We start from the raw sequence: 60,948 nt of genomic DNA on the forward strand, positions 1-60,948 counted from the left end.
GGGTATTCGTCTTTTTCGTCATCGTTTGTCATTAAGCCTGAATATCCCCTATATCTTGTTCTCGTCATATAATACAAATATCTTAATTTCCAACGAAAGCGGTATACAAGTCCTGACACTGTCAAAGATACAGCGAGAACTACAGCGAAAGTAGTTCCCACTATCAATGCGGTGTAGTCACTACAATACTTCTTTAACCCAACTGAAATATTCTCGAAATCTGAAAATGTCGCGTTTGTGCCATTTGAGTAGCGACATTCGTAGTTTTGAAAGTTGTGAAACATCTCCTTATTGTCTCCTAGCCATGTTAGGAAATCCATTGTTTCACATGAACACTGAAGCTGATTTCTACTTAAATCTACGGTGAGGTTTCGACCCTTCAAATTATCTATCTGTCTACGAACGTTATCACTCAGTAAATTCAATTCATTGTAAGACAGGTTTAAATTTTGTAAGTGTGACATAAGTTGAAATTCCAAGTCAAATTCGGGCAATTCATTATGGCTGAAGTTCAATCTCCTTAATTTGCTTTGGTTCTTAAGCAAAAGCCTAGGGACTGCCTGTATCCGATTCCAGGATAAATCCAATGATCGTAAGCGTTCAAGACGACGGAAGATATTCCCATTCGTATCTTTATACAAAACATTTCCGAGTAAATTGTCGTGTAAAACTAGAGTTTCGAGATTTTGACAATCATCAAAGAATTCATCTGATATATATGTACAGTAATTGCTTGATCCGTCAATATATTTGACATATTGTAAATTGGAAATAGGACCTTTCCACGAATGCAATAAGTTGCTGTGTAAGTCAACGTATGTCATGTTGTTTGGCTCAAAAGGAATGCGTCCTATCTCGTAATCTAAACTGCTATCAAAGAATTCGAGGCGACTTAGTTTGGGAGGAAGATACAGTTTTGGTGTTGGAAATTCATAATCACTCTTGGATGTCGGTATCGAACAGTTGCTGCAGTCTTTGGATGATTGAGCCTGCCAGTCATGACCGTATTTTGATGGTGGTGCTCTCCAGTCGTTACAGTCCTTGGTTCCGATGCTGGGGTCATGAGAAGTGTACTGGTTACTTCCGTCAAAATATTCTAAATTAATGGCAGTGGATATTTGCCAAACATAAGCACCATACGTCAGTCGATTCTCCTTTACTGAGAGAACCCGTAAACTCTTCGGTAGTTCTGGAATCAGGCCCTCCTCTACAAGCGATAATCGGTTACTCTCTGCATACAAGTGTGTCAGGTAAGTATGATTGCTTAGCTTTGATATGTCTTCTACATACACCATTGTTCCTGGTCCATAGTCGCAGTGTATCTTACTTATGTCTAACATACTGATGGGCAAAACCTGTAGATCATCCGTTAAGCTTGACAACACTCTGAAGGTCAGCCTATCATTGTGCGAAATGTTCAGTGAACTCAATCTGCTGAGCACACGAAACGTTCCTTTTTCAAAACTACGCAAATCACAATAAGACAAATTAAGATGTTGAATTGACGATACATTTTCAAAATAATTAGATTTCAAGTTATATAACGCACAATATCCATCGTGGCCTCCTAAATCCATCAATTCTAGTTGTGTTAGTTTTTTAAATTTTCCTGAGAAACCACCTGGATCCACACCGTCCAATAGACATGTCTTTAGGGTTATGATTTTTCCGATACTGGTCGGGTATGTTAGATTTTCAGATCGCAAATTTCCATGCCTGTCATTGTTACCCTTTAAGTTGAGATATGTTAAGCTTTTCAGTCCTCGAAATATATTTTGCGGAAAAACAGATGGGATGTATTTTAAGAAATTTTTACTTAAATCCAGATGAAGTAATTTATTCATGTTTCTAAATGGCTCGTCAATGAAGCTTTCTATTTTGTTGTCAGAAATATCCAGATATTGAGTAAAATTAGACAACTGTCCCTCTTTTATCTTGAAGTGTGCTATCTCGTTTCGCTGTAAGAAGATTCTGGTAACGTTGGCATGGAAATTTGGAATAACGGAAATATTCAAGTTTGAGCAATCAGCCACTATTCCTCCACTCGTCGAAACATGACATCGACACCTCACATCCGAGGCACAATGACTTGACGTTTCCATTTCCACATCAGCATATTCTGGGAGGATCCAGTCATTCTCCTTGACCTTAGAGTTATCTGAGTGTTTCTGTATGTGTGGATATCCATATAATGTCGGCGTAGCGACTGCCATCCAGATAACTGTGAATATATTGAATTAGAATCTTTGTTAATAATAGGAACATCTAACTTGGTCAGAATGACAAAAATGTCCGATTTATCATGTACAAAATTTTAATGACATTTTGCGTTTTCTTAAGTATCTCAGAACCTGCAATACATCTACAGCTTTATATAACAATTAAGTTTGACTCCCTTATTGATAGGAAGGACATTCAGTTACATACCTACAGCTTTATTTGTCAAGCAAGCATAAGTCTTTTTGTATACAAGAAATGTAATAATAACTGCAGATAAGGATCAAATCATTTGACAAAGATAACATACCTATCATGCAGATTAAAAATCAGGATCGAAGGACTTTGTTTTATTTCCATTTTCGATATAAGCTCCTAATTCTTTTAAGAATGATGGACCGAAATGATTCAAACACGGAATGCTCTCGTTTAAAAATCTCTCTGGCATGGTTTTCAGAACGATCTTATGTACCTTAACATTAATATTCAAATTGACGGGCAGGGTTACACGAAATTTAGGATCCTTCACGAGAAGTTGTCGCAGGTTATCATTTTGGATAATGCTTTAATCGTCAGTTATTGCATGGATGTACGCAGTTTGACCATTGTTAAAAGAAGAGAGAGAACGGAGAGGTAGTTCTAAATCATCTACATTCATTTGCAGCATTTGTTTGTAGTTCCAACAGGGGTAACTGTAGGCAGTTACAGGGTTATTTCTGCATTGAAGTATGGTGGGTTGTTATACTGAACAGACTCCTGATCTAAAATAATGCTGATGTTAATAACACCAATACCCTCATTTGCAAATGCACCTTTCGTAAATTAATTTATTTTAAGTATGGCAGATGTTTATAAATAGAATAGAAAATAAACGAAGTGATGTAACTCAGTAGGTCAATTAAGAAAGGGCATCATTTCATAAATCGTTTTTACTGTTTCTCGTTTCACACCGGACATGTTTATAGATGAAGAATTGACATGCCGTTTTTATCGTAACCAAACCACCCCTTTCTCCAAAGATTGTACAAAGACACAAAAAGTGTTAACTCCGTTGCAAGTGGTAGAGAAAACAAGAGCAACTCCATGTTCTTTTTCATCAGAAACTTCAACATATAGAGAAATACGGAGGCACCTTGTGATGGATCATGACCTTATTCTAAGTGTGAAGTAACTAGGGGTGAAAATGTATATATGAATAAAACACAAGATGAAAAAAATGAATATGTGAATAAAAGATTGTTGAAACGTTAAGGATAGTGTTATGGATGCAAGATTCAGGAGACATACCCAATGAACGTATGGATACAACAAATGATGAAAAGATGGATGTGGGGTGGGCTGGAGTAGACAATGTACATATGAATACAAAAATTATGAAAACATTGGGGGTACACTGTACGTATGAATAAACTATTGATGAAACATGCATAAATAACCCTTTACAATCATGACATGGAAATCAATTAGAATACAACGTGATATTGCAGAAGGAAAAGAATCCTTAGTGACATTGATGACATATCTTACACAGTCATGAGGAAATACCACGTAATCAACATATGATAGGGACAATGGACATTTTATTTCAACCTGAAGCGTGACAGAGTATGATCTACTCTATATATCAATCAATTACATTGTTACACAATACTTGTCGTTTGTCGAGCACCTGAGAACGACCTGTTTCCGTTGATCTTCATACCAGACAAGGAAATAGAATTACTACCTATAAGATCCTAATGGCGGCCATTTAACTTCTGCACGGTGGCTATCTCTTTCTCTAAACACTCCATATGTTGTCACGTCAGTAAATTGTATCTACTTCAGAAGTCAAAGTCGTGTTTTTAATCGCTGTGATCATTATTATTTTGTAGTTCAAAGATCACAGATTATAAATTATGACATATCTAAGAGAAAGACTCACAGAGATAGTCAAAGTGGATCTATGGAGATAGCAAGAGGAGATTCCCTGGGTTACAGTTATCGAGTAGATGATCATTCCTAGAGAAGTTGACAAAGATATATATAATGTACGCGATACTAGTCGGGCTGTTAGACCCATTCATCTTAAGTACATGAACAAAACGTTTTGAAAATTTACTTCACCGGGACATTTTCATACCCCACGCCATATTCGGGCTTAATAAGAAACGTATTATTTGTTATGTGTAAAAGATAAGTTTTCTTACCAAGCACAACCTTTGCAGTCTTCATAATGTAATGTCCCTTTTGAAGGTCCTCTTTCGATATCGTAGCTGATCCCGTCCTCGGTCTACGACGAATTGCAGCTAGAATGGAACGAAAGCAGCGGGCAAACGCGTTCGTGTCATTTAAGGGACTACCTTATAATTTATGGGTAGCTGATATCGGACCCCGGCTGTGAACGTGTGACCCAGTATTATCATTTTGGCTGTCGCAATATTGATCTGAATGCACATAGGCAAGCTTAAGAACCTAAAAGGAAGGGATATTCCCCAAAGATACCAGACAAAGCAAGTAGCTTGGAGAGATATAGCGTAATTGTGGATATCCAGACAGAAGTATATAAACTAGACAAAAGGAATGAAGATGATGTAAGGTCTTGAAAATCTAGACAAAGTTATACCATATGTTGTTCCTAAGTATGGTAGTTTGGTGTGTATAGAAAGTTTCGTATCATTAAATATGTAATATAATTTCTGGAGGAATGTTGGGCCAGTATGATATTTGTACTTAACCATGGTCAATGTCCTTGTGTATTGTACTTATGTATAGTTATATCATAGGTATGGTACATATACATTTCACCATTGCAAAGGAACCATTTGCAATCGGGTAAGTAATCGTAAATGATATGTGATAAATGTATCGTATAATATTTTTGAAATTCTTGTCAATCCGAAAGTGACTTCTTATTTCGGGTTAACAACGAGTAACAAGGCGAAACCGAAAAAATTGTTGCTTTCAGAATTTTGTAAAAACAAAATTTTCTTAACTATTTCAATGTCAAAATTCTTCGATTTTATCAAGTAATCTCACTGTTTTCTTAATTAAATTAATGTATAAAATTTCAATAATGACGTTACTTGGCACCAAATGTGGCGGATCTGAACTGGATATGAACGATATCGTCTTTGCTTAATTAACATAATTTAGACCAGCCTAGTAATTTCTGATTTTTCACGGCTTGACGGCAGATTAATGTTGTAACAGGTTGATATGAACTAAAGCATTACTTTTTAATGTGTTTGACTTAATACAATTATTTACCTGGATCTAATACCCAACCTTAACTTGCCCATTCTATCTTAGATTCTGTCACATAAATTGTTCGATATCCTCTTGAAACACTAGCATCCTTAAGATCATGCCAAGGAAATGTCACTTTCGGATGATAATGTATGATAAAGGATCTACGCTATTTGATTCACATATCTAACTTTATTCTACCTGTCCAATAGAACTTTTTCCTCCTCGGCGGTGGGCCTATATGAAGATTTTGCGATTTCCACACAGGATCTTAGACGGTTTTCTAAGTAAGCAGACCGATTATATATGCAGTGTATGAATCCAATATTTGATGCGTCAATGAGTTTACTGACACAAGAATATTTTTTACTGTTATAAAAACTTCTATTCTAATGACATTGCCAACACGAAGAAATGTTCGGTTCAGTAGAATCTTATCCATTTTTTCTCCCGCTATTTCAGTAGCATAGGTAAAGCAAAGGTGAAAACAGATAGTGGGAGATAGGGATGGGATAGAGATGGGGTCTATTGTCTTACATTAATATTATCATAAATTAAGTCTGCCTACTGGAACACTAGCCTCACCAACACCTGTTCCCACAAGAGAAATGGAGAGTTCTCACTTGAATTAGTTTTAATCCTTCTCTACCTAACATATTTTTGTAGATACCGTTTTATAATTTAAAAAAGCCTACACTTATGCTGCACCTCATATGTAGGCTTATACATGGCACTACGTCTTTCATCTTTGTTGCCCACGAAAAGACGCCTTTTCGTTGTTGTTGATTTTTGTTTTACGTTCTGATGGTTTGACGTTTTTTCATTTCTTATCGATTTGGCGAGTTTTGAATTTTGAATTTTGATGGGATTTCGGCTTTTCGTTATTTCTTTAAACGGTAGGCGTCTTTTCGCGGGAAACAAAACGAAGAGATGGAATGTCTGATATAAGCCATAAATAGAACAACTACGATTCATTTTCATGTACAGTAAACATGTAAAGTTTGAAGTCAATGTGTCGAATGATTTGCTCTATTTCTGTAGTTGTTCTAGAATAAACAAAGTGACAGACTGCATGGAGCAATGATATACTCCTATCATAAAAGATAACGGAGGAATCCCGGCACATCGATCTATATTTTGACATTATAAAATATCAACCTGGCCACATTACATAAGGACTTTTCAAGGTATATCAATGGACATTTTGTAAGCAGGATGTGTTTGAATAACAAATAAATGCCAGGGACCAAAAGAGATTTTGGTTACGTTAAACAATGAGAACGTTATCATCTGCCATGTGGTTTTAATGACTGCAGTACTAGAATATTGAAGCACCTGTCAAGTGTAAAATCAAGCAAAACGAAGTAAGCCAGATTATTGCCAAGTGTCCATATAAGGATTTTTCTAAATTATAAGAAGGCTCACGTGGTATTACTTCTTGGTTTGGGGATTCACATCAAAAGCATGCAGATGGATTAATATAAGTTGTCAAACTTGTTTCCAAATCCAATTTCAATTGTTATTTGATGCAACTATGTACATTGTAAGGAGAAAAAATGAAATAAAATAAAGTTTACAAGAAAAGCATGCAGAAGAAAATCCGGACATTTACGTATAAAACAATAAGATATCATTATGCTTAGAGAATTACTATTCATTAACAAACTCCGTTATTTTTCATCTTATTTTGACATGAAACATTTCATCGTTACATAATTTCATTTTACTACGAAACATTTTAACAGTACAGAAAGTTCTCAACTCAACTATGGTTCGTAATTTTATCAAAGTAGTGATAATATGTTCCTGTAACTCATACGATACATTGACAACTTTATCAAATGACCTGTCTGTAGAGTTTGACAGGATACATGATGAATCAACTTAGATTATCATACTCGAACTGGCCATGTCTTGATATGTTTAGTGTACGTGCGATTCGTCAGTATTGCACGCAATAGAATAATTGGTAAATTGCTAGAACATATGGAGCAATGAGTAATAACTACCATACTGAATATAAACTTGATGACTTCCCTACAAACGTGAGATATCGATTTCCATATCTGTTTACTTGGCTTATCCTGTTTTAGAGTGTCTTAAAGCCTTTCACATTTTAACTGTCATGAAGTGGCCAGTGTGCACTCGAAGAAAGGACATTAATCTCACCAACCACAATACACACGGAAGTTTATCTCCGCCTCAAACATTTGGCAGCTCTAACCAGCTAAAGATCCGCTTTAGATTCATCTAGAAATTCATATACAGGATTTCCCACACTTATCAATTCTACCTTGGTATTACTACGATGACGTCAACTACCACTTGTATTGATACAGTGAATCCACGTACATGTCAAACGCTATGATAAAACATGTACATTGGTAAACATAACAGGAAGAAAAATGACGATGTGTTATCTTTAAACAACAAGACAGTGACTAATCATTTCATGATATTCCAACAACCAAGACTTTTCCACCAAGCTGATTGTCCAGAGATAGAATTTCGATCTCCACTCGTTGAACCAGTTTCCTCAATCTTCCGTGTTAATCATGTAGTTTATTTGATGTACAAGGGTTTGTTACCAAACTCACGACTTCTATGAAAAATGTCGATACCTGACAGACAAACATACAAAACAGGGTTTTTGAACTACGTATAACAACAAGGAGATACCAACCGACTATTACATCTTAATTCAATTGATGCTTGAAGCAATGAGATTCAAAGTTATTTGACTGTGAAGACTTACTGAATGATATCATAGTAGTGTGATAGGGTGAATAATCAAGAAACGATTTAAACAAATCTATATAGTTTAGTATTTACAATAACAAAAACAACGATACTGTTAATTTCAGATTCTCAATATTCAAACATTTTTTCATCTGAATAGCAACAATGTAAGCTTAAAGGTTCAAAAACTGTATCGGCCACGACATTCATAATGGTAATGTTGGATTAAAACAAAAATATTAACACTTGGTCAGGACCATCTTAGTATCATTTTATGAAAGTTTAGACCGAATCCTACTAGTTGAACATGAGAAAAAGTATAAAATGCGACTACAGATCATCCAGTCTCTAAGGGTCTGATGACCTCAAAATACGCAAAAAAAAAAAAAAAAAAAAGGTTTGTAAAACTAGCTTTGAAATGACGCACTGTCATATCCGTTGCAATACAGTAGAGCAGAGAAAAGAACAGCCATTCTTGCAAACCCGCCACAATCACAGATATAAACGTATTATTCACGTGTCCTATCAAACAATAATAGCTGCTGCTGCTGCTGCTGAACTTTTTTTCTTTACATCGTTAACAATGACCTTAAGGTAAGAAATACTTCTTGTCCACAAACATGGAAGTTGTTCAGATAAATCGGTTTGTGGATCAAGACAGTTCATAATGAATTTAAAACTTATGTCAACACAATGTTTTTTAAAACTCAAATTCCTATAGTTGGAAACAACTGAAATCTTTCTTGTATACCATCCCGAAATGCTATTCAAGTTCTGTACCATTTTGCTACATTACACAATTGACAGATGCATTTGTCCGTTTCAATAGTTAAAGGGAGATAACCACTTCTAACACAAACACTATACGTTTATGTCCTTCATATCTTAGTCTAATTTTAAGTAACACGTTGCCAAGTTAATAATTCAGATTCAAGAAAATATTATTGGTTATAAACCTATTAGCTACATTATTTTTATCATCACAAAGCAGTTGGTGCTATTGGTGTTTGTCTTGATTTAGTTAATTCTGCACGGTTTTAAGTCGATATGTTGATACACCTATTATCCATAAATGGTCATTCTGTCAAAGGTTTCATATCTGATAAAGTTTCTAGTGTTAATTAGATATAAGATATAATGTGTACAATGTAGCTTTGATTCTTCCTACAACTTCTATAAGAATATACTCAGTATTCAATGTGATGTAATGATGACCCAAATGTTAAGTGGAAATTTAATTGGTGTTGCAGTTATCTTTTAATTATAGGCTGTCTTCTTAGCCAGTACAGTAATTTTCAGAGCTGTCAGGACACCTTAATCAGTGACCGGTGTATCTGTCAGATATGGTCAATTGATTTTATTGGTTAAGGGAGGCTCAGCTTCATGCCTGTTTCATCTGATAATTGTTTAGTTCATTAATTGTCAAATACATGTATATAGATATTGCCCTGCACGTAACCAGTCAGTTCTATTGTAAGCCTTTTGACTTCGGCACATGTCTATTCTTAACTTCTAGTTTAATACAAGATAGTACCAGACAAGTGGAGTTTGTTTATGAGAGATTTGGGAAGTAACACTCAGATTCTAGCCAGTTAGACAATCACCGACTTAACATGTCTTCATACGTATGTAGATCAGATATAATCATCTACAGCTGAGTGGATCTAAAGAGACCTTGCTAGACTTAAATATTGGTTTATGAAGGCTCTGTCCCCAAATGTCGCAACCTGTAAAACTGTAAAATAGTGATTATGAAATGGTACGGTGGCATTTATCTTACAATTCATTATGAAATTACTTAGAATAAGCCAAACAGTGAACAAAAAGTAATCTGTTTCGGCCTGCTAAAACAAGTGATGTCGTACCCTTTCATACACTATCTTAATTCCCTTGAAATTAATGGTAAATAACCTTTTTTAATTCTTCATTCCCTCTGGATTACCATAATCTTGCAGGACATATCCGCATGCATGGTATTCAACAATGTAGAATAACACACGAATATCCGTCACGTTCTGTAAGAAGTACAAAATGTACATAATTACTTAAATGTTGACTCCTGCTCTAAGTTGAACTCATGGTTGTCTCTCAATATCAAAACATTTTGGATAATTCATCATTTTTTTAAATCCGAAACCGTATTTCCCAAATACATTGTATTCTGTTGCTTGTGTTTATCGTTAAATTAATTTTAGAATACCGCTGTATTTTTTCGCTGGCGTGAACAGTACTAATCATACAGCAGTTGCTTTGATTTGGAAACGATAAACATATCTGCCTCAGCCTCGCCTTAATAGCTACATCTTTTTAGAACGTAGAAGTACTGTGTTGATGCAAGATGTAACACAATAACAGAAAACAGTTAATGAATGCTCTTTCTTTTACATCTATCGTGTAGCTCTGGTTATGTCTACAGAAACGTACAATTCCGATGCATGACAAAGGTGTCGTCGATGAAGCAGAAGACGCTTATTCTTCTGGAACACCTGGTTTAATTCTCCTTGTACTTTGTTTTGTTCATATTTGTCTTAGTTTTGTGCAATTTGAGTTTGAGTTATGATTATGTTGCCATGTTGGTATTTTCTTGACTTTTTACAACAATGATAAAACTATAAACATAATGATGACTCAGATCAAATAAGTAGAGGTAGAATTGTCAGCGGAAACCGGATTTTTCACGCAAAGTCCACTTTGGCAAGGACAACCAACTACTTGTACAGGACGCATGCTGAGGTGAATTAATAACCCACCAGGCCCCAGTTGTTCAAAGCATGGTTAGAGTTGACCATTGGTTAGTGTTCAAAGCATGGTTAGAGTTGACAATTGGTTAGTGTTCAAAGCAAGGTTAGAGTTGACCATCGGTTAGTGTTCAAAGCATGATTAGAGTTGACCATTGGTTAGTGGACAAAACAAGGTTAGAGTTGACAATTGGTTAGTGTTAAAAGCATGATTAGAGTTGACCATTGGTTAGTGGACAAAGCATGGTTAGAGTTGACCATTGGTTTGTAAATAAATTGATACACACAATTTTACCGGTTACTTTGGTATGGCATGAATGTACATTGGATATGGACAATAAAGCATTATAGACAGTCATGTGGTGACGATTCGACATTATCAACTTTAGGAGGACTCTTAATGCCTTACTAAACAAGAACATAAATATATAACCAAACACCTGATAGGTAATCAACATTTTATTAACATATAGATATATAACACTATAAATAATATAAAATAAAATCACCTAGACATCAAGTATCAGACGTCGCTATGACAACATAGAAAACTCACAATAACAACTCACATGTACAGACGGGTCTTCATTTTCATACAGGTTTGTTTCTGTGTGACGTCTACAGTATTTCTGGTAAAAACCGACAGCTATGGACATGACATACGTGAACTGATCAACGTTTTTTGATTACTTTAACTGGATGGACTCGATTGTAAATCCAAGCGTATGGGGGAAAATGATCGGTTTTGATTTGCCAGGAACAAATGAAGTTGATATCAAGCTCGATGGATGGTTGTTTTTTTTCAGGTTTATTATTACTATTATGTTTTTCGGTTTCTATGTCTACATGTTAGCCAAGATCCAGTCCCTGTGGTAGGAAGTCCTTGCGTAAACGGACGGCCCGTCGCGGCAATTCTCATTACCCCACGACACGGCTCCTGCATGTATCCAGGTTCCGTTTACAGAGCACTGTAGAGGACCGCCACTGTCACCCTGTTAAATAGAACCGTCAGATATCGGTATAGTTTAAAACATCGGTTTTTATATGTTTTGGTTAAATAATATTTTACTAACTCTGACCCTCAAAATCTGCGATATTGACAAATCATGTAATTATTAAAACGATTCATATCCATGGTTCATAGTCGTTGTATGGTATGACGACACGATTGAAACAAGACTTTTCTCAACCTCTAAAATATAATTCACATGATTCATACAAAAGGCCTAACAGTGAAAAGGAGCTTTCAATACCAATTCATACTTAGATAAAGAGCAACAAAATACCCAATTTAACAGCGTTTTATAGAAATGTCGTCATTTTTTGTCGTAATACAAGTTACTTTGGATAGAAGCCGGTACACGATGAATTGGTGTAGCGAACTATTTAAATACACGATACTCTGCTAATATGCAATGGGACATTTCGTCCAATTTTAGTAAAACTTACATAGCAGGAGCCTTTCGGTTCCGAATCGGTACAGATCATGTCATCGGTGATTAGATAGCCGTCGTTGATACCGGTCTGGCACTGTGCATTTGTCACCACGGGCGTTTGAAGTTCCTGCAGAATTCTGGCCGAGCTTGATGGTCCTGAAAATATCAGTAGAATTCATTATCGTTTCCCTAACGGCCATGGTCCAGGGGAGACATGGTAGCTATACTGACATTTGTTCTACACCGTCAGTGTTACATTTTAGTACGTTAACATCAGATCGTCATCGTATCTATCTTTCTACATCAATAAGTATGTATAATTCAACTCCCAAGACGCAAGTAAATAATTACAACATTGTATAAACAAAACAAACAAATAACATAATGAATATACTCTAAACGCGTTTTGATAGACTGACATGATGACCTTTGACCTGTGAATGAAGGACGGTTTTGGAAGAAGGGCTCATGCACTCGAAAAATAAAAACTAAAATAAAAACCAGAAAATAATAACTTCAGTATACTTTTTATAATTTCTTTGAAACTATTAAAACCGTTAATTGTTAGTTATTTCATGTAATAAATGATAATATTTCCATATAATTTTTTTAATTCTCAGTCTTGCTTACCAATTTGCTAAATCGCTGTTCAGGTCATATCATTACGTCCCAAATTATATCGTAAACAAAACTAACACAGGTACGGAACTTTTGTTGTTTTAGAAACAGGTCACACATTGCTCCCTCTCATTAGGTATTTTACAAAGCTACAACAGTCACTAGATCAAGATTGCATTTTTTGTAACTTTTGAAAAATAACCAATTTGAGTGAAAGAAATGTGATATACAACAATAATTCGTTGTGTAATATCAATTTGCGAAGTCATACCTTTGAATGCTCCCCAACCGGTGACGTAACACGTACTGCTCATAAGATCCATGCTGTCGTCAGCTAATCCAGGAATAGGTTGTATGTAGGTATTAAACGTCACAGGTTTTTTCAACTTCATGATTGCCAGATCGTGTAGCACATCGCCGTCATAATCAGGATGCTACAATACCGTTTATACTGTGTCAAAGCATTTTCAACATCATGACGTCACAACTCTAAATTATTATCATCACCAGGGTATCAATGAACGACATATTAGTATCTTCATTATACACACGTATATATAACACGATAAAAGGGTCAGCTAATGAAATAATTCAAGTATGACCGGAACAGATATAAAAAAAAAACCATCAAAACCCGCTAAAAGTTAACTGGAAATATACATGAAAAACCTCAAGTGTAAAATTGGTTATTATTGCCTTTATATAGACAGTGAAAACTTGTCAGTATGACCTTTATCTACTCAGTCACTATGACCTTTATATAGACAGTGAAATCTTGTCGCTATGACCTTTATATAGACAGTGGAATCTTGTCACTATGACCTTTATATAGACAGTGGAATCTTGTCACTATGACCTTTATATAGACAGTGGAATCTTGTCACTATGACCTTTATATAGACAGTGAAATCTTGTCACTATGACCTTTATATAGACAGTGAAATCTTGTCGCTATGACCTTTATATAGACAGTGGAATCTTGTCACTATGACCTTTATATAGACAGTGGAATCTTGTCACTATGACCTTTATAGACAGTGAAATCTTGTCGCTATGACCTTTATATAGACAGTGGAATCTTGTCTCTATGACCTTTATATACCCAGTGGAATCTTGTCGCTATGACCTTTATATAGACAGTGGAATCTTGTCACTATGACCTTTATATAGACAGTGAAATCTTGTCACTATGACCTTTATATACTCAGTCACTATGACCTTTATATAGACAGTGGAATCTTGTCACTATGACCTTTATATAGACAGTGGAATCTTGTCACTATGACCTTTATATAGACAGTGAAATCTTGTCAATATGACCTTTATATAGACAGTGAAATCTTGTCAGTATGACATTTTTTATCGACTCTGGGACTGTTTTATATGTAGTGTTGTTACCTCGATAATTTTTTTCACTTTCAACTTCTTTTCGCCTCTCGTATCCTTCTCGTTCGTACCTCTGTCGTATTCTCCGACAACTACCCTGAACTTCTTTTTCCTTTGAAATATAAAAGTGCTTGATATAATATATATATCATATTCACATACATGTAACTACATAAAATTATTAACAGCGTTTGCTACTAATATACCGCTGATAGATCACATTACTTACTTGCTCCGGTAGGTACAGAGAGCCACAGTACGTACGGTGCTAGATCACATGACTTACTTGCCCTGGTTGGTACAGTGGGCACAGTAAGTACGGTGATAGATCACATGACTTACTTGCTCCGGTAGGTACAGAGAGCCACAGTACGTACGGTGCTAGATCACATGACTTACTTGCCCTAGTTGGTACAGTGGGGCACAGTAAGTACGGTGATAGATCACATGACTTACTTGCTCCGGTAGGTACAGAGAGCCACAGTACGTACGGTGCTAGATCACATGACTTACTTGCTCCGGTAGGTACAGAGAGCCACAGTACGTACGGTGCTAGATCACATGACTTACTTGCTCCGGTAGGTACAGAGAGCCAAAGTACGTACGGTGCTAGATCACATGACTTACTTGCCCTAGTTGGTACAGTGGGGCACAGTAAGTACGGTGATAGATCACATGACTTACTTGCTCCGGTAGGTACAGAGAGCCACAGTACGTACGGCGCTAGATCACATGACTTACTTGCTCCGGTAGGTACAGAGAGCAACAGTACGTACGGTGCTAGATCACATGACTTACTTGCCCTGGTTGGTACAGTGGGGCACAGTAATTACGGTGCTAGATCACATGACGTACTTGCCCTGGTTGGTACAGTGGGGCACAGTAAGTACGGTGCTAGATTACATGACTTACTTGCCCCGGTAGGTACAGTGGGGCACAGTAAGTACGGTGCTAGATCACATGACTTACTTGTCCCAGTAGGTACAGTGGGGCACATAAGTACGGTGATAGATTACATGACTTACTTGCCCCGGTAGGTACAGTGGGGCACAGTAGGTACGGTGATAGATTACATGACTTACTTGCCCCAGTAGGTACAGTGAGCCGCTGTGTGTACTGTGATAGATCACAGGACTTACTTGCCCCGGTAGGTGCAGTGGACCACAGTAACTACGGTGATAGATCACATGACTTACTTGCTCCGGTAGGTACAGTGAGACACAGTAAGTACGGTGATAGATCACATGACTTACTTGCCCTAGTTGGTACAGTGGGGCACAGTAAGTACGGTGATAGATCACATGACTTACTTGCTCCGGTAGGTACAGAGAGCCACAGTACGTACGGTGCTAGATCACATGACTTACTTGCCCTAGTTGGTACAGTGGGGCACAGTAAGTACGGTGCTAGATCACATGACTTACTTGCTCCGGTAGGTACAGAGAGCCACAGTACGTACGGTGATAGATCACATGACTTACTTGCTCCGGTAGGTACAGAGAGCCACAGTACGTACGGTGCTAGATCACATGACTTACTTGCCCTGGTTGGTACAGTGGGGCACAGTAAGTACGGTGCTAGATCACATGACTTACTTGCCCTGGTTGGTACAGTGGGGCACAGTAAGTACGGTGATAGATTACATGACTTACTTGCCCCGGTAGGTACAGTGGGGCACAGTAAGTACGGTGCTAGATCACATGACTTACTTGCCCCAGTAGGTACAGTGGGGCACATAAGTACGGTGATAGATTACATGACTTACTTGCCCCGGTAGGTACAGTGGGGCACAGTAGGTACGGTGATAGATCACATGACTTACTTGCCCCGGTAGGTACAGTGGGGCACAGTAGGTACGGTGATAGATCACATGACTTACTTGCTCCGGTAGGTACAGTGAGCCGCTGTGAGTACGGTGATAGATCACATGACTTACTTGCCCCGGTAGGTACAGTGAGCCGCTGTGAGTACGGTGTTGGCGTTCAAAAGAGTGCCTCCACAGGAAAACGTATTGCGGTACAGGAGGAGCACCTGCCATGGCCACGCATCTTCTGCGGCATCAGTGCCACCAACAATTGCAGGCGGTATGCCCGGCCCATCGTCCTCACCGCCGTCTGTAAAAGCCATAGACTTGTATTATACAAGTGTCATGCCACTTTACCAGATCTAGAGGTAGTAAACAATTAGTGCTCCTGGAAGTTATTTTCACTCTAATGCAGACAAACTCGCTCGTTCCAGGGCAGACGAAAGATCTTACTGACGTTCGCAAGATATAAATTTCGAAATGATTTGTAGATAAGTGTGGAATAAGGCTTATTTATTTTCTAACTTTATATGAGTACAATTAGGTATATCTCCTGATTAAGCTATAAATCTACAGGTTTGACACGTGTTTTTGTAGATATATATTTTCTAATATTTAGAATATGTAGATCTTTCAGATATAGACTGAATTTTTGCAAACACTCATAATTTAAAGCGTTTTATTCACAGAAATGCCACATGTGACCAGCCTTAGTGTACAGATACTCATTTTATATACATGTAAATTTGACATCAGAAAGGACTTTTCATTTTCATTACTTCTGTATAACTCTCATTTTTCTATTATTTTTTTGAAAATATATACTCGGGTATATCTTAAAAGTCTAGTTGATCCGGACTTTTCACGTATATACCAATATACCGATAATTTTTGTTACTCGACGCACGCAAAGCTCCGAGGTGAGAAACTATAAGATATAAAGACTAATTAATGCAGGGTCCAGTGTTATTTCGAAAACTATTAAATAAATTAAAGACTTTTCTAATCACCGATAAATTCTAATACACCAATGATCTCTCTTAAGTCATAACAACAGAAATTTACCGCTTAACTTTCAATCCGTAATATTAGCCACCAATTTCTACCAAACCGCACAAAATGTGCGGTCCTATCACGCAGTTGTGCGTTAGATACATGTGTGCGCACGATATATGCACGAAAACGACAACTTGTTACAAAACATTTATACAATCAACTAATTAATCCATTTTTTACTCAAAAAGCTCAATAATATACATGTTTCAGTAGAGCATACCATCTAGAAGTACAATTAAAGCCTTGCAAGTATGGCTTCAATAATCAAAACGGCAACAATTTGGTATTTTACCTGCTGTTGATAGCTCCACAGCACCACCAAAGAGGACCACAATAAGGATTACCCACCGTGTGTCCATGCCTGAATCGAAATACTGGTTGTCAAGTTAAACTTGAATTTATAAGTCCTAACCGTCTTTATTAAATCCGCCTTTGGCAAGTCGTGTTCCACTCTGACGTAGATTTTCACTATGGTATGCACGGTTTATAAACAATGACTATGTTATCGTCTTTGGGATCGTGGCGTGGGAAAGTGGACAGTCCATTATCACCCTGAACTGTCCATTGTCGTAGAATGACCAAAAAACCCTACAGCCAAGTTGTTATAGCTCAGAATTCATATCACCAATTGTTAATACAACTTATTCGAACGTAAAAATAACAACACGGTAACTGAACATCAACATAGAGGCCCACGCACTGGCTGTACGTAATGGTGTATCGACGTCATCTTGAAACAGATATTCGGTTGCCTGAGGTGGAAAGTTTGCGAACTTTCAGTATTGAAACAACAACACAGAAAATGTTGAATTCTTTATTCGCGGATTGCCGTAACCATTATAATGCGCTTATTCAAGTCATATCTTTGATTTCAGAAGACGGCATTTATTATGTCTAATGAAACCATCGTTACGCTATGGTATGGACATAGAACAAAATCGTCGTTAGTTGATGAATTTTTACGTCAAGAATAAGATATCTACAAACACTTTGTATATTATTAATGAAGACGCGACATTTGAGCTTCGATTATTACAACCTATGATTAAAAGACATCCGTGTCACAGCGTTGGTCTACACACGTGAAAAATTGTCAATCATAAAAGCGTTATTTCATACACTTACATTTTTTCAATTGATTGGACTGTAGCTTCGGACTTACGATGTGTGTATATTACATACTTTATTTAGTACTTTATGTCTTTATATTGCTGGTCTTTTTCCTGTCGCTTGATGTTCGTTTAATTGACACATTCCGACAAACAGCTGCCGTTTGTACACAACAGTAAACAACTTGTGTGGGCTATTTCAATCGGGTAACATTCTTGGTGAAATGTGAAAACAAAGCATATCATGGTTTTCAATACAGGCAGAAATTACGTTTCAGTGCAAATTATGGAGCGCACTAGTGATGTAATGTATAGTTTATCTAATCGGCGGCACAGCTTTGGCGTAGCAACAGTCAACGGTTGTTGGTTTGGCGTATTTGCCAGACATTGTATTAAAACGGTTAATGAAGCATCAGCGACAGTACGGACAAGGACGCTGTCATGTTTTTGAAGCAATATGTCCCAACAACGAAACATTAAATGTTGTGTAAAAAATACAAAGCTTTTAAAAGAGCGTAGAATTTGCAAACTGCAGATGTATAATTGTATTGGACATACTGACGTATATACGTCACTTTATTTATTATCATTGTTGGTCCCTGCCGTTTGAACGAGTTTCTGTTAGAGTTATCTCCCTTATACTGTATGACCTACCATTAGCGTTACTGTCAATGGATAAGCTATTTACAGTGTGCTTTTCTCGGTCTCGCGATCAAATGGAAAGTAATACAAATATATTGCATCTTGGTTAGTTTCTCACTACATTTCCTTATTAAAAAGTTAATTGAAAATTACTTCAGATAATGAGGTTGTAACGGAGACTTATTTATTTCAATGCCTCCGCTAGGACTCGAACCCTGTAATCCTGACTTACTTGTCTGACCCGAATTTTTTTTTTTACATGTTTCATTTTGAAATACAGAATACCTTCTTATTCACGATGTTTTTTTTTTCAGTAATTATACAACTGTTGACTGAAATGATCCGTTAAAGATTTTGTATTTGTCGGAAACCAAATATTACAGTTCGTGTCTCAACAAATACATGTATCTAATATTATTAGCAAATTTTGTAATCTAACTGTACATTCAGGTTCAAAGCCGCGTTACCTTTTTGGAATTGTTGACGAAAATAGCATCAACAGATGTATTTAGATGAAAATGATAAGAAAGTTAAAATGTAACCTTCATAATCTCAATGGGAATGTGTCTATTTCTATGTGTGATGATGATGGTAGATTTGTTCGATGTTCGTAAGTATGTCAGAGGATTTAAAAAAAAACTGCTTTCCGTTTGAGAACGTGACATTGCTTACTTGAAGTGACAATTTACAAAGTGGATGCCATCGATAAAGCAGAAGACGCTAAGCATTCTGGAATGCCTTTTAGTCTTCTTGTATTTATTGAATGACTTCCAGAAGACATCGAAGAAGGTAAGAATCAGACCTTCTCCAGAGAACATCCTCATAAACCATGTTAATGCTTAAAATAACAACGTACATTTGTGCAGTGCTGTTGTGTTAATAAATGCGGCAGATGTTCGTAGTTCCACCCTAAGTCATAGCTGGTCGCCGATGTATGTCTGTAGAAGCATGCTAAAACTAATTATATATTACCTGCATCAAGTCCCTATAATCTAGATACGTTGATAATTATGACGTCAACGAACGGATGGACTTATAAGCAGGCACGTAAGAGAACGTTTTTTTTTTCTAACATCGAAGGGATGTCATATTAAAAGGAAAGGAAAGGAGTATGTCCTTCACATCATTGTTACAAAATATGGATTTAATCTTCAAATCCTGATGAATACAAAACACATGACCTGACTCGGTCTCAGTGAAACGGATAAGTTTAGAAAAGCACACGAATATTTGCCACTTGCGAGGTGTGAACTTAAAAAAGAATATCTCTGTTTTGGTGTTAGACAGTTATAACGTTCATACTGACTCGTACAGATTTATGGTACATTTTGTATCTATAAATAATTGTATATTGTTATGTAAAACAGTATTGTAGCACATGTAATATATGCTGTAGCGGTGAGCTAGGAACCAAATGGCCATGATTCTGTACCAGACCGTGCAGCCACCACCAGGGGCGGGGGATGAAGGCCTTGCAATGGCGCAGCATTAATGTATGCTTGCATGCTTATTCATACACCCGAAACAGCAATTATTGTTCACAAAAATTATTATTGCAATTTCTCATTTTTTTTGTTGAATAAAAAGTGTGGGTGTAATTAGAAAATATATTTCGGATAAACTAAAATCCGACAGCTTCAGGAGGGCTTGGCTCCAAGACCACCCATTGGGGCTTCGTCCCTGGACACTGCCATGTCGCCTGAAAACTTGGTTGACTTGTTACAAGTTTACCATGTACATGTATGGGTGCCTAAGTGCCATATTTCTTGAGAACATCAGAATGTTCAGATGTGGCGCAGATCTGTGTACCACGTTGAAGTTCATTTCTAGCCTGACCTGTGAATACATTGATATCTCGTTCGTACCTGAACGTTATCCAGTCTTTCCAAAAAGGGTTTTCAAGTCACAGTTTGATATCAAGGTGTTTCACGTCACAGTTTTAATATCGAGGGGTTTCACGTCACAGTTTGATATCGAGGAGTTTCACGTCACAGTTTTGATATCGAGGGGTTTCACGTCACAGTTTGATATCAAGGAGTTTCACGTCACAGTGTGATATCGAGGGGCTTCGCTTCACAGTGTGATATCGAGGGGTTTCGCTTCACATTTAGATATCAAGGGGTTTCACGTCACAGTGTGATATCAAGGGGTTTCACGTTACAGTTTGATATCGAGGGGTTTCACGTTACAGTTTGATATCGAGGGGTTTCAGATCACAGTTTGATATCGAGGGGTTTCACGTCACAATTTGAACTCAAAGGGTTTCACGTTACAGTTTGATATCGAGGGGTTTCACGTTACAGTTTGATATCGAGACGTTTCACGTCACAGTTTGATATCGAGGGGTTTCACGTTACAGTTTGATATCGAGGGGTTTCAGATCACAGTTTGATATCGTGGGGTTTCACGTTACAGTTTGATATCGAGGGGTTTCACGTTACAGTTTGATATCGAGGGGTTTCAGATCACAGTTTGATATCGAGGGGTTTCACGTCACAATTTGAACTCAAAGGGTTTCACGTTACAGTTTGATATCGAGGGGTTTCAGATCACAGTTTGATATCGAGGGGTTTCACGTCACAATTTGAACTCAAAGGGTTTCACGTTACAGTTTGATATCGAGGGGTTTCAGATCACAGTTTGATATCGAGGGGTTTCACGTCACAATTTGAACTCAAAGGGTTTCACGTTACAGTTTGATATCGAGGGGTTTCACGTTACAGTTTGATATCGAGGGGTTTCACGTCACAATTTGATATCGAGGGGTTTCACGTCACAATTTGAACTCAAAGGGTTTCACGTTACAGTTTGATATCGAGGGGTTTCACGTTACAGTTTGATATCGAGACGTTTTACGTCACAGTTTGATATCGTGGGGTTTCACGTCACAATTTGAACTCAAAGGGTTTCACGTTACAGTTTGATATCGAGGGGTTTCACGTTACAGTTTGATATCGAGACGTTTTACGTCACAGTTTGATATCGTGGGGTTTCACGTCACAATTTGAACTCAAAGGGTTTCACGTTACAGTTTGATATCGAGGGGTTTCACGTTACAGTTTGATATCGAGACGTTTCACGTCACAGTTTGATATCGAGGGGTTTCACGTCACAGTGTGATATTGAGGGGTTTCACGTCACAGTTTGAAATCAAGGGGTTTCACGTCACAGTTTGATATCGAGGGGTTTCACGTCACAGTGTGATATCGAGGGGTTTCACGTCACACTTTGATATAGAGGGGTTTCACGTCACAATTTGAACTCAAAGGGTTTCACGTCAGAGTTTGACACAGAGGTGTTTCACGTCACAATTTGATATAGAGGGGTCTCACGTCAAAATTTGAACTCAAAGGGTTTCACATCACAGTGTGATATCGAGGGGTTTCACGTCACACTTTGAAATAGAAGGGTTTCACGCCACTGTGATATCGAGGGGTTTCACATCACAGTTTGATATCGAGGGGTTTCACAACACAGTTTGATATCGAAGGGTTTCACGTCACACTTTGAAACAGAAGGGTTTCACGTCACTGTGATATCGAGGGGTTTCACTTCCCAGATTGATATCTAGGGGTTTCACGTCACATTTCGATATCGATTGGTTTCACGACACAGTTTGATATCAAGGGGTTTCACTTCCCAGATTGATATCTAGGGGTTTCACGTCACATTTCGATATCGATTGGTTTCACGACACTGTTTGATATCAAGGGGTTTACATCACAGTTTGATATCGAGGGGTTTCACGTTACAGTTTGATATCGAGACGTTTCACGTCACAGTTTGATATCGAGAGGTTTCAAGTCACAGTTTGATATCGAGGAGTTTCACGTCACAGTGTGATATCGAGGGGTTTCACGTCACAGTGTGATATCGAGGGGTTTCACGTCACAGTGTGATATCGAGGGGTTTCACGTCACAGTGTGATATCGAGGGGTTTCACGTCACAGTGTGATATCGAGGGGTTTCACGTCACAGTGTGATATCGAGGGGTTTCACGTCACAGTGTGATATCGAGGGGTTTCACGTCACAGTGTGATATCGAGGGGGTTCTCGTCACAATTTGAACTGAAAGGGTTTCATGTCAGAGTTTGATATCGAGGGGTTTCACTTCCAAGTTTGATATCGAGGGGTTTCACGTCACAGTGTGATATCGAAGGGTTTCACGTCACAGTTTGATATCGAGGGGTTTCACTTCCAAGTTTGATATCGAGGGGTTTCACGTCACAGTGTGATATCGAAGGGTTTCACGTCACACTTTGATATAGAGGGGTTTCACGTCACAATTTGAACTCAAAGGGTTTCAAGTCACAGTTTGATATCGAGGAGTTTCACGTCACAGTGTGATATCGAGGGGTTTCACGTCACAGTGTGATATCGAGGGGTTTCACGTCACAGTGTGATATCGAGGGGTTTCACGTCACAGTGTGATATCGAGGGGTTTCACGTCACAGTGTGATATCGAGGGGGTTCTCGTCACAATTTGAACTGAAAGGGTTTCATGTCAGAGTTTGATATCGAGGGGTTTCACTTCCAAGTTTGATATCGAGGGGTTTCACGTCACAGTGTGATATCGAAGGGTTTCACGTCACAGTGTGAAATCGAGGGGTTTCACGTCACACTTTGATATAGAGGGGTTTCACGTCACAATTTGAACTCAAAGGGTTTCACGTCAGAGTTTGATATCGTGGGGTTTCACGTTACAGTTTGATAACGAGGGCTTTCACGTTACAGTTTGATATCGTGGGGTTTCACGTTACAGTTTGAAATCGAGGGGTTTCACGTTACAGTTTGATATCGAGGGGTTTCACGTTACAGTTTGATATCGAGGGGTTTCACGTTACAGTTTGATATCGAGGGGTTTCACGTTACAGTTTGATATCGAGGGGTTTCATGTCACAGTTTGATATCGAGGGGTTTCACGTTACAGTTTGATATCGAGGGGTTTCACGTTACAGTTTGATATCGTGGGGTTTCACGTTACAGTTTGATATCGTGGGGTTTCACGTTACAGTTTGATATCGAGGGGTTTCACGTTACAGTTTGATATCGAGGGGTTTCAGATCACAGTTTGATATCGAGGGGTTTCACGTTACAGTTTGATATCGAGGGGTTTCACAGGCTCTTCCTACAATTACATCTTGTGTACTTTATATATAGCCAACTTACCATATCGTCACACTAATCCCTACTATACTGTGCTCAGGAATACAGACGAAATGTCGAATCCTTACTATCTCGATATACTATTTCCTATTATATAAATCTTCCTGTTTGTGATTACCTGTGATATCAGTTTAAACTCCTAATTCTACCTGTTTGTGATTACCTGTGGTATAAGTTAAAACCCCTAATTCTACCTGTTTGTGATTACCTGTGGTACAAGTTAAATCCCTAATTCTACCTGTTTGTGATTACCTGTGGTACAAGTTAAATCCCTAATTCTACCTGTTTGTGATTACCTGTGATATCAGTTAAAACCCCTAATTCTACCTGTTTGTGATTACCTGTGGTACAAGTTAAAACCCCTAACTCTACCTGTTTGTGATTACCTGTGGTACCAGTTAAAACCCCTAATTCTACCTGTTTGTGATTACCGGTGGTATAAGTTAAAACCCCTAATTCTACCTGTTTGTGATTACCTGTGGTACCAGTTAAAACCCCTAATTCTACCTGTTTGTGATTACCTGTGGTACAAGTTAAAACCCCTAATTCTACCTGTTTTGATTACCTGTGATATCAGTTAAAACCCCTCGCTCTACCTGTTTGTGATTACCTGTGGTACAAGTTAAAATTCCTAATTCTACCTGTTTGTGATTACCTGTGATATCAGTTAAAACCCCTCGCTCTACCTGTTTGTGATTACCTGTGGTACAAGTTAAAATTCCTAATTCTACCTGTTTGTGATTACCAGTGATATCAGTTTAAACTCCTAATTCTATCTCTTTGTGATTACCTGTGGTACCAGTTAAAACTCCTAATTCTACCTCTTTGTGATTACCTGTGGTACCAGTTAAAACCCCTAATTCTACCTGTTTGTGATTACCTTTGGAACAAGTTAAAACCCCTCATTCTACCTGTTTGTGATTACCTGTGGTACCAGTTAAAACCCCTAACTCTACCTGTTTGTGATTACCTGTGGTACCAGTTAAAACCCCTAATTCTACCTGTTTGTGATTACCTGTGGTACAAGTTAAAACCCCTAATTCTACCTGTTTTGATTACCTGTGGTACAAGTTAAAATTCCTAATTCTACCTGTTTGTGATTACCTGTGATATCAGTTAAAACCCCTCGCTCTACCTGTTTGTGATTACCTGTGGTACAAGTTAAAATTCCTAATTCTACCTGTTTGTGATTACCAGTGATATCAGTTTAAACTCCTAATTCTATCTCTTTGTGATTACCTGTGGTACCAGTTAAAACTCCTAATTCTACCTCTTTGTGATTACCTGTGGTACCAGTTAAAACCCCTAATTCTACCTGTTTGTGATTACCTGTGATATCAGTTAAAACCCCTCGCTCTACCTGTTTGTGATTACCTGTGGTACAAGTTAAAATTCCTAATTCTACCTCTTTGTGATTACCTGTGGTACCAGTTAAAACCCCTAATTCTACCTGTTTGTGATTACCTTTGGAACAAGTTAAAACCCCTCATTCTACCTGTTTGTGATTACCTTTGGTACTAGTTAAAACCCTAATTCTACCTGTTTGTGATTACCTCTGGTACCAGTTAAAACCCCTAATTCTACCTGTTTGTGATTACCTGTGGTACCAGTTAAAGCCCCTAATTCTACCTGTTTGTGATTACCTGTGGTACCAGTTAAAACCCCTAATTCTACCTGTTTGTGATTACCTGTGGTACCAGTTAAAACCCCTAATTCTACCTATTTGTGATTACCTGTGGTACCACTTAAAACTCATATATTTACATGTTTGTGATATTCTTTTTACCCCTGTCCATTTTCATATTTCATGTTACATATTTGAAGTTTTCTTAAGTTATTTACACACATGAAGTAACACCAGAGTACGGCCTTACGTGGCCCTTCAACACCCTGGTTCTCTGACAAGTCACGCGCACTGCTAGCATTGTCCCGCCAATTAACCCAACACAACGGGTCAGCACGCACATTGACGCCTCGACACGTCATCCTTCAACACGATAGGTACAGATTTCTGATTGGTGGATACATTCTTTATGTATCTGTAAATAAAACACTTGAGGTTGTTAATTGTTCCGTTCTATATGTATAATGTCCAATTAATAATTGTTCTGACGCTGGGTAGTATTAACAAATTGTCTATATAAGGTATGTACAACACCCGCCGTATCAGCCTACCTACCAAGACTGCTTTGGGTACGTCGCAATATATCAACGTAGATTAAAACTTCACTCTACTTCTGATATACACCTGAACTGACGTTTCTGCTGATTGTTTTATTTGACTTCTGTGACGCCTGGAACATATATCACAAAATAACTGTACATAGGGTACTGGTAAAACAGTTATTTGTGTATCACCAGATCCAATCATTGCCGTCCTCTACTAACGCAGACTATCGTCAGCATCAACAACGATAATCATATTACGATATCTTCAATGTGGATTAAACGGAGTGACTTTTAGCACGTGTCCACTATAAAAAAGGTCAGCGCGAGAACAGTATTTATATCCATGATGTCGGAGTTTACTTCGTCATTTCCAGCCATTGTTCATCGAGATATCCGACATATTTATAGTGGATTTCCTGATATTAAGCCTATAGCTCGACATGCCAAACCTTTTCCAACAGCTGAACAACTGCGTCAGAAACAAGCAGCCCATCTATTAAGAAAAGCTATACTCCGCACAAGTAAGTTCGATGAAAACATCGAAAAGCCTCAGTTTATTGCGAGAGCACCTGCGTTTAGAGTACTTCCGGAAACTGACCTACGTCCAATAACGGCACGACTCGTTAAACCGACAGTTGCTAGTACAGTAAAACGTACAAAGTCAGATCTGGAGGACACTTTCAGCAGTAATTTTAAGGCCATTCAACATGCAAAAGTGAAATTTCCGAAATTCATGGGTCTGCGTAAGGTCGATGAAGGTGAACTGCGAGCCATATTGGTCAATGTGTCTAAGCCAACGAAGATAAGTGACATACGTGCACGTGTCAACAATCGACATATGCTTCCAGTAGCAGCAATAGAGACGACGAGAAAGGATGTCTATTCCGCACGATTCCAGCGTGGATACAACCGGCCCAGAATGGACCTTATGTTGCCGAGTATCAACAAAATCAAGTGATTACAACTATTTTACGGCGTCGGATACCGAATCGTCTTCACTGGTCACTGATGCCGGTTACAGTCGTGAGCATGTGAAAATAAAGGCCAGATCTTCTAGCATAAGGATACGTGTGCGCTTTCTCATGAACACTTGGGGAACTTTGGAAACTGTTAAGTAATGTTCGTGTAAATGATATTTTAGCATTGCATACCATACAATGTGTAATAAATATTCAATATTTCAGTCAATGTTTTATATGGTCATGTATATAAGGAAAATGTGTTAGTTCTAACATTTACAATGTCCCTTAATGAGCATTAGGTGCTGTCGGTAAGACAATTGTCTACATTGAGTGATAGGTTATAAGAAAATGTATTTGATGTGTTGCAGACTTTCATTTACAGGATTTTGAGGTTAATTGTCGTTTCATTTTCATGGTTGCTAGTTTTATGTGGTAATGCAGTCGAACATTTTATGGAAGAAGTTTCAGGATCATTATTTCAAAAGAGTTTGATCAAATTACCCACTATAAGAGTGATCTGACAGAAGCCCCCTGAAATTTGTTGTGTGTGTGTGTGTGTGTGTGTGTGTGTGTGTGTGTGTGTGTGTGTGTGTGTGTGTGTGTGAGGGTGTGTGTGTGTGTGTGTGTGTGTGTGTGTGTGTGAGGTGTGTGTGTGTGTGTGTGTGTGTGTGTGTGTGAGGGTGTGTGTGTGTGTGTGTGTGTGTGTGTGTGTGTGTGTGTGTGTGTGTGTGTGTGTGTTGTGTGTGTGTGTGTGTGTGTGTGTGTGTGTGTGTGTGTGTGTGTGTGTGTGTGTGTGTGTGTGTGTGTGTGTGGGTGTGTGTGTGTGTGTGTGTGTGTGTGTGTGTGTGTGTGTGTGTGTGTGTGTGTGTGTGTGTGTGAGGGTGTGTGGTGTGTGTGTGTGTGTGTGTGTGTGTGTGTGTGTGTGTGTGTGTGAGGGTGTGTGTGTGTGTGTGTGTGTGTGAGGGTGTGTGTGTGTGTGTGTGTGTGAGGGTGTGTGTGTGTTAATAGTCGTTCCTATACCTTCACAATAATCTCTAACTACATTCCCTCCTCCGTATCCTTTCTCTGGGTTAGAGATTATGTCGACGTTTCAACATCCTAGTAAACTAAAATAGGTGCGAACACCGGAATATCGACTAAACAATGATTTACTGACATAACAAGCTATCTTAAATCAGCTGTAAAAACCAGTCTGTGGATGCTGTAAATAGTTTACGATAACAATATTTGGAGATTGGTTTGGCAATAAAAAAGTATCGATCGGCAAAACCTAGGATTTTGCTTTTTGATGATTTCTGAATAGTGGAATGTTTGTTGGAGTACACTGGTTTCTGGAAATCTGTTTAAATCTGTTTAAATCACGAGACTAGACGAGACTTGATCAATAAAGCTTGGAGATGTAAAACATGACTGTATTAACAAAGTATTTTCCACTATACTCCGCACTCCCCAGTAGGATACTATAGTTATCCATGACTTTGGCAAAATGTCATATTGATGGGTAAATAGGTACTTTTCGATTATTGCTACAAAACATATTAGATTGTAATGATAAATCACGAAGATGTTTAAACATATCAAACCAGGTCATAACATCAAACGCTTCCCGTTGGTGGCGGTAAAATTTGATTTATTTCGGTGTCACAATTCTCATTGCGCAATGTAGTTGATTTATATACTTGCAAGGCAGATTTAACACATAACTTTAACAGAGGTATATATATATCATATATTATAGTTTCATATTCATACTTAATCTACATACATATAATGACACACGATACCTTGGGGTAATGGCCTTTCAAAGGGTTGGCTTTCGTTTCCAATGCAGACGATTGTGCATAGTACGGTTCATTCCCCCACTCATCGCCATGTCGTGAAATACCAAAATAAAACCCCCACTTTGTCCCCCAAAAATTGATAAACCATTGAAGCAATAGTAAATTTAAAGTGTTTTTGTACGTGAACATGCCATTATTGCTTTAATAGTTACAGAACACTCGATCAGCCCACCGCTAGAAACGTCCTTAATTCATCAATGAGGAACCGAAACAATGTACAGGTTTCGTCATATCTACTGTTACCTTTCTAATGTTTGTAGAAGGTAATTTTCGTTATATTAATAAAAAGAAATATATTTCTATATTCTATATCTAATATAATATAAGTATATTATTTAGAACGTTTGATCGGAGATAGCATCAGCTGATAATGTAAACTCTAGCATGCCGTCCGATCAGTTAGGGAAGAACGCCAATGCTACAATATCTTATATATATTCATCTTAACAGATACTCTATAAACGTACTTCTTAATGAGTCTGTATAGTGTATAACTGGCGTCTTAGATCCTTAATCTGTTCTTTCTGAAGACATTGCTCCTGTGTGTTTTCAGTATCATTCCGATCTGTCGTATATTTATATAGTCCATAACACGTAGAGTCGCGTGATGCGCCAAAAACAGACACAAAGAAAAAGACATATATCCCAGAGAGGTTAGGTGTGGCTTCACCGTGCGTGGCGTCCCTTTCAGTACAGTGTACGAATAAAGAAATACAGGTAGGGTTTACCGATTATAGATTATAAAACCAACGTGCATGCTTTCCCCATTCATGGCTTGTAAGAGGCGATTATATTTAGGGTCTTTATCGTCTTTCTCAACAACGCCTTTCCTCCATATGTGACTGTGTATCTGTGTCATCTTTGATGTTCTTTGATCACTCGAGCAAGAATAAAGGTTATGATCAAACCCATGATCACAACTCAAAACCGTGATCGAAACTCAAACCCATGATCACAATTCGTCCCGTGATCGCAACTCAAAACCATGATCACAACTCAAACCCGTGATCACAACTCAAAACCGTGATCGAAACGCAAAACCGTGATCGAAACTCAAACCCATGATCACAACTCAAACCCATGATCACAACTCAAACCCATGATCACAACTCAAACCCATGATCACAACTCAAAACCATGATCACAACTCAAACCCGTGATCACAACTCAAAACCGTGATCGAAACGCAAAACCGTGATCGAAACTCAAACCCATGATCACAACTCAAACCCATGATCACAACTCAAACCCATGATCACAACTCAAAACCGTGATCGAAACACAAAACCGTGATCGAAACACAAAACCGTGATCGCAACTCACACCGGGATCGAGACTCAAAACAATGCATGAAGATCGCTGGTGCGCTGGAAAGCTAATCGTCTCCTGCTTTCTCGACGACAACCGCCATTAAATCTAAGTCAGGCAATATAACGTCACGACCTTTAATGATAGCAAATCTATCAACAAGGAAACCAGCGACATTCTATCGGACATCACAAACACCTAACTCCATATCGCACAAGGACATCGTATCTTTCCCTGAGATGCGGGAACCATAAAACTTTCGTTATAGCTTCATCCACCTGCATTTCTAGAATCTGTGTCGTATATCTAATGTTTATCATAAGTTTGTATTTTAGAATGTGTTTTCGTAACTACTTAACGTTAAGCTTTGAATAGATAAACAACTATAACTGGTTATCCCTTTGTCAGTTAAGCGTGACCTGAAGTGGCGTTACTTTACCGTGCCATAGGCATTCCAGTTTGATGGCGCTATAACACCGTCCGTGGATGATTTCCGCCGTTGCTGGATATAAACCACAATGAAACTGAATGACAAAACATAACTCTGTCTATACGACAGTAAAGCCCATACAGCCAATAAAGAGTTGAATTCAAATTGTCAAATATTATTGAATAGAAATATTCAATCACAACATCGGTACAAGGAGTCGAGACATCCATACCCTAGACATACAAGTGGTCAGCTTTTTGCGAATGATTTAGCTCCATAAATATGTTGGAAATAGTTTTATGTACTTCAAAAATAACAAAATATTGAATTTTGGCAAAGATGTTATTTACTACACAAGAAGCAAGTAAACAAACCATTGTTATGTACTTAAACAACTTTATGTATGAAAATATTGTTTGAAACTTTAAAAAAAAACCATTATCTTGACATGCGATTATCAAAATGATCATTCTTAAAATAATTTTATCGGATCCATCTTTTTTTTCTTTTATCATAGTGTTTATGAAACTTACGGAGAGACCCATACATATCAACACGACGTGGAGTTATAAATAGCATGCGAGTCGCCCGGTTAGATTCTGATCTATTTTTGTAAAGCCTGTGACGCGATGAGATGCCCCCAGTGTTAAGGTGCCATGCTATCTAAGTTGGCAGTCCGTAATACAGGTACATAGCTCACAAAACAGTTATATTTGGTAAAGAACAATCACAATCAAGCCAAGGAAAACAGGTCAAAGAACTAACTTTGCCCTTTTATACATAACAGACAAGATATTTTGGCAACGTCACAGGTTCTCTTGTATTACCACTACCCACATATCAACATATATTAACGAAACGATCGCAAAAATATGTCAGTAGTGTCCAGCTAGGAATGAGGTCATCACATCAAGAGCTGAAATTGAAAAAAAAAACCGAAAAGACGATTTTTGAACAGATTGTAGCACTTCATTTCTTGTCACAGGAAATCGGGCGACGGTAGAAAAGTGCATGTACATATATGATTTCTGTAATTTCGCTCCGATATGTAACATCACCGAAAGTATGAAAATAAGATATATTAGATGTTATCCTTTCGGAGCAAAAGAACCAAAGGACAAAAACAGCGAAATGGAACAAATAATCTGCTTTGTTATTCTTAGTTCGTCATACAAACGGTTACCAACGTCACCTTAGATGTTGTCATCTAGAAATTAGAAGGTTCTTGAGATATATATATATCCCTTACTGTCATGTTAGTAACTCTCTACAGCTGACTTATGAAGAAATACCTTTCATTACCTTATCTGAATTTCAATAATATTCATTAGACTCTTTATGGTAACTTGTGGTTTTAATGTCACTTGTTCATATCTAGTTAAAATTTGACATTAATTGTTTTCAGCGTAGACTTTGATTGAAAATGTGTTAATTTCACTATCCCATGATCTGCTGAATAACTTGCCCTACTAGGCCGCCACCGAAAGTACGTTATTGCAACATAAATATTGCGAAAGTGAAACAAGGAAAGATTTTGTATAGAACGGGGGAAATGCTGGGTGAAATATTGTACCATGACACAAAGCTCTCTCTCAAACGTAATGACTATTTGTTAACATAACCAGTAAGTGGACCATTGAAATATCAACGATTGATGAAAGAGATAGGATCTGTCTTTTATGTCCTACCAGTATTTACGGCCCTTGTGATAAAGCAATGTTATAGATTTATTTAAATGTCCAAACTACGACAAGGATTTATAGATCACTATTCTGTGTGGTTCAGTTTTGAATAATGACATTTTCCAATTAAACCGTTAACTTTCCCGACCATGCAGCGCTTTATGTTATAGTAAAAGAATTAATACCACATTCAATATAGGTATATTGTATAGGCATGTGTCTACTATTGTACCAAACTGTATTGTAGGTGTGTGACAGTACGGTGACTTAGACGGGAGAAGGGACTTAGAGGTGGGCAGTATGCGTTACACAAATCAGACAAATATTTCATGCTGAAAATTCTGCACAAGTTCAATTGTAAGCAAGAGAGTCTACCACCTGAATTCTAGTATCTAGTTTATAATTTCTCGATTGAGTTTCGTGGTATGTATAAAAGCTTCCCTTGAATTATTGGCATACTACCGGAAACATAATATATCCTTCTTTTGGCATGCATGATTTTTTTCATAAGTGGCTGAATTTACTGAGAATTTATCAAAACAGGACACAAAGACCTTCCGAAATCCTGAAAATATATGATTGACTAAAAATACCATATATACCCTACAGAAATGGAAAGCAAAGACATGACAGAGTCTTCTAAATCGGCCATTTACCTACAATTAAACCAACACGGGCAGCTTTCCACTGAATTGTTTGATAAATGTGACGATTTTAATTTCCCTAAAGTGTTTAAATGTTTCAGTTGATTATATTTTCTATAACCTGACAGTCAATCTAACAACACAGGGTTTCTGGGCTTTGAACGATACTCGTTGATAAAGATTATAGAGAGGTTTTACAGTCATAATGATCTCCTTTTTGAATATTTTATTTCCAAATGCGATATGAAATTGGACGTGTTGAAAGCTCGTCAGTATGCCTGGCGGTTTCGTTGTTTACGTTTTTCTCGGATTGACATTTACATGGCAGGTGTCGACATGACACAGCAGACGCTTACATCTGGTGTTATTTCCCTACAGTCACGCGTTTCCGTTTGAATTTTTCTGCTATTCTTACTTTCCCTTAGTTTCATTATATTTGCGATTGAACAATCATGTCGTTAACATGTTAGGATTTCTTTCGTTCTTTTCCTCAACACACGGATGTATAATTGAGTTTATGTGCTAATGTGGAGTTGAAATATGTTCCCTATAGCCTTTTAGCATTTTGAAGTATGGAAAGTGTGAATCTGAACACTATTTATGTAATGCTACAAGCAAGCGCAGTTTTATTGGATTAACAAGTCCAACGCTTGTTTGGATCACGGAGGATCCTATGGGAGTGACTGAAACTCCGACAATCCGACAATTCTCATCAAACTTTAGTTATAGAACTCTTAGTAAACATCCTTACAGAGAGTCGCCGAGTGGATAATTACCCTGTAACGGTGCCGCTTAGTTGCCGTACATTCCAGTTATTCTGAAGTAAAACCGTAACACGATCTATATCGGCTATAGATTACTATCTTATATTAATCTGTATAGGTAATGTAAAGGTATAGGCAGCTTGTTAGGAATAACCACTGCCATTGAAACGCTTTAAAAACATCGTAATACAATATTTTGTCGAAATTTATCAAATTTAACAGAAAGAATGTGATTTTTTTAAAAAAATAATAATAGATATTTACGTTTGGTGTGGACATTGAGATTCTGCAAGTCAGCTATGGAGTTGACTGACCGCATTCACAGAGGACATGGACTAAAATCATATCAGCCCTGCCATGCGCAGATAGCAATCTACCCCAACTGGTGGTGCGTAGCTACAAGGGATTAACTTTCAGTAGCACTCGTTATTTGTTGTCCATTTGTTAAATAACGTGTGTGCTGTGTTCTAGTTCCTTTCGTCATCGCTCTAACATCAGATCTGAAAAAATGGGTGAATTTAAAATGGCGTTCAATGCTATTTTGACCAGAGATATCAAGCATATCTACAGTGGATTCCCACAAAATATTCCTATGCGCTACTCCAATCCGTATCCTACGATGGAACAAATGCGACTGCGGGAGGAGAACCAGGACCTGAAATCCGGAGTTCTGAGGTTTTCGGAATATGAAGAGATGTACGGATGTCTGATTCCCAAAGCTCCAGCTTTCCGTTCACTTTCTCGTCACGAGATCGATGATATGATCGAGAGACTACGTAAACCAACCGTAGCCAGTAAAGGTATATGTAACACTAGTGAGAATAATATGGTGAGAAACAGTAATAGCGGAAATCTGAGATATCGTGGGACAAAGAAAGTGTCGGAGGACGAACTGATAGGAATTACTCAGAGACTGTCTAAACCGACAACAATCAGCTCAATAAGGAAAAACCAGACCCAAACCAAGCTAGCAGAAGTCAGTGTTTAGAGAGTAACATTTCGTCATATCCAGTGACAATTCAAACAAATATGTTGGAAAGCCATTTACTTGGAAATTGAAAACTTCTTATAGAACATATTGTGTCCAAGTTTGTGATGAATGAGTTTTCTTCAACGTCATAACACTGTTCAATGGATTCTGGAAAGTGCTATGCTTTAAATTTCCCAACTCTGAACATAAAGTCCTTGTTGGAAGCAATGTCTGTGTATCTGAACTAGGAAATGAGAAAACTGTTTTAGTGATGACACAAAATACCGAAGACAAGATTAATACGACTGCACGTGCAATTTTTGCGATATCAACTGTTCTGCTGAAAGATTGGACGATGTTAATGTACCTGTGTTTAATGGCGATAACGCTTAAGCACTGACGTGCAGTCCTAATGAATTATTAACAGTCGCTATGACGTAACTTAGAATGTTTTCTCGGTAATTGCTATGTCTGTGAGGGGTAAACCTGTACATGTTAATTCCCTAATACAAACTTCCAATCATAATAACTGGACCAAGGGCGTGACTGAAACTATCGGCTCCATGAACATTATAGTTATTAAGTCAAGCTATCATCGCATGTAGAACAGGTGGTTCCGTTAACATGGGTATGTATATAAGTATCGTACTATGTAGTAGGGAGGGTGTAACATCTACCAAACACTACTTATTAGTGAACATTTATTCGTGGCAATAATATACACACAAGGCACCTATAAAACACGTGTTAAATTTGTATTGTTGTTATCTAATCGGGAAACAAAACATAGATAAGACATTTGTGTAGTAGGTTTATAGCCACAATCATTGTGATAATATATTTATTCTAGCGGAACTAATGCCAATTTAACAAAGTGCCTCTATGCGTCGATAAACAAGTATGTTAAAATCCTGTGATGTAGTTGGGTTCCCTATCTAACAACTATTGATGGATCCCTAAGTGTCTGTAGGGTTTAGTTGGTCGCTACCACCAGCTACTAAGTGACAAAATCTTCACAGCGTTTCATCAGTATCATCAGAGCTTGATATATTTATTAAGAAATACTTGTAATACGTTGTCTTTCAGTTAAATCAGTATTATTGTGTTGTGTTTTTAACTATCGTTTTGTTACATTCTACTCAGCTGACATGTATGTATGTATTGTGTTCAATGTGCTATTCCCAAGCATTGTTATAACCATTCCTGTATTCTTCAGGCCGTCCCTCGGCCTAAATAAACACGTGGATATCACATACAACAGTGTTCAACTGGTTTGTAGATACACAGTACTCCGTTTAAAGGGAACTAACCTCCCTCTTGATCTCCGCATTTCAATTAATGTCTTAATCTGGTCACCCTGGTTTGTTAAACAATTCGTATTTAATCTCGGATCAATGGTGTTATGACGCGTGTTTCATTCACTTTTGGTAAGAATGGCCGGATTAACGTTGACACTAAAGCATGGTAACAGTAAATGGAGTAATGGTACCGGATTAAGGAATCCCTGATCGGATTAGTATTAATGATATAATGACTTGCGGATTAGCACTATGTTTGGTTGGTTTTATACTTTTAATACTGTTTAACGTCCTATCAACAGCTATGGTAATTTAAGGATGGCCTATTAATGTATCCGTGTACATTGTATGTGCTGAATGTTTGTTTTTGGGAGGATGCTATACTTTTATAGTGCTGTCACACTGAACTTCATATGTATTCAGGAGGTCACTCCCATCTTGCCACATTATACTGACAACGATTAATCTGGTCGTTACATTACATTTACGCTGAATGTGAAGTAAGAAATATTGTGACTACATTTTTTTCAATACTAGGGTTTGTCTTTACCAGGAGATACAACCCTAAGCCTTCTTTAGAGAAGTGACCATTCAACTAAAGGACAACAGCGGGCTAGTGTCAAGGGATACATCACGACACTTGTAGTTTAGAAAGAAAAAAGACCAAAACCCGAATTTAGCCTCATGTTACTATCATCAGCTGGAGGCAGTGAGTACAATTCTTACCCCATGCCTGCATACAGACTCACATTTCTATGTATTTTACAAAATCTGACTGAAAATTAAATTTAATCTGAAAATATGAATGTACTAATAGTAGACATGTCTTTTTCATAATTCATAAGTGAGAGGACTCCATAAAAACATTTTAGACACTTTTGTTTAGTGTTACCATTTTTTTCTGACATTTTAAATCTCTGCTGTTTTAGTAACTTGAAGTCTTGTCTTATTGAACATGATCTCTATATTTGATGTTTTTAAATAAAACAAACGGTACATCAATCCTGATACAGAGTAACGGAGACATAAAATCTATCGATCTGTGAAATGTAATTCTTATTTAATATTTCATTGAATTAATTTACTTTCCATTATTGGATTCGATGGAAAGATATTCCTCTGCATGCAAATGTATAAATGTTTGCGTCTGATGATTTACATTATCCTGAATAGAATGCGACCCTTAGGAGTGTTTGAGACACATAAGTCATGCGCTTGAAAATTTCGGTAATTAAGTTTGGATAGTGATTGTTCTTTGTCAGTTATTGTTCCAAATAAATACTAAGTAACAGCGCAATGATGTATATTGTGACATGGTTATAAAAACTCCAATTAAAAGTCCCTTTAAACTGACAGCGGTGGGATTATTTTTTTCTATAAAACTGACAGAGATAGAGTTACTTCTATTTAAAATTTAAAACTGGTTTCCTCAGAACTTCTGAATAATTTCTTCAGTTATCAAAGAATTGAAATTTATCTCAGATCTTGAGGTCAATTAAGTCACCATTGAGCAATAACAAGACAAGCTTGAGAAATAGAATATGTTCATATTGATATCAGTATACAAAACATTGTACTATAGATACATGAATGTATCAGAAACGTCTAGGGTTCGTCACTGCTGACAGGGACCTCGGTAGTGGTATAGGAAACTCTAAAGTGGGGGAAACATTTCTTTTAAATTTAGCTTGGAAGGAGAACAAACATGATCAGATATTAAATTGTAAATATTGGATAGCAAGAAAGTTTTTACATTGTCCATCGATTTTACCATCCTGGAATGAAAAAAATAGGAGCACGACAGACTCTCTCATACCACTTATATATACATCGATATTTTCCTTAAATGAAACTTATCATACGTCGTAATTTCCCCATTAAACATTCTCGATTTCTATATAGAAACAACCCTATATGTCAACAGTTTATTACATTTCGCAGTTGATTCAATATTCAAAGGCTGGTTCCTGATATCAGGATTTATGTGCAAGATATTGGCAGCTGGCAGTTAAAGTCACAATGTAGAGTGTCGAGAGATGCAAGTTGATAAACACGAAGTCAGTTTCTTCTGTTCGTCGTATGGATCTCATCTGGAATTATCCATGTCTCTTGCACGATATGAAGTTGGTTGTGCGTGATGTTTGTTAGTGGTTCCACAGCTGTGTTAAAATTTTAAAGTTTGAAATTACTTTAATTTACCAAGATCTATATAGCGAGTGTCTTAAATGAAGCAGAAGACGCTTATTTTTACGGAACACCTGATCTTGTTTTCCTTTAACTTTATCATGAGTCTTTTGCAAACTTTCTTTTTTGCATATTTTGCCGACTATTTTTCGATTTTGGGTTTGAATTAAAATTATGGTGACATTTCGGTATTTTCATTGTTGTTTTTGAGCATTCAATGAAGACAAGACGTTTGTATTATTGCATACCAGGCCTAGAAAAATCATTCTTAACGCATCTGTCCTGTCAAATGCGTTCAATGTATTCATATAGCACAACATTGCCGGAAAGACTTCTTCAGTGCTCCTTTCGCTGCCTAGGTTCGGTGTACGAAGTGAAAGTTGTGATGGTGACTTTTTTTAATATGGATTTTGCAAGAAGGTTTTACAGCGGAAATAATAAATTGTGTTGTCATCACGTCACAATAAAGTAATGTCGTACACCGTACACCGTACACAACGACAAGAAAAAGAACAGGAAACTCTCAAAGAAAAAAATCCACGTTTATTATTAAATGTTTATTTAATCAACCCCTCTCTTTCTCTTCCTCTATCTCTCTCTGTCTCCCACAACCTCTCTCTCTTTCTCTCTCTCTCTGTTTCACCCAACCTCTCTCTCTTCCTCTATCTCTCTCTGTCTCCCCAACCTCTCTCTCTTCCTCTCTCTGTCTCTCTGTCTCCCCAACCTCTCTCTCTCTCTCTCTCTCTCTCTCTGTCTCCCCAACCTCTCTCTCTTCCTCTATCTCTCTCTGTCTCCCCAACCTCTCTCTCTTTCTCTCTCTCTCTGTCTCCCCAACTTCTCTCTCTTTCTCTATCTCTCTCTGTCTCCCACCTCCCTTTCTCTTCCTCTATCTCTCTCTGTCTCCCCAACCTCTCTCTCTCTCTCTCTGTCTCTCTGTCTCCCCAACCTCTCTCTCTCTCTCTCTATCTCTCTCTGTCTCCCCAACCTCTCTCTCTTCCTCTATCTCTCTCTGTCTCCCCAACCTCTCTCTCTTTCTCTATCTCTCTCTGTCTCCCCTAACCTCTCTCTCTTCCTCTATCTCTCTCTCTGTCTCCCCCAACCTCTCTCTCTTCCTCTATCTCTCTCTGTCTCCCCAACCTCTCTCTCTTCCTCTATCTCTCTCTGTCTCCCCAACCTCTCTCTCTTCCTCTATCTCTCTCTGTCTCCCCCAACCTCTTTCTCTTCCTCTATCTCTCTCTGTCTCCCCCAACCTCTCTCTCTTCCTCTATCTCTCTCTGTCTCCCCCAACCTCTCTCTCTTTCTCTATCTCTCTCTGTCTCCCCCAACCTCTCTCTCTTCCTCTATCTCTCTCTGTCTCCCCCAACCTCTCTCTCTTCCTCTATCTCTCTCTGTCTCCCCCAACCTCTCTCTCTTCCTCTATCTCTCTGATATCCGTGTATTATATACTACAAACCCCTCACTGATTCCTTTCTGTATTACACTATTACAAACACCTCACTGATTCCTTTCTGTATTACACTATTACAAACACCTCACTGATTTCTCTGTATTATGTATTACACTATTACAAACATGTCACTGATCTCTCTCTGTATTATATATTACACTATTACAAACATCTCACTGATTTCTCTCTGTATTATATATTACACTATTACAAACATCTCACTGATTTCTCTCTGTATTATATATTACACTATTACACAAACATCTCACTGATTTCTCTCTGTATTACATATTACACTATTACAAACATCTCACTGATTCTCTCTGTATTATATATTACACTATTACAAATATCTCACTGATTTCTCTCTGTATTATATATTACACTATTACACAAACACCTCACTGATTTCTCTCTGTATTACATATTACACTATTACAAACATCTCACTGATTTCTCTCTGTATTATATATTACACTATTACACAAACATCTCACTGATTTCTCTCTGTATTATATATTACACTATTACAAACATCTCACTGATTTCTCTCTGTATTATATATTACACTATTACACAAACATCTCACTGATTTCTCTCTGTATTATATATTACACTATTACAAACATCTCACTGATTTCTCTCTGTATTACACTATTACAAACATCTCACTGTATTATAATACTACAAATATCCCAGCAATTTATCCGAATTAAAACCGTTGTCATTACGTACCTAAAACGAATATGTACAATAGTTATGTAGTAATCCTTTTGTTTGTTTGAAGCCTTCATATTCCTTCAGACATCGTCTATTCAAACAGAAGCATCTTGAGTATTAAACGTTAAGGCAAACACTACACATGTCCAGTCCAGTCAGTCCCTCCAGTCAGGTTGCCTTCCCCTTGTCTTACTGGGTAAAAGGTCTCTGGCTTTGACGTGCACGATTTTGCACGACATGAAGGGAAAATCGTCTTTTGTCTCGCATGCTGTTTCTGATAGTACTTGCTATGGTGGGAGTAAGTAGGCGGTTATTGATTGAAGTCATTTCTTTCTTAGTAACCTTGCATGGCATTTTCGAAAGAACACAAAACGGACATATTTCTTTCAGGTCTCGCTGTGCTTCCCGTCTGCATATATCCTGTTTTGATTTTGCACTACAAGTAGGCCGAGAGACACGTTTCACGATCTCATTCACATCGTCAACAGTGAATGCTCGGAACGCTGGGGCTTTTGGAAGGCACGTATTAAATTTTGAGTTATATTCCTGTTGCCTTCGCTGGAATCGGTCCGGAGGTCTCAGTTCCAACTCATGCATTCTCCGTGCATGCTCAATATTTGAGGAAAATGAAGTCTTTCGGAAGCGCGTGTCCACTTGATATCCACTGTACAAATGTTTAATATTATTGTCTAAAATATTTTTATACGTTGTACAAAACATATTTTTACTTGAGTATTATAAGCGAGAAGACAAACAGAACTCAAAACGAGTTGGTACAAGGGTTGAAATCACAAGTGAAGTGCCTGTGTGACAATGCTCCCGTGATCTTGGTGACTCCGTCTCACTGGAATGCCCTTTAAATTTTCAAAACAATACAACTAATACAGTCCCCTCACATAAGTTTGTTAAAGGAAGTGTTAGATATCCTGCTTTAAGGAATTCTTCATTCAACTGACTTCCTAATGCACTGCTTATGCAACTGCCGTTTCCGACGCCCGGTAGAGACACTACAATTTTAACATACACATCAAAATCGAGATAAGCCAGGCTGTATTGAGAAAACTTGAGGCTGATAGAGAATGGTGTTTTTATTTAATCAATTACTCACAAAATAAAATTCCGAGAGAGCTACAAACATGCATTTAGGCTACCTTGACGTTTGTCTGATTAGACCCATAAATTTGTCATTTATCGTTGAATTCTGTCAACTGCCACAAAAGTCGTCGATACAGAACGACTGTGATATAGCATTGCCAGGGACCGATGTTTGTATAGTATATCATATTGCCAGTACATTTCTGATAAACTCCATCAATGATTGATTCTCCATAACAGATAAGCTTTATCGGGTTTGTTTTCTTTGCCAAAACAGCACGTTCTCCCTGGATGTTGTAACATGTTTATAGCTAAAGTTGGAAACCATTTGTTATGGTATATTGTTTCTTGATCGAACTGGTCGTTAGTTTCAATGTTGTGATATTAAACATATCTGAAAACTTGTGACTATAGGCACATATACCACAACATATCGTCTCTTGTGGAAAACACCAGTGTGTATAGTTCTCCCTTCATTGAGTAAGGAGAAACTTAAGGGCTTCCTGACATTTATTTATTTTACAACAATTCCGAAGCAAGTTTTCCCAACTTATATTAATCACTCTTGTTGGCTTGGATGGAAGCGAGCGAGGGATCTTAGTGTGAAGGAAACTGAAGTACCCGGGCCTTATATTCGTCACACTTGAGCAACAAACGCATTTTTATGTACAAGTCAAGCTTTTTAACTTGAACCGTTTAAGACATATCACGGCAATATAAGACCAAATAACAAAACAAAATGATGATGAACTATAGAAAACCTAGATATTGTCTACGTATTTGTGTAAACAACAAAGTGACGTAATGTCGCTATCAGAGTTCTGATTGGGTAATACTTGATAAAACACTGTTCATAATGTTAAGGGGAATACCCGGAATTATCCTTAAGATAAGAACCCGGATGTATACTCTCCAGACGTTTCCACTCATCTAATGTAGATCTTGGTTATTTGCAAGTAGCTGATGTGTATTATGTTCAGACAATCAGTCCGTTGAATTATTGATTTTGTATTGAATTGAAAACTAACAATTTTTCCCTGACGTTTGGTATTTTAAAATTTTATCTCTGCGAATCCGTAAAATATGTTGTGTTATGATCCAAACTTTGTCTGGTTTTTGTTCTGCCTTTCCTTATCACTATGGTCCCGCTAGACACATAGTTAATGGGCGTTTGACAATTTTTCATCACGTGAAGCTGTGAGAGTTTTTCATGAAAGGCCCAAAATATTAGGAAATCCTTCCATTAATACTAGATAAAAATGCTGAACTACAATAATTTAGATTGCTATTAATTATGAAGATACGGACCTCCCTCGTATACGCTGGATTTCCAAAACCTTACCAGAATTCATCAAATCGGAGTTTTAAAACTGACTCGCCAAATCCAACCATACAATTAAATCGCTGTTAGTTTTATTGTTATTCGATGAATAAATTGTAAGAGGATTTTAAAGACCCCCTAAAGACATTGTGACCAATCTTGTAGACCCTCTTCTAAAAATATTATTCTTCTACAAAATCTTCGACGTTTCCACACTGTACACTAAAATACCCCATACCACACTGAAGAAACGCTGACGTTCTTTCGTTTTGAAAAGGAGAAACAAGAGGAGATCAAAATTGTAAAATCAATGATATTCTGATTGAAAATACCTACGTCAGTTTTGGTGGTAAGATTTTCCAACACACAATAGGTATACCTGTGAGAACAGATTTGGTGTTGAGATCTTAAAACAGGCTGTTGACATACCTTACTAACTGTGCCCCTCTATTCATTGTGGTGTTTTCATTCTAATCTGAATTTACCGCAAAGCTTACTAAAGTTGGTCACAAGACATTGTCAAATCCTTCACTTTAGTTTTCGATATATTGATGACGTCTTTTCTTTAAATAAAAAATGAATCTATGAACCATGACAATCGTATATACCTACCAGAAGTAGTCAAGGACACGACAAAGCGTTCTACATCAGCACCATACCTCTATCTTTACCAACATCGAAAGCAACAAGTTCAACGTTTAATCAAGCGGTGTGGTCTTTTTGACTAATCATATCTACCTACTGCGAATTATCCACTGATTGATAACAACTTTCTTGCTTCCAGAAACCTGTAGTGTTTGCATGCAGATATTGAAGGGTTTTTCTTTGCAAGGTTACTGACCACAGACTGATAAACTCACAACACATGGTTTCAAGAGATGTAATTCATCGAAGATTGTGTGAAAGTTTTAAGGTTGCCATCATGATCCCATTGAAAAAGGCTTGAAATTTGCCGTGTTTGATATCCATCTTTATTCCTGGGGTTCCGTTGCTGTCTATCGTGTTCTCTTTTGTAAACGTGACACTATTTATTTAGACTAAGATTTCATCGTAGATGAAGAAGACGCTTACCCTTTCGGAACGCCTTGTCTTACTTTTATATAAATATTTGTGCATTTTTAAAACAATATTTACCGTAGTTTTATCGAATTTGAAAAAAAAAACAAATTAAATTCGTTGCTACTTTGTCCCTCAAATTCGTAACTACATGAGAGATAATGTTTAAAACAAGTTTGTTCTCAATCTAGTTTTGCCTCTTCTCTCTTCCACTAAAGCGGACTTGTTAGAATATTCTTAGTGTGTCGAGATTTTTATCGATACTGAGACTTTAGATGAATAACCTTATTGTAGAATTGTCTTTGGTTTACATCTTCTTAGTCTTCATTTGATTGATTTCAAATCACTTTCATATCTGTTCAATAATTACTTCATACATAAACAAGTACATCATAGTTTCATTGAATCATTACTTTTTTCATTTTTTTTCATCAACGGCCTTTTAATTAGAACTAGTTATTTTTATGGAAAGTCTTTCATTGCTTTCTGATTCGGTTACATTGGTACAAATCAGGAGGAACTAAGACTTTTTCTGATATATCTTTTCTATTGGAAATTAACTGAATGATAGAGCGCTTTTCGTCCGGTTTCTTTGTTTTTTGTTTTTGTTTTTTTAATGCCTTACAAAATGTATTTGTCAGCTTGTATGGTCTAGTTAGTTTCCCAAGATATATTATACCAGCTGTCATTTTCGGGAAATTCTGATTTTCGTTTACCAAGGATTATATCCAATCGTGATTTTTTTTTTAAAAGATTAAGGAGGGTAGCGAAAAGAATATTCTTTTTCACAGCTTAAATACATTGTGCATAGGGTATTAGCAGAGTGATAATGATAATAAACTTTATTTATTTTACAACAATCTCGAAGAAAGTTTTCCCAAAACTTACATTAGCCACTCTTGTTGGCTCGGATGGAAGCGCGCGAGGGGTGTTACTGTGGGAGGAAACCGGAATACCCGGGGACAACCCACGTGGTAGGCTATCCCATACCTTTGGTAGAGTAATTCTCAGTCTTGTTTTCTATTTTAATCACATCTTCTACGATATCTTGTATACACCTATCACATGTCAACAGATGATAAAGCTGTTATGCTGACCTAAATACACTTTAAATAGGATCATCGGATAGACATTGTAAATTCCGAGTCTGTACTTTAAATGGAAACATGAAAGACACTTTATCAACGAAAATATATTTCAGAACCTTTGTTGAATAGACGAATTAAGATTTATCCTATTTCTCTACACTTTTTAATCAGAGTGTAATTTACTTTGTAATATATTCAAAAAAGTAGTTTCTTTAATTCAAATACTTATAAATATAGAATATGAGACGAGTTTAAGCATAGTAAGTTGAAATATTGCATTTCCTGTCAATTTGTTAAGAAACTTAACCGCATGTGATGAATAATGACGAGACGTAATGCTATAAAAATGTAGTATATATGTGATGTGTGTTCTTATTCACGTCACTATAAGGTCCAGAAATTCTACCGGAAAATATTTCCGATCATCTAGATCTTTATCAGTTCTGTACGAATAGTCTTTAATGAAACATTAAACTCAACAGTAGCAATGAAAATGCACGCCATCATAATGTACTAATATATTGACTGTTCATTTTACTTGCAAACCATCATACACATGTAAATTTTATGAAAGATATTTTAAATTGAAACATTCGTTGTACTTAGAATTATTTGCATCGTACTTTCCAAAGAAGAAAAATCTTACCTCTTGAAAAAAAGGCCTTATAAGGACATAATCATAATCCAAACTGATATTCAATAAAAACCTTGGAAAATATCAAGTAAAGACCGGACACTCCTGAAAAAGTACAAGGATAATAAAATCAGGTGTTCTGGAGGAGTAAGCGACTTCATTCCAAGTAAGTAATGGGCAATATCCCAATTAGAACAAGGCATACAAAATATTAATTTTCATTTCAACCAATGTTATACATTCTTTTGTCTTCGGTTTTTTTTATTTTCTTAGATATAAAGAAAGTATGATAATAGGATACATTTGTATCTAATCCCAATAATAATTACAATGTACCTTCAGAATTCTCCAACAATGACGTTCAGAAATCGTAAACAATATCAGGATTAATATTATGAATTAACTGATGAATATAAAGTTTAAAATATATTATACATATATATAATATATATATAACTTAATACATTATATATATATATATATATATATATATATAATATATATATAACTTAATACATTATATATATATATATATATATATATAATATATATATAACTTAATACATTATATATATATATATAATACACATACAAATACCTCTTTACCAAAAAATATCTTCACCATCAAAAAATATTTTCATTCTGATAATCGTGAGATTGCGCTAACTTTAAGATAAACAAATTCCCTTAATTGTCTAAACACTCCATTTAGGCGTTTTAACGACCACAATAACATGTTATTACTGAAATCATATTTCATTAACCAATTGAATAAACATATCCAACAGCCGCTAACCTTCAACATTTCTTTTTAATGCTACTAACAAAACATTTTCCATCAGGGTGTACGTAAGTATAAATTTTCTTATTTCTTTTTCTATTTTTAAATATCATCAGTCCTTAATGTCCAACCCACATTGTCTATATTTTAGGGCCTGTATATTACGAGTTTCTATAACGACAAAAACTGACAAAACCTTATTACAAAGAGTTTTAAGAGACGTTTTGTGATACCCCGTCATAATCTAATTCTATTCAATGTCTATTAGTATGACTGGAATCATTGTACTATATATAGTTAACAATTGATACTAGTATAAAAATCCGCTCTCATTTGGTAATAATGAGTTACACAGATTGACCAAAGTTTACTTTTCATACATTTCAATCGTCATAATACTAAAAACTCCCCCGAATTATCTCTTTTTATTGTATTTTTATTTTTTCAATGGTCAGTGAGTCTGACGCAACTCTTAATGTAAAGCCGTTGCAACGCTTATTGTAATGATTATTACATTAAGCGTCGTTATTACATTAAGAGTTGCATCAGCGTCTGTTGTAACTATAACTCGAGCTGTGTCAGCTATAAATGACATGCATTCAGACAACGATACAGAAAACAATCAAACAGCTATATCGGACATCATTCATTGACTTCCATATTTTTACGAGAAAGAAATTATTTCCGATAATATCATCTTTGTTCGTTTGTCCACAGTAGTCAACAAAGTAGAATTGTTTAACTATATAATTAGCAATAATTGTCAAACTCGGGAATTAGTGAAATGTTACACCTGTTGACTAGGATTCCAGTTCTTGTACGCTCGAGGGTAGTATCGTTGACTGATCGACATGGTCATGCGCGGACAGGATAACTTCATATCCGGTGGTTCTGATTTAGACTTTGTACATTTAGTTAAACAGTTCCGCACTTCCGTTGCAACCGTTTGTTGATTGGCCAGTCTTTCACTACACCTTTTGATGTCAGCTGATGAAAATGATGTCACGGACCTATTCAAAGTAAACTCGGGGGCGAGGTGTCTCGGCAAAGCATCGTCGGCGAGGCTTTTTCTTTTAGTAGGTTTGCTCATCCGGTTAACCATCTTGTTGATATACTTTTTCGACAAAATATCAAACGCTGGTGCCCTTGGCACGTACACACGATACTCCAAGTTGTATTCAAATCCCACTAATGTTTGGGGATCAGTTCGATGTTTGTATCTATGTTGAGGTATGACCGGAAGTTTAGCTTGTGGTCGTTGCATTCGGGAACCACTGTTTCCGGCGTAGATATTCTTCAGATCATGGTTAATGATGTGATGATATGTCGTACTAAATGCCATCCTCTTTTAAATGGTACAGATAAACTGGTAGTGTCCGGTCAATGAATGGTAGAGGATGGTGTATGGGTCACCTCCAAACTATACAGTCGTGCAACCTGATTGATCCCGGAGAGGTTTCACGATGCCGTGTTCATGCGAACTTGGGAAATGATGATATTTTTTTTTTTACAAAACTTCGCAGCTCACAACAAAGGCATGACTTGGGTCAATTCGTGAAGACGAGACAGTCCGTTTTACCTCTACTTAGAAGCAGTGCATGTGAGATTTGGTGCAATCGCACAATCTACAAACATGTAGTGATAGGACCAAACCAGCGGCGTTCCATTTAGATTGAGTATCACCGGCTGAATGAAATAATCGAATGAAAAACACTTTGCACCAAAAACGTTAAAGAAATACACAGCATTTTCAAACCTTGACAAATAAAAACGAACAAATACGCATGTGTTTCATAAGATAATTTTTTTTATTATTATTTTAAGTTGGGAAATGTTTCAGATAACAGGAGATTAAATTCATTGGAAAACTCTTTTATCAGTATAGGCAGAACTGTGTAAACAGTTGTCGCACGAAAAGAAATAAATACCTGATTGGTTTTTATTGATCTACTTTTTCGACGCGACATGTTTGATTTAAGTATTTTGTTGCTAAAGAGAACTAAAACTAATTGATGTTAAGCGCCAAAGTGTAACTAACCTATCACAAACAATCCAGCTTTCATGCTTTTCGTCAGAATCTAGTTTCACTTTTTTGAAACAATTCGGAAAGAGACATTTTAACGAAGACGTAAATGTAGAGAGGTTAACAAAGGGATGATTTTTCCTTGCCGGTCACTTTTAGTACACGATTTCACTCAAGGATTTTGTCCCGTTTATATTTATATCTTTGACAAATGTTTGCTTACAATCATTTGACAATCTCTTTGATATACCAAACGACAAAAAAACCTTCCAATTTGTCGGCCCTGGAACTGAAGCTTATGTGTAAAGACGCAATCGATAAATATTTGTCAGCTTGAAGTGGGTAAGCCGTGATAGATTTAGTAGATTTGGTAGTAGAAAATAATTTACCTTTATCAGCGTTAAATTTTAGGTCTTCTTGGTCCCGTTTCTTGAATAGTAAAAAATGTCCATTTTCTCTGTTGGACCATTGTTACGCCTGTACTTAATGTCCTTTCATTTCTTCCTATATAATAGCCGCCCATTGGCGTGACCCACAAATTCAAACACAACCAACGGAAAAATAAAAAAACCCGATTCATTTTTACATTGGTACTAGCTAGGCAAATTTCACATACATTATATGTGTCATTCTAGAATCTGATAGTAAACTTATAATATGCAATTTAACATAAAAATTCATGTATGTTTGTTAGGGTCTCGACATTATACAAATCACTTCGAGTGAGTTTTTTTTTCAGAAAACTCTACTATCTAGACGCAAAGTTGTCTCTATGAAAATTCAAATTTCACACTTTTTAAATGCTCCACTTTTCACCCTGACAAAAAAAGCATGATAATGATAGACAATCATAGACCAAACAATATTTCAAATATACAGCACAATGGGTCTCCCTGTTTGAAATTACAGTATACTGTCTCCCTGTTCAAAATTACAGTATAGTGTCTCCCTGTTTAAAATTACAGTATAGTGTCTCCCTGTTTAAAACTACAGTGTAGTGTCTCCCTGTTCACAGTATAGTGTCTCCCTGTTTAAAATTACAGTATAGTGTCTCCCTGTTTAAAATTACAGTATAGTGTCTCCCTGTTTAAACAGTGTAGTGTCTTCCTGTTTAAAATTACAGTATAGTGTCTCCCTGTTTAAACAGTGTAGTGCCTCCCTGTTCAAAATTACACTTTAGTGTCTCCCTTTCCATATGATTAATGTCGTTAGCAGATATTTATGTCTCAATCTATTGAAATTATGTTTTCTATTAATTGATACAAGATGTAATTTTAAGATGCATACAATTTCTCTTTCCTATCCTAACTGTGTACCTGTACCCCTGGGGTTTACACATGTGTACTTCTACTATGTCATTCATTTACGTTTATGTTAAAATTCCAGAAACCTTCATTTAAGATTTAAATATACTTCATTTCTACAACTAAATGAAATTTATATAAAATCTACAACAACAAGTGTTAGGATATTGTGATATCCCAACAACCGAATAATGATCATTAAAAAAATCTATAGCTACAAGGCAAATGCAATGTTTGTACTCCTACACCATAACTCAGCTAAGACTAAAATATCCTTACAGCTACAGTGACGTGACATAAGTCTTTCACGTTTATTTACCTTACGTTATATCTTTTACATTTCTAATTTCTTTCCATGAATTCTCTTGACAACGTTTAGGGATTGATTTTGACAATTTTTGCCATTTTTTAAACAACAATAGCCATAGTTTCTTCTCTTAATACTCGTTTAGTTTTCCGTTGTTTATTTCAGGAATGATACGAAATGACCTCCACTGCTAATTTTTGTGTGACGCTATTTACCTATATTCCTTACAAAAATGACGTCAAATTGACGTCCCGAAAATCGCACGCTGCAAAGAAATGATAACTTTCGTGGTACTACACAGCAGAAAAAAATGGAAATTGAATCAGATGAAACAGGAAGCGATTCCTCATAAGTGTACAAAATTGCATAAAAAATTATCCGTGAATGAAGTCAGGAAAATTCATTGAAAAAGGTAAGAAATACACAGACTATTTAGTAAAATAAAATAAAAAAAAAACAAACACGTGACACGCCACTGTAAATGTAGATTGTTTACATATCCAACTTTAAATAAATTGTATACTATTGCAAGCAAATTTAAATTGCATACCTCTATAAGTGAATTTAAGTGGTATGTCATTATAACAAATTTAATTGTGCATGTTTATATTTAAATTTGCATTATCGTTTTTTTCCGTTTTTGTTAACATAAAATTAAAGGTGGATATTTTGTAGAATTCCATACTACGAATAGAAATCTATAAAAGTGCAAAGATAAATATTCATTAAATAGAAACTCTATCCTAATATTTAAACAAGTCACGTCGAGTTGCTCGCATACCAGTGTTTGTAGGCTCGTGGATAGTACCGCTGACTGATGGATTTGGTCATGCGCGGACAGGATGACCTTATATCCGGTGTTGCTGATCTAGTCCTGATACACCCGGTTAAGCATCTCCGCACTTCTGTTGAGACCGTCTGTTGATTGGCCAGTCTTTCACTACAATTTTTTATTTCTGTTGCTGAAAGTGATGTCATAGACCGGTTCAAACTTAACCCGGAGGTCGCGTGCTCCGATTTCGTATCGTCGGTAAAATCATGACTCGTTTTGGGTCTGTGCATCCGGTCAACCATCTTGGCGATGCTTTCTTTCGACATAACATCAAATGCTGGTGCCCTTGGCATGTAAACTTGGTATTCGTGGTTATATTCCATGTCTTGGTTCCTTCTTCGAGACGCTGCTGAGCATGCGTGCCTTTGTGGTTGTATTACCGGAAGCTTAGATGGTGATCGTAAAATTCGTCCATCAATACTTCCGGAATAAATATTTTTCAGGTTATGATCGAGTATACTGTGATAAGTGGTACAAAACGCCATTGTCATGTCAACACGGAAATTCAGCTGTTATAGACAACAAACTTAAACACAGGAATGCCGCCGATCTCTCTCTCTCTCTGTCTCGGTTCTGTCTCACCATTCCCCGGGACAAAAGACTTCCGTGACTTGTTCAACAGCAGTGTCACTATCACCTCAATTTACATCAGAACTGAATCCAGGTCATCACAGATATTTCACTAACTTTTACATTCACACACATAGTAATATGACACGGCTTTTCACCAAGTGATTTTTAAACCCGTATCAAGTATATTAAAACTAATACCCAGCAGAAAGTAAAACAGCAATGTCTGACTGAGATTGTGTAGACACCTTCCGAAATCTACCTAGGAGCAGACAAGGTATGGCAATTCACAAGTACCTCCGTCTTCTTTAAGACAAAAAAGCACGGTCAAGATATATGACATAGCTGAATCTCCAGTAATAAATCACTCGTGGGCAGTAGCATGAACTATCAGCCTTTCTTTTACTCTTACAGGTCGGGGAATACCCGAGATAAGGGAAGTTTAATTTCAATTGGAAACCCCATTTATCAGTATATCATAGTGTTGTGTAAACAGTTGTCGTGACGAAATAAATTCCTGATTGACGTTAACCCATTGAATGATTCGGACACGAATGATTTGACATAAACCTTCCTGTCGCGAGAGTAAACAGAGTTTTTCACTGCGTGCTTACCTAAAGGCGTCATGTTAGCAGGTAGGTTTTTAATAAATCACATACATATCACCTTCATATCGAAATATATTTATGAATTCTTCCACCACCTCTCTTACGAACTATTATAAGGTGTAAACTTGTCCACATTAAAGAGATCTGTTTCCTTACAATGTCTGATAAACATGATCATCAGACCTGACAAAGCTTAAAAAACAAGTGCTGTTTTATAACATTTTTCTGCAGTAGGCAATAAAAAGTAAACGAATACCAGTTTTATCCCTTAGGCTTATTTCTTGTGTGGTGAGAATGGTTAAGGCTTAGTCACCAAGAGGTTACCGCCCAAAGTTTGGCTGCCAGGGCACACCAATAAAAACATTCACGTGAGATATATTACTAAGCTATGTACATTTTTGCGTGTGAAAATAACACTTTGGGGCAGTTTAAATGGTTGTAATGTAAAGAAAAACAAACGCTGGATACTTAATATTCTTAATGGTAACCTCAAATCAACATCTTCTCTATCGGTAAAGAGGCCATATTTATTACAGAGGTCATTTCCGGTAGATTTATTATAGAGGCCATGTCCGGTAGATTTGAGAAGTATGACTCCGGACTCTACATCATTAAAGAGGTCATTTCCGGTAGATTTATTATAGAGGTCATGTCCGGTAGATTTGACAGGTATGACTCCGGTCTCTACATAATTAAAGAGGTCATTTCCGGTAGATTTATTATAGAGGTCATGTCCGGTAGATTTGGATTGTGTGACTCCGGACTATGCATCATTATATAGGTAATGTCTGGGAGATTTGAGAGGTATGACTTCGGACTCTACATCATTAAAGAGGTCATGTCCGGTAGATTTGAGAGGTATGACTCCGGACTCTACATCATTAAAGAGGTCATTTCCGGTGGGTTTATTATAGAGGTCATGTCCGGTAGATTTGGGAGGTATAACTCCGGACTCTACATCATTATATAGGTCATGTCTAGTAGATTTGGATTGTGTGTCTCCGGACTCTACATCAGTAAAATAGTCATGTCCAGTAGATAGGATTGGTACGTAAATCACATCTCTCCTTCTTATGACTGTTAACGGGGTCAGAGGTCACTCAGCGTACATCTGTCAGGTGGTAAACCACATCTAACACTATTCTGACGTGCCCTGACCTACCTCAAACATTAGGTACACAAAAAGTATGCAACGTGCAGGTGTACACAGACATCATTTGTTCCGTTGACTTGTTATGTTTCTGCCTGTAAACAAGGCTAATTTGGGACTAACCTAAACAATTGTGGGCTAACAAATTAAATAAGATTCGTTCAAAAAAGATATATTGATGTGTTACATTTACTACATGAATTACTCAACAGCAGCAGTTATATCACGGTTGGTTGACTTTTTGTGCAGCGTGTGTAACGTCAAAAGCTTCGTGTGCAGTGTTCACATCATAGTTTAACATGTCCGCTAGGTAATAATTATATATGTATGAGCGGTAGATATGCTCGGTGTTTGATAATTAAAAGAACAATATCTATCTATCTTATAACATGCATGCCGGGCTTGTAATAGTGTTATATATCAGGTCTGTGATATAAGTATAACAAACAAATCTGCCCAGTGTATGATAATTAAAGCAATGGTCCATACGAACGATGTTTAATGATCTATATTACATGTAAATATGCCGGATGTGTAATAATCTTATTACAGTTCAATATGTCATGTGTGTGAAAAATCATATTACATGTAAATATTCCGAACTTATAACAAATCACAAAGTCATGCAGTATTTCCTGTGTGTAATTGTCATATTATCCGATATGATAATACAGATACATATAAGTTATTTGTAATTAGTGTATAACCGGTCCATATGCCCAATGGAGAATAATGATGTGACCGTGATTATTTTACACGGTATGAACAGTGTGTGTAAATTTCCTGAACATTTGAACAAGGTTAGAATGAAGTATATACATATTTTGTAATTAGGTTAGCATACTGATTAATTATAACTTATCACCGCTAATCAACACTCATCACTCTAACCAAGGCATAATATCGGGTAATTTCACCCCTCAGCCAACACACTATTCCTAGTCCAACTGTAACAGGACATTAAGACGAAAACAAAATTTTAGAAACTATACTGACATAATTTTTACACTCCTAAATATACTTTGAGGCTATTTCAGTGTCACCATTGAAAATAAACGGGGAAATCCCCCTAATTATTGCAGAGGATGGATTTCAAAACGAGGCACTCTTTTGTAAATGATGAGTGCCGCATTTTGTACTGTCAGTAGTGGTTTAGGCTAAAGACCGGTTTGTGAGGTTTTGTCTATAAAGTACATATGTCATGTTAGGATATAACCGAAACCTTCTTCAGTTTACGTATTTAAAACGTATTCAATTCAGTCGTCACCATTTCCTCTCGGTCAATCATAAGGCAAACACTGTTATTGTATTATTCCTTTCTGATAATTTCATACAAATTGCAAACTTATGTGTGTCATATTACCACGCGATGCCATGTAAAATCTGTTTAAACAGTACAGCTTACAAATGTGACAATTATTTTGGTAGACTTTGATTTACAAGATCACGGGCGGTCAATGGCTAACTATACTAACTCCCTATTCTATGAAACCTGCGCGTTTTGCGTGACCGGTTTTGTTCGCCACCGCTCCAGGCGGGTCACAAATATTTGTGCAATCTTGTGAAGTCCCATCTTATCGCTGACATAACTTTTTACATGTAGGTTTTCTACTTTTTTATCTGCTTGAAATTTCTCATTTATTTCTCAGCGAAACAATTCCCTTTAAGGAAATACACGTCTTTTAATTCAAAAGAGAATTAAATCTTACTGTCCCTTTATCATCGCCTGTTGAATTTCATTTGTTTACACATATAGAAATGTTATTTCTCTTTGAAGTAGGAGATGTGCACCCGATACCGAAAACCAAGATGGCCGAGACAGATTGTCTGATAATGCCCTTTCCCTTGCACCTGTTAAGGTCATCGTCACCTTTTATTTGACATGTAACGGTGTCTGAATATCCACTTCATCTGGTCGTAAGCTGTTGAAGAAGCAGTCGTCCTTTGATGCTGGCAAGTTATAATGTACATTATTGGTGTTAATAGATACGTATATCAGGTTTATCAAACGGTCCGGTCATTTCAACCTTAAGACATCATTTAGACAGCATTAACACTGTAAATATGTTACAGTTGTCAAATTAGCACCAGTTGGAAGGTATTCTCGGACATATTTGACAAAACGCCTATCAATCTGTGTCATCTTTGATGCAGAACATCCATATGTTACAGTGCAGAGGTTGAATGGATATGCCGTCGAACTCCATTTGTCATTTTCGGTGGCCGGAGTCTTTTAAATGACGTGACAAGCGACCTATGTATCCGCCTTGTGTGTTCACTTCAGCTTCACATTCGAACGTCACAGCCACCGAAGGCAGAGTTGGTCGGACTGCTCTAACACCCGGACGTCACGGTGATAGGGCTGATTTCCAAGTCCATCTAGTAGTGTAGAATCGGCCATCCTCAACAAAACCATGAAGACCCTACTATTCTGCTTGGTTCTCACGACCTTGATAAGCTTGGGACTGTGTGCTTGTAAATACAGGCCGGGACGCCGTCAAATAACAGGTTGGTTAAAGCTATGTTAATTCACGTACAATTTAATAACAATTTTTTTGCTCGATTTTGATAATTTGATATAACTGTTTAAAATATTCCAATTGTTACTGTAAAACAGGTTATTTTCGCGGGGATTATATTTTCGCTATTTCGCGGTATATAAACATGATAGCGAAAATCAAATCCGTGAAGTAATGAGACACATATGTATTAAATGTCATTTTAAATTCAGATCATGGAATTTTAATTCGTTCAAATACAATTCAATCATTTTAAAAGAAAATCGCGAAAATTTTGACCCGAGGAAATTACAAACTATACAGTATTTAATAAGAATACATTAAGATAAGTTAACTGAAAACTCATGGGATACTAAACAAATAAATTATACCGTTATAAGCAATAACATTGTTCTCAGTAACAGGAATAATAGGTATTCAATATGTTTCTGTATAAAATAAAAACACACTGATGCCAAGTAGTGTACGATCATATTGTATAACAAAAGTATTGCCGGAAATGAAAGGAAAACGTAGCACGGGTTCGTGTGATTAAGCAATTTTTTTTAAAATACACACACATACACTTGACTAAAATATATACATTTCTAATACGTGTACTGAATTAGCAGCATGATTGATGAATGGTATTTAGTCAAAATCGTTTAAACGGTTGATTTCGGGCAAGCGTTTTAATACTTAAAATTAGACTCTTCACAAAATTAAACACTCTCTGAAAGAAGTTGAAAAAGATTATCAGCTTCAAACTAACGCTAGTCGACACTCGCTGTTATGTCTACCTCCCATCGCTGTTTTGATCGGGATTAGCAGAGATCATCACGTGGCCTTACGGAGCCTCGTTTCAACCCGCCGTTTTCATCTGATTTTTTTACTATGTATAATTATGTAATTAGTCAAAACTTGATTTGCATGACATGTTTCAATTTTTACTTTGTAAAATTACCTCTTGTTTCACATTGTACGCGTGACAGATTGCAATAAAAGAATTTAAATTAATCTGAATCTAAAATTGCATGCGTAAAGACATTGTTTACACTCTCCGACTTCGTGTTGGGTCGCTCCTATTTTATTGTAATTTTTTGACGCTGTTAATAAAATGGTTATGCAAACTTTAAAATTTTTTAAAATAATTAACAGAAAGAACACAATTTTTAACGGATATTTTAATGTTATAATGCTTTTTAATAGTTATGAAATGAATATAACTATTTAGTAACTTTAAAGAGCCAGACCCACTCCGTTATAGATATTTTTTCATATTTTATTGACTGGAAATGTTGTTGTATACTAATACATAATATATAAATAAAGACTTATATAAAGTTTCGAACATGAAATTCAAAGGGTACCGGAGATATCGGTGCCGGAATTAGTCTCATTAATCAACACTAGGATATGAATATTGATGAGGAAAAGTCACGTGATACGTTCAGACGCGGTTAGAACCAAAACTAAAATGGAGGAAGAGGTGAGTAGTACGTCCATGTGACACCGCTTGTAAAGAGATTTTACCGATAAATGCAAAAAATACTCTATATATTCTGTATGGAATCATCTAACGTATGTATTGATCACATCTTTCAATGCTTAGCTATGATAAATGCAAAAAATACTAACGAACTATATATCTTGTATGGAAAATGATGTATACTACACGAGAGAGCCAAACAGAGAGCGATACGAATGCTTCAGAGTCCGTCAAAACACATTTTCTTCCCCGCTTCCCTCGCACGCTTTCTGCCATGTTGGAAGACGGCAGATTTATTTACAGTTCTTTGCGCATGCGTCAGAGGGCATGGCTTCCCGCATAATTATGAATTAGCGCTGAGTCGTTTCGAATTCTTTTTTAAAACTATTTATTACGTTAGATTGGTAGCGATTTACTTTTAAAATGCAGTATTACAGGGTTAGTCAGAACAGAAAAATAGAAAATCGTGATTTTTTTTGGGATATAAATTAATGTCGGTCAAGGAGTGGGTCTGACTCTTTAAGAAATCAAAACACAGCACCAGATATAAACCAGTTACAAGTTAACACAATATCACTGTAAATGTATAAGTTGGGAAGCTGTGTACTGTATAACATAAACTCCACCATTCTCGAAACGTTCCTTGAGTTGTATTTTCCTAATTAAATTTTTAATGATATGCATATTCATAAAAACACGCGATATTTGAGATAAAATTCACACCTAATTAATCATAACACACAAAATGTGGTTAAGAAAATACTTCAAAGTTACTTCCGAATCCAAGTGTGGTATGGAAACCGTCTTGGGCGTTGACAGATTGAGAATTCTTAGCAATACTATTGTTATAACCATGTATTGACCGCTAATTACATGTCTGGAGTGACGTCAGGACCTGTCAAACACAAGCCAGGAAATCCCAGGGTTTAGCGGGAATTTTCGGTTAAATGTATTCATAATGGTGTCATGTAAGGATGGGATTTTTATTACACTGGTAATAAAATTATCATCAATGAGACTGAAAAAAGTGTTATTACAGATTTGTCCTTAATACGTCCATATACATTATTGGTTGTCTGCACCAAGCTGAACTCATGAATATTCATTAGAAGACAGATGAAATGTAGATTACCTGTTATCTTCGATAATAAAAGTCACACAAGCATCAAAATTGAAACAGGACATTATTAAATCACAGGGTGATTATAGAATCAATCATTTAAAAATATGCACAATTAAGTTATAAGCAGATACAAAAGATAAGCCATTAAACTTACAATGTTAATCATTTGCTTTAGTAAACTTAACACAGATCTTAAACGTATCCATTTTCCCGGTAGGGTTGGGGGTCAAAGGAAATTTGCGAGCCGAAAAGTTTGTTGAAGTTTGATAAAACTCATCTGGACTTTCTAATATTTTCATTACTTTTTAGCTTCTATAGACCTTTCCTTTACATACAAATGAGCGCTATTGAAATCTTCTTCTCTGGAACCCATTTTCTAATAATGATTAAAGGAAACGGATGTCCTCTAGTCATCAGAAAAGACTATTTGAAAGTTTATTCGCGTCAAATCCTAAAGAAGCGAGCATTTGTAATATTTCACATGGCTGTTAGACACGCGTAACTTTTCTGATGACCATCAGTGATCAATGAATGATTATCATTCAGCTGAGCGTGAACTAACTTATTTTAGCTACAAACAGATTTGTTACTTTTAAAGCCAGTGCCACAGGTGCGTGATTACCATTAGTGTGAAAATACATATTTTGCTACTTAATCTTTCCCATGGTTCCATGAACTGCACCAGGAATACTGTTTTTCATTCGAGAAAAAAACACCAGACTAGTATAACTCCCAGTGACTAGATATTACCACGCACATTGAAACTATTTTCACGACGTCCAGTCTCTGTCGTTGAAATAAAGCCTCTTAGAAACTGCAAAAAACTGTTATAGACGCAGATTTAAACATTGTAATAGTTCTCACCTTTGATACAATGCAATTTTTTCAGACAATGCCTTTGTGTAACTGTTGTAGAGTTCGGCCGGACTCGGTATTTGTGTGACTTTCCTGTCGGTAGCAACGGAAGTCGGTTCAGCATCACGTTTGAACTAGGGTCAAAGTTTTCGACCGCCGACTGTAACGAATGCGAGTGTACAGCTGATGGTATGCGTTGTTGTGGGTAAGCAAGTCTGTTTATATTACATGTATCAATGGGGGAGGGGAGGGGAGGGGAGGGGGAGGTGAGGGGAAGTAACACTAGTTATGGCAACTGAAGGTGTTTGTTTGATTTCGCCTGACTTTTTTTTGGACGAACGCTCGACAGCAAGGCGACTTTGAATGTTTAGTAAGGCCAAACTCGAAGGATTGCAAATTAAACGTTACAAAACAACACTTAAGAAAGGAAAATTTTCACGTTTTCAAAAATATAACAATATTACATTGATGCTGGTGATAAAACAAAACCCGAACCTTGAAACTTTCTTGGGTTTCTACCTTTCATGAATCGCTTTTCTAAAGACATAGCCTTTAGCGTTTTTGTTTTGTTTAGGTTTTTGTAACATTAAATTCAAACACAAATATATCGAAGTTTTAATGCGAAGAAGAATAGATTATAGGTGTTAAGTGTCCACATCACAGATTCTGATCTTTATGGATTTTAGTTCCGACCGTTTTGCTTTCAGTTTCGGTATTAATTCTGGGGCTCCTGTTTTCGCTCCCGATGGTTGCCACGTGGTAGCTGATGGATGCAACGCCAGAGTGGTCTATAAGTCGGACAACCGGACAGACTGCTACGCCCAAAACTATGGATATAACCGCCGTTCAATGAGTCCCTACGCCAGACCATTCGACCCCTTCATGGATGCTTACGGTATGTTTGAAATGGGTGGACCAGGAAATGCGATGGGACAACGTAGGGGACAAGCCAACGGTGGAGGGGAGATGGAGTCGGAAGGTCTTCTGCCAATACTTTTACCATTGTTGATGGGGTCCTTTGGTGAGGCTGCAGCTTCGGCCCCGGTTGGAAGAAATTCGGAAGCTAACACTATGGCTGGTGGAGCAGGACCTCAGACAGGAGGAATGGTTGCCATGAATCAGCTCCCTCCTTTATTTCGACTTATGTTCTTGTCTAGTATGTTCTCTAGCTAAATATGACAGAATTAATTCTTATTTTATCAAACTCTTAGGACATTTTTGACGATTGTCGTAAAGCCACAAGTAAACTATTTATCACGTGATCTTAAAAATGCGCAGCTTACGCATGTCCCGGTTACAAAGACATCTAAAGACCTATTTTAGTAACAAACTTCGTCTTTTCTTACAAAGAATAGAGACACGAAGTGATTACGTTGTTATCTCTCTATGAAGATATGAAACTAATCCGCATAGATAAATGCATACTAGCAAACTACCTTTCTTTTAACTTGTAAGTTCGGAGTAAGCGGCTGCAGACTGCTAAGGTATATATTGTATATAGAAGGTTAGTTGTATGAATATTAAACATATCTTAGACTTTTACAAATCCCGGATTTTGTAATTTTTCATGCAAGAAAAATCAGCGTCTTTTTACTTACATGTTAATCTTAATTTGAAAAAAATATCATGCAACTTTTAACGTTGTCGTGGCGTCGT

The 60,948-nt window shown here is 37.0% G+C and overlaps 5 protein-coding genes across 5 annotated transcripts in view; 1 reads left to right on the plus strand and 4 right to left on the minus strand.

Annotated features, from left to right (window-relative positions):
- LOC132550054 (toll-like receptor 4) overlaps positions 1-3,855 on the minus strand; it is a 4,285-nt gene extending 430 nt beyond the window's left edge. The window contains 2 exon segments of the mRNA XM_060214055.1: positions 1-2,221; positions 3,690-3,855. The exon segment at positions 1-2,221 is cut by the window's left edge and continues 430 nt beyond it. Of these exon segments, the coding sequence (XP_060070038.1) occupies positions 1-2,221; positions 3,690-3,855 (2,387 nt within the window).
- Positions 3,856-11,764: 7,909 nt separating this feature from the next.
- LOC132550173 (chymotrypsinogen A-like) lies at positions 11,765-17,581 on the minus strand. Its single transcript, XM_060214204.1, has 6 exons — positions 17,515-17,581; positions 16,299-16,476; positions 14,375-14,474; positions 13,248-13,410; positions 12,372-12,514; positions 11,765-11,914 (listed from the first exon to the last, which is right to left on the minus strand). The coding sequence occupies exons 1-6, from the start codon at positions 17,579-17,581 to the stop codon at positions 11,765-11,767; spliced, it is 801 nt and encodes a 266-aa protein (XP_060070187.1).
- A 29,739-nt stretch (positions 17,582-47,320) lies between these two features.
- On the minus strand, positions 47,321-47,875 carry LOC132550061 (uncharacterized). The gene has a single exon (XM_060214069.1). The coding sequence runs from the start codon at positions 47,873-47,875 to the stop codon at positions 47,321-47,323; it is 555 nt and encodes a 184-aa protein (XP_060070052.1).
- Positions 47,876-50,926: 3,051 nt separating this feature from the next.
- LOC132549836 (uncharacterized) lies at positions 50,927-51,484 on the minus strand. The gene has a single exon (XM_060213812.1). The coding sequence runs from the start codon at positions 51,482-51,484 to the stop codon at positions 50,927-50,929; it is 558 nt and encodes a 185-aa protein (XP_060069795.1).
- Positions 51,485-55,741: 4,257 nt separating this feature from the next.
- LOC132550068 (uncharacterized) lies at positions 55,742-60,465 on the plus strand. Its single transcript, XM_060214081.1, has 3 exons — positions 55,742-55,835; positions 59,353-59,497; positions 60,000-60,465. The coding sequence occupies exons 1-3, from the start codon at positions 55,742-55,744 to the stop codon at positions 60,463-60,465; spliced, it is 705 nt and encodes a 234-aa protein (XP_060070064.1).
- The last annotated feature ends 483 nt before the right edge of the window (positions 60,466-60,948 follow it).

The sequence above is a fragment of the Ylistrum balloti genome, unplaced genomic scaffold, assembly GCF_031769215.1.
Source record: "Ylistrum balloti isolate Yb309-2 unplaced genomic scaffold, AGI_CSIRO_Ybal_v1 Utg369622, whole genome shotgun sequence".
NCBI classification, from domain to species: Eukaryota; Metazoa; Mollusca; class Bivalvia; order Pectinida; family Pectinidae; genus Ylistrum; species Ylistrum balloti.

Excerpts from the sequence above, each read along its gene's own strand:
- LOC132550068 (XM_060214081.1), top strand. The coding sequence starts at position 55,742 with ATGAAGACCCTACTATTCTGCTTGGTTCTCACGACCTTGATAAGCTTG. Across the intron at positions 55,836-59,352 it reads GGGACGCCGTCAAATAACAG|AGTTCGGCCGGACTCGGTAT; the intron begins GTTGGTTAAAGC and ends TAACTGTTGTAG. Across the intron at positions 59,498-59,999 it reads GATGGTATGCGTTGTTGTGG|TTTCGGTATTAATTCTGGGG; the intron begins GTAAGCAAGTCT and ends TTTTGCTTTCAG.
- LOC132550173 (XM_060214204.1), bottom strand. The coding sequence starts at position 17,581 with ATGGACACACGGTGGGTAATCCTTATTGTGGTCCTCTTTGGTGGTGCT. Across the intron at positions 16,477-17,514 it reads TGTGGAGCTATCAACAGCAG|ACGGCGGTGAGGACGATGGG; the intron begins GTAAAATACCAA and ends TGGCTTTTACAG. Across the intron at positions 11,915-12,371 it reads AACCGAAAGGCTCCTGCTAT|GGTGACAGTGGCGGTCCTCT; the intron begins GTAAGTTTTACT and ends TCTATTTAACAG.
- LOC132550061 (XM_060214069.1), bottom strand. The coding sequence starts at position 47,875 with ATGGCATTTAGTACGACATATCATCACATCATTAACCATGATCTGAAG.
- LOC132549836 (XM_060213812.1), bottom strand. The coding sequence starts at position 51,484 with ATGGCGTTTTGTACCACTTATCACAGTATACTCGATCATAACCTGAAA.